The following is a 72089-nucleotide window of genomic DNA, read 5'->3' as shown; positions in this document are numbered from 1 at the left end:
TGAAGGTGTATACCACCAAAATTCATTAAATCTTGTAAAGTGGTATGCATCGAGGCTTGCAGTGCGGGACCCGGGGGACATGAGACCCTCTATCTATGAGGGGTAATTTGGGAATTTCCCCAAATTTCAGAGTTATTCCCTAAAAATAACTATGGTATCATAATCATTCAGGTATTTATAAACTTAATTGTCCATGTGAAATATGCCGATTTTACAGCAACTTTATGGTTCAAGCTATGCCATAGCAGATTTATGGAATGGTAATTGGTCAAGATCTCCCTACCGTCTTTTAAGTTTTAACACATTGCAATTTGCAGGCATCACAACAATGCTTTCTATGCCAAAGTGGGCGGTATCAGCGTGCTTGAGCTCAACAACTTGGAGCTTGACTTCTTATTCAAGCTCAAATTTCAGCTGCAGGTTACACCGGTCACGTATGAAGGATATAGCACTCACCTCGAAAGAGAGTTGCTTTTAGCGGAGCAACAGCAGATAGAGAGAACGTTTTCAATTTCCTTCGACTGTGAACGAGATGAAGAGTCGAATGGAACGCCAGACACGTCGAAGGTTTGTGAGTATCCATGCTTTTGGACGCCATCACGCTATCCAAGCATGTGGGTATACTCTAATGAGTAGAGATGGAGGAATCTGTTGGGTGTAGCTCAAAAATTGCAGATGTGAAGCTATTGAATCCGCTCTTAACAACATATCAGCTCTGGTCTTCCAAGTGTCTCGGCATAGAGTTGAAAAGGTGACTCTTGGTATTTGCCACGGGATCTCTAGTCGAATCTGTACATTGTGTGATGGGGAGATTGTGGGTGGGCATTGTGCATTGTAGAGAGTCTTTTGAACAACTGTGACAAGCACACACATGCATGCACAAGGTTTAGGGATTCTTCAGTCTTGCCTCATTTGCTTTGTTAAGAAAAGTTGTCTTTGTTTATTTCTACGAGCGAATAGGAGTCAACGTGTGTCGAAAACTACATGTGAACAGCAATGTTGCACACTCAATAAGCATATTTTCCCTTCAGTGGGTAGAAATTCAAAGGTCCTTGTAAAATTATAATAATTTTAAACTGGGTGTACATTAGGACAAGTTTCTCTCACTCAATGAGCAAATTTCACCTCTAGTGCTATCAAGCAAAGCTAATTCAATTCATATTCATGTTACAAAAAGTTTGATCTTTCAGACTTTAGTTTGTTATAGTTTGTGCCTTACATATACACACACATACATATCCACACACACACACACACATGTATGTATATACATATATATATATATATATAGAAGTCTACACTCTGAGCAAACTTTCCCGAGCTTATTTAAATCCGAGCGACAGAAGCTGGCAGCTTTTACCAAAAAATAAGCCATTAAGCATGGTTGCAAGGCTGAAAACATGACTGAAGCTTATGAGAATCTTTGAAATTTTCTATGTGAAACAATTGTAGGTAACCTTGAGTAAGTAACCTAAATTATATTCTCTATAACACAAGAAGATTTAGAAATTTTCTCATGTAGGAAAAAGGAGTCTTTTTCAGTGTTTTTCATACAATACATAACATCATGAGCTTCTATTCGGGAGGCACCGCATACCTAGCTAGGTACGATTGGGGACAGGGGACCGCCGGCCCCGGTGGCCGTCGGCCCCCCACCGGGGCCGGCGGTCCCCTGGCCCCAATCGTACCTAGCTAGGTATGCCGTGCCTCCCTCACAAAAGCTCATGATGTTGATGTAAGTCATATTGTGGGAATTATTGTGAGAATCTGTCCAAAACTTCTTGTGTAAGATGCAACAAAGGTAACTTTTTTGCCTCTATTGGCATTTTTTCAGTTAGAAAAATTGCTAATGTAAGATTCACATTGAAAATACTAGACTAGAAGAGGATTAAAACACAATTGTTGGTAGTAGTCCATGTTCTTTGTGGCACTAGTACAAGCTGGCAGATTCAAGAATCTCTTTGCCAAGTAGAAAATACCTAAATTGGCTAATGAATGAACCTCCTTCAATTGTATGTTGCCTAAATTTGTGGCCTCATAGAAACCAATGTGCACCTTATAACCAACTTAGACCTGTATACCGTGCTCAGTTTATTGGAATGATAACAGATGCAACCTCTTACACCATGTGCTCAATAGTCCTCTAAAAGAGTTGCTAGTACATGGGGAGTAGATTTGTGAAGGCGATCTTAGGGCGGGTGAAGGTGAAGAAGGGTCTATATGAGGATAGGCTGCCAAAGCACGGGGGAAGAAAGTCTATGCTTATATTGGTTCAAGGAAAAACTTGAATTTTATTGATGAATTTTTATGCTTTGATCGACAAAGTTTGAAAAATAATAGTGTAAAAGCCAGTAGAAAGGTCAAATTGGTGAGAGATTTTGCTGGTTCAGTCTACAATATTGCTACAAGATTGATTAAAGATAATACAAAGTGAGAGATGTAGGGACATTAGACTAGAATGCACCAATTGGATTTTGCTGATTCAGTCTTCAATAATGCTACAACACAAGATTGAAGATAATAAAAAGTGAGAGAGATAGGAAAATTGGACTGAAATCATGGCAATATAGGGTTGATGTTTAGCTGCTTAGCCATTCACAAGAAGTTTTGGACAAATTCTCACAATAATTCCCACATTGTGACTTACCTCAACATCATGAGCTTTTGTGAGGGAGGCACGGCATACCTAGCTAGGTACGATTGGGGGCAAGGGACCTCCGGCCCCCCGGAGGTCCCTTGCCCCCAATCGTACCTAGCTAGGTATGCCGTGCCTCCCTCACAAAAGCTCATGAAGTTATGCATTGTATGAAAAACACTGAAAAGACTCCATTTTCCTACATGGGAAAACTTTTAAATCTTCTTGTGATTGGAAGCATGCCCTTGTGGTGGCAATGAACTTGCCGGCATCCAATACAAATGTCCCTTTGCTGAAGTGCCAGGACCAGTATACTTGGGACACCCCTTGCATGCACCTATATTAGTGGCTAGGAAAAGAAGATCTCAACCTTCAATCATGTTGCCTATTGATCTTACACAGTGCCTTGACATTCAAATTCCTTAGATCACCATGATCGCCACCGTCACTGATCTTATCCGCCCCCCACATGCCTTATCTTGTCACCAGCATGACTGCACACACTTACTCCTCTATACCAAGGTCGTGGGGAGGGGGACAACTGATCTGCACCATAGATCTGTTGTCCATTCTCCTGCAGAATCTCACTTGTGAGCCGTGCACAAGAAGTTTTGGATAGATTCTCACAATAATTCCCACATTGTGACTTACCTCAACATCGTGAGCTTCTGTGAGAGAGGCACTGCATACCTAGCTAGGTACGATTGTGAATTGCACCTGTTGTGGACGCCTCAACAAGCGGAATGTAGGAGCCTGGATTCACGTAGGGGCTGTCATATCAGCACACAAAATCAAATTCTGTTGTCAACTTTGTGACCCCATAATCAAAGCTCCCGGCCTCTACCGGTCTCCCATGATTAACGGGAATGGTCAGTGCATCACCCTAATGGGCGATCACCCTCTTGCTCTTGCGCCAAATGCTAAGAGTTTTAACAGTAAGGCCTTCGCTGTCAAAATTTCTCCATGCTCTTTGAAGCTTCTTTTGTGGTCATGTCAAATGCTTCTTCGGTGGTCATGTTCTTGCAAGAAAATTACTAACTCAAGCATGCATACGCATGCAAATTGATAAGTACGCTCTCCCTTGCATTTGCATGTAACTATCCATGCGGGCGCGGATGGTTAGAGGCAAGTGTCAACCTCCTTATTGAAAAAATTAATGTCCCGTTATCAATGTTCCTCTTGTAGGATGCCATGTGTCATAATTAGCACTTTTAGTTCCGTTGTATTATTCATTTTTTCACCTTGCACGATGCTCCATCAGAAAGATAATCACTCTTGCCAATCAGAGAGGACCATTCTGCAACCAAGTGGTTATAATGCATAGGTTTGTTAGCATGAAGCTAGCTTATATGGTCAACAGTACCCCAAAATTACATCTGCGCTAACATGGATGGCTACAGACAATTGTGCGAGAGGGGTATTTGGCATCTTTTGGAATGCTTTTCTTGAGATTTTTTTTATTCTAAGACTTGAGGTCTATGAGCGCATTCTTTAGAAGGTTTTTAACACTTTAAATTTGTTCTTTTGAATGAATCAATGCCATTTCATTTATCATGTTAATGGGAGTTACATGTGTATTGCTCACATGAAAAATACACTAATTGTTGCAATACTTTATTACATGATTTCCTGACTAGTGTGAGTGCCGAAGTTCAAGCGAATCAAGTTGACATTGTCGGGAAAAATAGCAAGGGGCACCTCTATAGCAATGTCTCCCAATATTGCTCAAGACACAAATTCAGAACTACAATTGTATCAAAAGAACTCTCTAACATCACAACTCAGAGGTAAGCAACACCTTGGGAATTTACAAGCACACGCCCACCCAAAAAGTACCATAAAAACTAAGAAGCACCTACCCTGGCATGGAATTTCAATACACGTCAACCAATGCAAGTGAGGAAAAGAGCTCCCCCATTCACCAATCGGTTTTTTAAAACCACAATATTTAAGTGTGCATATGCCACAAAACGTGCAAGCCTTCACAATTTATCCTACACCAAACTGTTTGTAAGCTGCTATATCCTATACCCTACAAAAAATACATTGTGTGTTCTAAACCGCAACTCCAAAAAGGATGCTTTCAAGCCAAAAAAAAAGTCTCTATTTATTAAAAAAAGGTTATGAACTAAATTTTGAATATATGCACCACTATGTGCAAAATTGGCACGAACGGCAAACGGCCATGGCATGACTACACATAGGAAAGGTTAGTCAAGGGTAAAAAACTGCATAAAAAGAATGAGAAAACCACAATGATCCATTTTTTTGAATTTTTGATATTTGGATGATCGTTCAAATTCTTAAATTAAATAGAAGTTATGCTTCAAAAAACTCACTAATGGACGCTTAAGAAAACCCGTTAGCTAGCGCTAATCAAGCGACTTGCATGACATGTACATGTGCTTGCTGAATCAAGTTGAAAAGCCCATAAAAATACAAACACCCTTTGATACAAGGTGTCATGCTCATATGTACAAATTTATAAAAATAGGGGTGTTCAAAATACATGTAACATATTTTGTCACACCCCAATCTGCTAGATTATTCATGATGGAGTATTCACTTTATTTTCATAATCAGCCACACAGTCATAAAGTTATTCAAAGGAAGACTCATGCTCAACCATAATCATGAACATTGCAACATACTTCTTTTACTTGTAGCCATTAGGGAGCCATTTACATGTGCTCTATGTGGGGCACTGTCCAAATCAACAAGTTAAAATTATGTGCCATTTGGAAACTTGTTCAAAACTAAGAAAGTACTTTGTCACTTGATTTAAATTTCTTTTGAAAAGTATTATGAAGATTGCTATTGTATCTAAAAACCATCTCACCCTTTTTGATGTCTTTGTCCTTTACCTTCTCATTTGCTCGAGTGTTCTTCAATACATGTTCATAATGCTCAAAAGCAAGCAACATATCCACCAATCGTGCACATTGCAAATACAAAATATTCTCTTTGAGTGCATTATGAGACTCATATTCAAGCTTTAATATCATCCTGAAAGCCGCTATCTCCACTTCGATAGGAAGCAATGCCTCTTTGTTGCCAAAGACTAGGAAGAAGGGAGAGAAATCAAAACTTGACTTGATGCCAGTTTTGAAGGCCCATAGAGCACAAGGTAGCTCTAAATTCCAAGTCTTCACATTACTTTTTGTTATCTGTGTAAGATCCCTTATGAGTTCTCCATTAAACCTCTCATTCATTGCATTACATTGGGCATGATAGGGAGAGTAGTAAATCTACGATGCACATGAAGTTTCTCGTATAGAGAATCCACCAACTTTGCCATATACAAGGTATCACCAAATAGCACATACCTTTTGGCACCATGAAGAAAGGCACACTTCTTTGACTTCTCCAACCTTGATAGAAGCATATCTATTTGTAGAAACTCTGCTTCCCTCTCCAAAGCTTCCCTTCCAAACAATATGTCTTAAAATCCAAGATTTAAAACATGCAAGCACTTTCTTCACTTGAAAATACATATTTTTCAACATTGGATTCTTACTTTGCCACACCCCAATCACTTGCTTAACCACCAAAACCACATCACCTCTTACTCGCACACGATGAATGTTAAGCTCAAGGCAAAGGTGTTGCCCTTTCTCCAAAGTAACATATTTAGCTTCATTCTTGCTTTTTGTTGTAAGTTTCAAACTCTTTTTTGTTACCAAAGTGCCTTGAGGATCATAATTTACCACACCTCATGAAGCTTCACCAAGAGATTTCTAGTAAGAGCCATCAAAAAACAATAAATATGCATTGTCTATATTAAGAGATTCTATGTGTTATTTTTTCATTGCATCCTCCTTGATAAGAAGAGGAATTTTTTTTATAAGCAAGAAAATAAGCCAATCTAACCCTTGTACTTTCCTCAACAAGAAAAATTAATTGAAAATCCTTGTTTCAAACTCTTTTTTGTTACCAAAGTGCCTTGAGGATCATAATTTACCACACCTCACGAAGCTTCACCAAGAGATTTCTAGTAAGAGCCATCAAAAAACAATAAATATGCAGTCTATATTAAGAGATTCTATGTGTTATTTCTTCATTGCATCCTCCTTGATAAGAAGAGGAATTTTTTTTATAAGCAAGAAAATAAGCCAATCTAACCCTTGTACTTTCCTCAACAAGAAAAAATAATTGAAAATCCTTGTAGCTCCACAATCCTCTTTTTGATAAAGTAGGGCTATTCACCAATTGAGATAGAAGAGTGTCGCTAGTGAGAAATGTGAAATATTTGGAGAAAGGGAAGCGCTTGAACCTTCTACAAGCATAAATTCACTAACCATAATGAGATCCACCTTTGTATAGTCTCTTTTCACATGTAGTTTTACCTTGCTAACACAATAGATATGCTTCATGTAGCGAGTGTTGTTGCCTTATTGAAAAAGAATAGCTTCAATAGCATCCTTACCTACTAATGGATTCATATAAAACTGTTTATCTCAATTAGTAGGAAAAGAGCCAGGAACCTCCTTGATGCCTTAAAAAACTCTTCACCCAACACTATTCTCTCAAATGAACTTTCCCAGAAAAAGGTCACGTAATGCCGCATGGCAAATGACATTTACATGTTGATTAACAACCCAATATGATAAAAAACTCATTTGGGCCTTGTAGTTAAGGGGGTCTAGGACAACCTTTGCTCTCCTAGCTAATCTTCCACTCTCTTCTCTGCTTTCAGCCAGAAAACCTTGGCCTTACCTTTCCTTCTCTCCTCCAGTTCCTTGATTATAACATACTGGTGCCACCCAACTTCATAAGAGAGCCTACCAAGCAAGAAATATTTGTGCTCATGCTAGGGCCTTAGAACCTTTAGGGCATATGGAATGATCATCCTCTTCATCTTTTCATAATGGGCTGAAACTCCATCAAATGTCTTCAGACGCTCAAGTGCTGCAGCTCCTTGCTTTGTCTTGTGAGGTTTGAGACGGGCCACGAAAGTAGATGGGACCCTTGTTGGGCTTGGTGTTCATACGCTTCCTCTCAAAAAGCGAAGACTACGTCATTGAGGAGCTCCTTAGAGAGAATGGAGGCAAAAAACCCCACCATGTGGTGGCGGGTATCTACAACCACCACGTGGGCGCAGAGACACGGAATCACGGATCCATAAACCATTGCTGCGATCTCTAGTGGTAGGGATCGCAATTGCCCAAGCCGTGTCTACCCGCTACAATAACTTAAGTTTCCTCTCCAGTGACATCAATTTCTTGTTAAGCTTTGCAAGTTGAAGCGTTTCATTACGAGTGGCATTAGGTTACCTCAACGTATCAATCACGTTGGACATCAGGTGCACACTTTAAGCACATGAGAAAAAGTACAAATTACAAATGTGTCTCCACGTGCGGTTGTGCACATAGGCCTATGAGAGTGAGAGAGAGAGAGAGAGAGAGAGAGAGAGAGAGAGAGAGAGAGAGAGAGAGAGAGAGAGAGAGAGAGAGAGAAGAAGAAGAAGACTATTTTAACGTCGAGGAAATTATCCCAAGAGACCTTAAAGATCTAACCGACCACGAGAGTTGAACTCAAGACCTGTCACTCAAGAGGGAAATGGCATAACCAATCTACCACACTTGAGAGAGAGAGAGAGAGAGAGTGAGCAACAAAACTTTCGAGAGAAAAACTAAACAATACAAAGTGGAACAAGAAATGTGTAGGAAGAGTGTACCACAACTACCAAGGGTCACACGATTCTCAAGAACGACGTTATTTTGACTGTGACAAAAAAAGCTTCTTGCCAAACTTCTACAGGCATCCCATGTTAAAACTAATAGTGCAACAAGAGCCAGTTGTGCCACAAAATATACTAAGCAAAGTAATAATCACTTTTATCAAGCAAAACAAATCTGAAAAGGAGAAAAGAATAGAGTCAACATTAGACTAGAGACCAAAAGATGCAAACCCCCACCCCCCCCCCCCCCCCCCCCCCCCCTTCCCCTTCCCTTTTCTGTTAATTTAAAAAGTATCTAGAGGCACTCTTCACCTACCGTTGTTAGTTTTTAGTGGAGAAAGAGAGACTACTAGACAAGATCTTGGTTGTCTCTGTCTGATAGGCCCTCACGTGCAATCGCCCAAGTCGAGTCTATCCGCTACAAGCTCCTTGGAGGCCTTCCTATCAGAAGGGCTTGCTATGGTGTGGTGAGGTTTGTTATGGAGAGCGGTGCAAAGGATTGTGAGTTTATTCAGTGGCAAGCTTATAGCCCAGCGGGCGAAATCTATGAAATTCAAAGATGGGTACATGATCTCATATGGGCACCCTGTGAACTTGTATATTGATTTGGATGTTCTCGATTATTTTGGATTGGGATCCCTAGGGTAAGCAGGGTCTTGCCATCCCTCTACCAGGTAATTTCACTCCAAAGGATGAGGAAGATCTTGTTCCAAAGTCTGTGGCTGGTAAAGAAGAGCCGGTGCACAGAAAATAGGCCTTACATGTATATTTAAAGGACAAAATTTGAAAATTCCCGGCTAGTGTGGAGGGTCACCTTGATGGGAAACTTGCTAAATTTGGAGGATTTTAGTGCAAAAACCAATAAAAAACCCTAAGTTTTTTCATGAAAACTTGGAGATATTCGATGCTTGCCTTTTCTCCATTGGTTGCTAAAAACATTTTTGGTGAACATTGCACGAGATTCAAGTGGCTTAACCAAGGATTGCAATGTAGTTATATGGTTTGCAGTTTTGTTTGGGAGAGATGCAAATTGCTTCACGAGACAATGTTGCAGATCTCTAATTAGTCCATCGCATGAGAGAGACACTAGCACCATGCCGACACCCTGTCAAAATCTAGCACACTACTGATTTAATACTTGCTCTTGGGCCTAAGAGAAATTATCACATTACTATGCAATTGTATACCCGCTCCAAATCGCCTACAAGGATCGCACATATACTACCAAAGTCTAAAAAAAACATCTTGAAATAGTTCGTGCCGGACAGTTTCAAGAGTTTTTATTTTGGTTTCTAGCTATTTTTTGGAGGTCAATACCATGCCAACTCTCTCTCTCTCTCTCTCATATGTAGGCGGCGGTGCCATGCACTCCAGAGAGGCATTTTGTGAAGGGTAGGAGAGAGATGGAGAAGATATGCATGTGCCTGTGCAAATTGTAATTTTTTATATCTTCCTCTTTCTCACCCTTCATGTCTCTCTCCTCAATGTGCGTGCTTTCAATATATGCTCTTCATTCCAATTTCTCATTAAACAACAAAAAAAAGATGCTTGATTGCTACTAATAACAAAGCTCAATGTTTGTGAGAAAGTCGCTCGATTTTTTCATTGCTCGAGAATGTTCACTCGTCGTTTGGTAAGACTCCTTTAGGTGATGGGAGGAGTACCAAAGCCTTCAATCTGTTAAAATTGCTTCCATCCCATTCTCAAAGATCATACGCCTCAAAAGCATTACTCTTGATTGAGCAAGATGACACTTCTTTGGGTTAAGTTGACCTTTGCTTTCATCATAGTGCTTCAATGCAATCTCAAACTTCAAACAATGATCCGTTCTAAAGCTATAAACACGAAATTCATCAATAAGATCCTTCACAAACTTGCAAAGAAAGGGAGAGAACACCTTAATGACTTGCTTTTGGTATCAAGCACAACCATTCATAAAACCAAAAGGGAGCACATAGTAATAAGATCATCTCCACGGTGTAATAAAATTGTCTTCTTTTGATCTTCTAGAGCCATGGTGAGCTAAAAATATCTAGAGATTCCATCACATACACTATACTTCTCTTGCTTTGCAATAGAATTGAGTATACCGTTTATGAAATGAAGAGGGTATGGATCCATTTTCATGTTGTGTTTAGAGGCTTAAAATCAACACAAATTCTCTCGTTCTTTGGCCTATGACAAAAATAGTACTCACTTATTTTGTAGTACTCACAAGACACATGAAACTTTCTTCAAAAAGCTTGTCTATGTCTTCCAAGCACTATAATTTGTACCTGTCTCATTCTCCTTAGCTTTTGACGTATGGGCTGAGCTCCTTCCTTTATTGAAATTTTGATTTCTTCTTCTTTGAAGCCTCTAAATTTCTCATAAAAATTGATGAAGAAAGTAGAAAACTAGTGTATCATGTGTGTGTACTCACCCTTCTCTTGATTGGTAAAACCTGGAGATAGCATGCTTTGAATGAGTTAGCTCATGTTTGACATTAGGTTGAACTTTGGGTTGCATCAGCTTCTAAATTTTCTCACAAGAACGAGAGTTGTTCTCGTTCTTCGTAAGACAAAAAAAACTTTGTTTCTCATCATTCTCTTTTCAAGAAACAAGGAGGAAACATCTACATCACTATCACTGCTATCTTCCACCTCACTACCATCGTTCCTATTGTCTTCTTCTTCACTTGAGTACTCTTCTTCATCATCTTACTCATCAAAATCAACTCTAAAGATTATTTTCTAGCCATATCAAACCTCTTCTTATCACCCCTTCTATTGTAGAGAGTGATGGTATCGCATCCCCAATCCTATATAGCTTTGGTTGCCTATAATTGCAACTTTCCAAGAATGAGAAGGAATTAAGCACCAATGCATGTGGGCATAACGTGATAAGCGACCAATGCTTTAATATCAAATATATCCACCTTTAAATCCTTTATAGTTCCCAAACGCCACCCTTGATTAGTTTGCAAGTTTTATACTAAAACGTGAATTCTTTGCCATATTGAGTCTCAATTTTGATACACAAGCTTGAGTGCTAGCACATATCTATGAAACTTCATCAATAAAAGCTTATGCATTCAAAATAGGACATATATTAGGTAGCTCGTTCAAAGATAGGACTCTCATAGACCTTGTAGCACCACATGCTTCCATTGCCTATTTAAATTAGAACAAATTTTGTCAAGGCCAGAGACAAGTTTGAACCGAGATCATAAGTTTCCTATATAAGGGGTAGAGACTAGGAGGTGAGGGTGGTTCTAAAAACTTTGGTCTCACAGTATCATCATAGCTAAGTTAAGCAAAGCAGGTTGTGGATCTATTTTTAGAAAACTTGCATGTGAAGCGTTCGGAAGAAGGAGTCAAGCAAGGATATTTGTGCAAGAATGGCCGCTTGAGGAGAAGGAGGGAGTGGAGGTGACATGCACGAACTCATGTGAGCTTGGGCTCGTCAAAAGCGCGTTGCACCCGGGGGATTCACCATGGAAAACTTACCGAACCATAAAAGTGCAAGAGAGGGGGGTTTTTTCAAGCTCTCTTGCAAAGTCGGAAGGACATACCTCTTTCAGCAATATGTTACTGCTAGCTGGGCTATGGATTGTAGAGCAAGCGTGCAGCAGACCAGAGAAAGATTTGAGCAGGCAACAAGCAATGTGTTGGAGATTCTTGGCCTCACAACTCCCATGCTTGTGGTGAGAGTTGAAAATTATGACAAGTGCCATGAAATTCTTCAATTGTTGATGCAACATGCTTTAACTCGCTATAGCAAAATTGATTTCTCTCAAGTCAACAGCATGTTCTTACTTTTTATATTTATTGAAGATGTAAAATGAGACAATTTTTCCTATCTACTAGTTGAGCATTTACATCACCCTATTTTGTTGGTTTTGCATTTTGCATTAGTCTAGTGATAGTGGCACATAAGCCACTCCTTCAAAAGCTTTTAAGGATTTTTGTAAGGTTAGCTCTCTCAAGTTGATTGAGTTGTCAGTTTGTAATTGCAGCAAGTCATTTGGGTATTGTGATATTTATTTTCTTGGGTGCTCTTTTTGCATGGATGTAACGGTGGTGCAACCAAAGTTGGTTGACCGTAGAGGATGGCATGGGCAGATATGTGCGGGCTAGCAAAAGCATGGCAAAGCACAAGAGCAGCTACAAAGTTCTTTTGCAGATAGGTAGCATCGGATATGTATGACTCATGATGCGGTTTACAAGCCAAGAAGGGCTCCAAAAGGGGCTAAGTTGGGAGTCACATGAAGGAGGTTCAAGGAGCAGTCTCTTTGCCTAGAGATTTTGAGCTTGAGTTGTTGAAGGAGCATGCCCAGATGGCTTGTCAAACAAAGCTATGGAGCCCAAGATATTTGAGTTTGAAGTTGCAATGCATTGCAGATCCTCAACGAGTAGGGCAACTGGGGACAGGTGGCCCAAGTGGATGTCAATGTATAGATGCGTAGTGCTTGAATAATGGAGCATACCCGTCTTTTTTTATTGCAAATTGGATCTATGGATTGCAAGTTATGGCCATTCGAAGTTTTGGTGGGGGTCGGGTTTGTGCCCACCTAACTGCACTAGAGAACATGTCATCTGGTATTTTTTGGGCCTTGACATGGATCAAGCAAATACAGCATACCATGTGGAGTCAGTACGGATTGACGACCCGTGATTCTGAGCCTCGAGCGCCGAGTTACGGCCTGATGAATTCTCGAGCATTTGACGGAGGAAAGTGGTAAATGATCTTTCTTTTTTTTTCGGCCTCAGATGGCCAGCTTACAAATCTCAAAAATGCGGCAAGGATCAAGTGATGTGAAGATGGAAACAAGGAGTTTCAGCTGGCCTTGATGGCTTGGCGGTTGGAGCATTGTGCGGCATTTGGCAAGCAGGGCAAAAGGGACAAAGGGACAAAAAAGTTGAAATGTTCAGGGTATTTTTTTTATAAGCTTGAAACTTTGAGTAGTTTGGGGGTGAATCTATGTGTGGTGCCACATGGCGGGGCATTGAGCCCATATGCAAAAACCAAAGCCCGCATTTATAAGCTGGGGCGTGAGCCCTCATATGGACACAAGGGGAGAGAAGGGAGCTTGGATCCCCTTGGCTATGGCATGGGCGTGTCTCGGCTCTACGTGCGCACTTTTGGGCGACTCTCGTGATGCTTTTGGCCGAGGGGGGAGATGGGAGGCTGCGTCTAGCGATCAATGGCACCCAGTGAGCGGTCGTCCTGCGCAAGGTGATGATGTGGCAATTGCACCCGCTTAAGGGTGATTCCCACGGGCCTTAAGGTAGTCCAATATTTTTTGAGAGGAAAGGGGGAGCCACCACTAGCAATATTGCTAGTGCTAGGGGGGCTGTCTCATGGCAATTGTAAGGCAATGAGAGAGAGGAAGGATCAAAGGGCAAGTGGGCGGCCTAGAGGGCAATTCCAAGAAGACCAGACAAGGCAAGGTGTCCATAATGCAAGAATGATACTAAAATGAGTAAGCCACTTGGGTGAAATGCAAGAAAAATACCAAAGAGAGCTCAAGTTGAGTTGCACAAGCTGAGAAGATCCTTTTTTTTTTTTGGGCTTAGCCATTCCTATAAAAGGACCTCTACATGAATTTTTAACGCTAGGTTGGTAACCTAACAGGACATAAAAGTGTCCTTTCAGGGTTTTGAAAAAAACCTCCAAAACCATAGTAGATCCACTCATTTTGTAAAATCCTTTCATGAGGTTATAGTTCAAGGCCTACTACACATGGAAAAAATAAAAAACTTATAAAATTTCTCATCTTTTGGTCACACCAAGCCTCCAAAGTTGATGGACCAGTGCATTTTCATCAAAACAGTCATTTCTTACGTTTTGTTGCATAAAAATAAGATTATGGATTTTTGTAGGACTTGAGATAAATTCCCTAGTTAACTTCAATGGATTGGTGATCAGAACATATGATTGCTTCTCACTCACTATTTTTTGTTTTGCCAAAATAAATAGGTACAAAAAAGTTGAATTTTTACCATTCTGCAAACCTATCATCAAAGTTTCTATAGCCACGCTCAATACAAATAATATATGCATGTTTTCTTAGTTCCCTATTGTCCTTTATGTTCATAAGGAGCCATGGAGCATGTCAAAAGAATAATACATTTCTTACCAAGGGGAATCTTGGGGACAAAGATGAAGTGTTAAATACAGCAAACATGAAAAAACTGGTTTCAACATTATGAGTTGTAGAATCCCATAGAAACTATTCAATATCTAGCCAAATTTGATCCTTATGACTAGATATGGTTACTACCTACAAATGCATGTAGTTGTCACAAGAAACTAAAATATTGAAAAGGCTATACTTGATATACTAGAATGTTTCATTTTCTTCTATAATTGAAAAAATCAACCATTGTTGTGTACTATGCAAAATAGGGTATTAGGTGCCTCAAAACTCAAGGAATATTAGCTTTATGTTACAATATGCGACATAGAAAATCAAAAATGCATTTGGATATCATGAAATCCACCAAAAAAATCATAGAAGAGCTAAAATTGGCTAAAAAACAGGATTTGACAATTTTTGTAATTTGGTCATAACTTACAACTTTAATATTTATTTCTCCCTAGAAGCATCGGGACATGTTTAGGACTACTAAAGATAGTTCTCTAGCACTATAGACCTCACAAACATGAATTCTAGAGTGGTATAGTTGCAAAAAGTTGAAAAAAGACAAAAACAGGACCCGTTTTTTCACACAGTTTAGGTTGTGAAATGTTGTGCAAGGACAATGTTAAAGATGGAATTGATATTCCAAAAAAATGTCGAGTTTTTTTCAGCTCATGAGACAACTTTCTAGATAGATAGCACCTCAAAATCCATTTTGAAACTCTTGACATAATTCAGGGAAAATGGTCACTTAATAGGACATAAAAGTGTCCCAGGACATAAAAGTGTCCCATTACCAACCTAGTGTTAAGGGCTTTTTGGCCACCATGATTTTTGGTCGAGGATTGTGCCGACTTAGGATTGTTTTGTACATGGTTGTGTTGATGCTAGTGGAATCCATCATTGATGTCTCTTGGTATCAATTCTCCCCTTCTGCCTTCTCTTCTCTGCTTGTGTGCATGCATCTCCGGGCGTGTGTCGTTGTGTGTCCCCCCGCCCTCCCCCCCCTCCCTCGGAGGTCTATCATGCAAAGGGAGATAGAGAGAGGCTGGGTGCATGTGGAAGGCTATGAGTTAGGCAGAGCTGAATGATTGGGTCTGTTTGGTTCATTGCAAAGTGTGTGTGTGTCTGGTCGTGTGTAACAGTGGTTTGCTTGTGGATAGTATAGAGTTTTGAAGGTGAAATCTAGTGGACTGGGGCAGTGTGTATACCCTGGGCTATAGTGAGGCATTGTGTTGTGTTCAGAGTGTATTACCCTTCCCCCTCTCCATCTTACGGTGCCCCCACGGAGGAGCTGTCTGATGCTCCGATTTGACGTTTGAAGCAATGTCCAGTAGCCGACAAAGCTGTTGGCTAATGGTCGAAGTGTTTGATGGTCGAGTTTGAAGTTGATAGAGATGATGGAGCCAAGTTTTAGCCCCATATTTATGGGCATGAAGATCCCGAGGATTGGTTAGAAAATTTTGAGCTATGGCTACTGTTGATGCATATGTTGACGGATGTGGAAAAGCTACAGATGATGTCGCTGGTGTTGATGCACAGACGGTCCAAGATTTGGTTTGATGGTTTAAAGAAGAGTGATTAAGGATCATGGCAGGGGCTGAAAAATTAGTTTCTGGAGCAGTTTTGAGAAGTGATTACGCTGGAAGAAGCTAGTGCAAGGTTGAAGGCGGTACGCCAGGATGTAAGTAAGTATTTTTTCATTTTCTTTGAGCAGTTTGAAGCCTGTTGGAAGCAATTAGAAAGTGCTACCAAGGTAAAAGGCAATCAATATTTGAAGATGTCAAAGCTGTTAGAGTGCTTGCACTCAAGGATTAGAGAAAAGGTCGAAGACGGTGCGGATGCGTATGAGTATATGGTCTATCTGGCCAAGATAAAGAGCAAAAAGGTAAAGCGGAAGCTGGATTTGGGCATGTTGAAGCATGCAGTTTATGTGGTTGTTAGTAGCCAAGTGTTCTTTGGTTCGACCAAAGGTGGTTCCAGTTATTCAAAGTGCAAATCCTGTGGAGGTAAGGCCTATGGTTGGTTATTCTCCTTGGAGGTGTCCAGTTTATGATGTACCTATGCCGAGGGTGGACGATCTTGTCAACAAGGAGAAGCCCCATGTCGAGGTGAACCAAGGTTCAAAAGTGATAGCAGATGTTGAGGTTCCATTTCGGATTAAAGAGGTAAAGCATGTTCTTGTGGACATTTTGCATGAAAAGGTAGCGGAGTGCAATCAGGTTGCAGATACCGAGGGATCAAGAGTAGAGGAGAAAAAGTGTTCAAATCCATGGAGATGGTCAAGGATTTGTGGAGTAGCAAGTTTATGAAGATGCAGATACGGAGTCGGTATATGATGTTGGTGATGGAAAAGATACAAGCTCGAGCTACTGGGAGACAAATGAGGAGGATAGAGAGGATGAGTCCACATCCTATGGCGAGGAGACGGAGTTTGACGAACCTGAGTTGGTAAAGGTAAAGATGCCTTATTCTATGTTTAATGATATGGTGATAGCCCATGTTCAAGAAGAGCAGGGAACCGAGCAAGCCTTTGTGCTTAATGGAAACCAAATGGAGGAGTCTATGCCCACAAATGGAGTTATGCAGATAGAGACGGTGTACATTCTTTCCGCAAGGGGTGAAGTGACCCTACCTATGGATGAAGACTAGAAGGAGGCATTGTAGGGAGAATTTCTCTCTTCCTTGGAAGAGCATGATGTAGCGGTAGAAGAGGTGATTGAAGCACAAGCAGCTTAGGATGACAAGGAGTTGGAGCTAATGTACCTTGAAGAGCAGCTAATTGCAGTAGGAGGGCTCGATGATGTTGGAATTGAGTGCCGTGTCAAAGAGGGTGAGGTGATGTTTCCAAAAATGGTGGAGATTCAAATGCAGCAGGTATGTATAGTGATGCATAAATGAGAATCACAAGCAGTAGCTTTGCTTCCATTGAAGGTATGTGAGCTATGGTTGGTGAATATGGTGATGGAGACTGCTGTGAGGTGGATGGTTCAGCAGGTGTAGTGGTCTATGGATGAAGCCTCCACTTTACATGGATGGGAGGAAGGGTCATACATGTGTTTGAGCTTGTTGTTAGGTACATGTTTCTTGGATGTTGGTATACTTGGTGTTGCTCGATATGGAGTGGATGCTGGTTTTCCGAGGGATACATGGTGTGTTGAAGGGAGGCTATGGGTGGCCTATATACATGATGGTCTATCTGCTAGGGTGCAACACTATGGTAAGCAGTTACAGATGGGTGGAAGAAATCCATGGTAGGTTTTTGATCCAGGGGGACACTATGTGATGCAGAGGGTGGGGCAACCCACTTGAAGGTTTTGTAGTAGGCTACAATAAGACTATGTATATATGGTTTTGGTTTTCTCATAGGGTTTCCCAAGTTTTTACAGTTAGAAGTGAAATAAAGCTCCTTTTTGGTTGAACATATATGTTCAACTAGGGGATGGGCAATGATAGTGCATCCAAAGTTGGTCGATCGTAGAAGATAACATGGGCAGATATGTGCAGGCTAGGAGAATCATGGCAAAGGACCAGAGCAGCTACAAAGTTCCTGGGCAGACAGGTAGCAACGGAAATGTATGGTTGATGCGGTTTACAGGCCAAGAAGGGCTCCAAAAGAGACTAAATTGGAAGGAAAATGATGTAGGTTCAAGGAGAAGTCTCTTTGCCTAGAAATACCGAGCTTGAGTTAGTGAAGGAGTAGGCCTGGATGGCTTGTCAAATAGAGCTATAGAGCCCAAGATATTTGAGTTTGAAGTTGTAGTGCATTGCAGATCCTTGGCAGGCAGGGCAGTTGGGGACAGGTGGCCCAAGTGGATGTCGGTGTATAGACGCGTAGTTCTTGAATTATGGAGCATATCCTTCTTTTTAGATTGCAGATTGGAGCTATTGATTGCAGGTTATGGCCATTTGAAGTTTTGTCGGGGGTCGGCCACCTGAGTGCATTGGACAACGTGCCATTTGGTATTTTTTGGGCCTTAACATGGATCAAGCAGGATAGAGCATACCGTGTGGAGTCAGCAAGGATTGATGACCTGTGATTCTGAGCCTCGAGCGCCGAGTTACGGCCTGATGATCTCTGGAGCATTTGGCGGAGGAAAGTGGCAGATGATCTTTTTGTTTTTTTGCCGCCTCGGATGGAGAGCTTAGAAATATCCAAATGCAGCAAGGAGCAAGTGATGTGAAGATGGAAATGGGGAATTTTGGCTCGCCTAGACGGCTCAACGTTGGAGCATTGTGTGGCATTTGGCAAGCAAGGCAAAAGGGGCCAAGAGGTTGAAATGTTCGGGGGGTTTTTTTTTTTAAATCTTGAAACTTTGAGGAGTTTAGGGGTGAATCCATTTGTGGCTTCCACGTGGCGGGGCATTGAGCCCATATGCAAAAACTGGAGCCCGCATTGAACTCTTTGTAAGCTGGGGTGTGAGCCCTCATATGGACACAAGGGGAGAGAAGGGAGCTTGGAGCCCCTTGGCTATGGCATGGCGCGGCGTGTGGCGGCTCTGCACGCACGCTTCTGTGTGGCCCTGGTGCTGCTTTTGGTCGAGGGGGAGACGAGAGGGGTCATCTGGTGGTCGTTGGTATCTGGTGGGTGGTCGTCTTGTGCAAGGTGATGGCAGTTGCACCCATTTAAGGGTGGTTCCCACGGGCCCTAAGGCCACCGAATATTTTTTGAGAGGAAAGGAGGAGTCCCCCACTAGCGATATCGCTAGTGCTGGGGGGGCTATTCCGCGGCAATTGTAAGGCAGTGAGAGAGAGGAAGGATCAAAGGGCAAGTGGGTGGCCTTGAGGGAAATTCCAAGCCCACTTGGGTGCAATGCAAGAAAAATACCAAAGAGAGCTCAAGTTGAGTTGCACGAGCTGAGAAATCCTTCTTTTTTTTGGGCTTAGCCATTCCTATAAAAGGAGCTCTACATTAATTTTTAAGGGATTTTTGGCCACCATGCTTTTTGGCTGAGAATTGTGCTGGGTCGGGATTGTTTTGTACATGGTTGTGTTGGTGCTAGTGGAATCCATCATTGCTATCTCTTGGTATTGATTCTCCCCTTCCCCCTTCTCTTCTCTGCTTGTGTGCATGCCTCTCCGAGCGTGTGTCGGCATGTGTGCACCCCCGAGGTCTGTCGTGCAAAGGGAGATAGAGAGAGACTCTGTGTGTACGGAAGGCTGTGAGTCAGGCCGAGCATAATTATTGGGTCTGTTTGGTTCACTACAAAGCGTTTGTGCGTATGGTCGTGTGTAAACATTGGTTTGCTTGCAGATAGTGTTGCATTTTGAGGGTGAACTCTAGTGGATTTCGGGCATTGTGTATACCCTATGCTATATTGAGGCATTGTGTTGTGTTTTGGGTTTGTTCCCCTTTCCCCCTCTTCAACGGCTTCATTGAAGCCACATGTTCTCCATTTGAAATTGCACTTTATGAGGATCTTATAAGGTAGCTCATTTATTAGTGATTACAAGTAGCACAATTTAGTACTTTTGAACTTGTGAGTATGGCCCGGTACACAATTCTAGAGTTCCAAACACTAACGAGCTTATCAAATGTCTGGTTATGGGAAATATCAATAGGTGTGCATCCTTTTCTCGTGTGCATGTAGCTTCTTTGAAGTGGACATTGGTACTTGCACATTTCCCCTGCATTATGTTAGATTAGAAATGCCTCAAGTTCAACCTAGGATGCCCCTTGAAGATCCAAATGTTTTGAATGATCAAAAGCACATTTAGTGTGTTGTGGATGACAAGTGTATTGGTAGGCCAACAACATGTCAAAGCAGCAAGCTTTAGCACAACTTGTAGTGACTCTTGTAGACTTTATTGCTCAATCGGCTTAAATTCTCATCCTCTTGTCACCTACAGAAAGATGGGCAGTCAGAGATTTCCAACTTGGCTGTGTTAGACTTGTTGAAGTCATATATCTGAGATCAAAATAACTAGTGGATGATTTTTTTTCTTTAGTAGAGTTCGCCTATAACAATACATTTCGTTCATCGGCGGGGAAGGCACCATTTGAGATAGTAGAGGGTGTTAGAAAGGTTCCACCTATTCTAAGCACCGAGAAATATCTTTGAGGTGGATCAATACACTCAGGATCCATACACTACTTTTGCCAAGGTAAGGGAGGCTTTATAGAAGTCTCAAGAGCAGCATAAGAAGGTAGTGGACAAGCATCAGTGTAACTTACAATTGAAGGAAAATGATTGGGTGCTACTCAGGTTTGAGAAAGCACAATTACAGAAGCAAAAGGGTAAGGAGAGGTTTTTTCTAAAGCTAAGTCTGAGATATTATGGACCCTTCCAGGTATATGAAAAGATAAATGATGTGTCCTTCATATTGGAGTTGACAGATACTTGGAAAATTCACAATGCTTTTCATGTGAGTTTGTTGAGACCTTTCAAGGGTGAAATGCCAATGGATAGAGAATTGGATGAGCAGCCCAAGGTGGAAGAGACAAAGGAAATTCTTGTTTTAGAATAGATCATGGCCCACAGTAAAAAGAAAGTAAAAGTGTAAGTTGATAAGGAGGTACTTGGTCAAATTCAAGAATTACCCGGCATTGGATGCCATTTGGATGGAGGAGGAGGACCTAGCAGATACTCCTTGGTTGTTAGAGATTTACCTTGAGGATTTTGGATTATGTGTGACTATTCCAAGAGCTATAGATAGTTCAACGGGTTGAACCTAGTACAATGCAGACTGCACAAGATGGGAGTTACTCCGCTCCTTACCTTGAATGGAAGAAAGTCATTGATTTCTTGTTAAGATTTCGGGGATACTGACATGCTGACGGTATTCTGTTGTATGACTTTATGTGAATTAAGTACTTGTAAAATGGGAATTCCTAAGGTCTATGTGTTTACATGTGCTCTCTCATGTGTGTATTGTTTGAGTACGTGTTGTGAAAAGATGAAATGTTTGCATCATTTTGACTTGATCACCTGAGGGGTGATGTAAATGAGAAGGTAATAAGATTTAGTCAATCTAGACATCCACGAGAGGCTAATACAGTCTGGATGTGATTGCTAAATACGCTATGATAATCATGATTCGCATCTAAGATCTCAACGAGGATAGTGTTGTGAATGTTCAATGACCATTTTCTTTGTGCAAGTGTTGGATGTGTGCGTCCTAGTGTGTCGGTACTTAGAGTAAGTGTATATTGAACTAGTTTATGGCTTATGGTTGTTTTGCAGGAGTAATTGAGGGTGATTATAATTCTTTCAAGAGCGGGGAGTGTCACAAAGTGATGATGTGGCATTTTTTAAGGGACAGATAAAGGCCACCCTAAAGGAAAGAGACAGTAGATGAAGTTGGACAACTTATAAACATTGGTTGTGTTGCCCAACCTTTGTAATAAGTGACCCTATGAGTTTTATACAATTGTATCCAGCTTATGGAATTCAACCGAGGGGCCTAAACCCTTTTAAAATCAAGCAAGGCCCAAAAATATCATAGAGTATGTTGTGTAACAATGTACCGCCTGGCCCACAAATCGCAGCACGTTATGTGATGACAGCAGCTGATGAGATGGCATTTTGTACAAACAGCTCATGGGGTGCATGCTTTTGGATGCAAGAGCTTTTGGGCATTGTGCTTTTCATGTAACCGCTTTTGGACATACCTAGGGCATTTATAAGTGTGTCAGGGCCTCTACCCTCAATAGACTATCCGAGAGCATTGCTAAGAGAGAGGACCCTTGAACATTGTTCTTGTGCAAAGTAATAAGAAAGAAATATTGTGGAGGGGCGCCAGTCTTTGGGCCACTAGATCTGGGTACGCAATTACGATGTGCCGTATTGACTCTCCTCTTCTCTCTCTCTCTCTCTCTCTCTCTCTCTCTCTCTCTCTCTCTCTCTCTCTCTCACTCTCAAGTTATTTTGGTGTACCTTAAGTGTGTTGCATTAGATCTTTGTCTTGGAGTATCCAAATCTGTAACAAAGGCATTCTTAATTCTGAGGATCGTTTGGTTCCTTGATTGTCTAGTTTTATCACAAACAAACTCGCACATACCTAGATATGACTATTATTGCGTGTCGATTCTTTAATTCTTGATCTACAAATCTATCAAGGTGGCATGCATCATGTTTACTTGTTTCAAGTTTTCCTAATTTCGTCCAATCAAATATGTTGGTTTGTTATCTATTTTATGTTTCAAGTGATTACAAATAAGATTGAGCTTGAATGTCGCATGTTGCAATTTGTGATTGTTTCATACTCCTATTTCTCGAGATATATGCTTATATGGAATATATATTATTTATATTAGAATTATTTTAAAAAATATTATCAATTATATTTATTTATACAAAGGGTATTTTAATTAAACGTAAAATTTACGTAAGGGAGAACTTAATACACCCAAAAAACTTACATAGTATTACCATTTACATTACATATTGTTGCTTGTCGGGATGCACATGCTGAAGGTTATACCTTTTGTGGTCAGGAACATGCGACAATATTGTTTGAGTAGGATCAACAATGTCTCAAAGATAGGATTAATGATCAACGAGCACTATAGGCGCTTGAAACAACATGTGGATAGAGGTCGAGTGCTATCGGATGTATTTCAATGACTATGGTAGGTGTGTGCCAATGCAGACAAGGTAGCCCTCCAAGATACATGTAGAGAGATTTGTTGGACGTAGGTTCGGACTATGACAATGATTAAGGCGAGTGCTTCCAGAGGTATATGGATGCAATAGAGCACATGTGCACACATAGCGAGGGAGAAGACACACTATATGAGTCTTTAGGCAGACTCATCAATTGCACTAGAATGGACTTGGAGATCATCAAGCACAAGCATAGGATAGGATTTTTATGTTGATCATGTACATCAAATTATACATCTAGTTATCAATAGAAGTGGTTCCTTAGTATGTTGTCGGTCACTATGGTATGCACTCTTTGACTAGTTCTAGTCAATTAAATCATGCAAACCTAAATTTTATATGTAAAATAGGGGTATGATAGTTTTCTTTGTTGATTGTCGTATAAGCATAGAAAAGGGGGTCAGATTCCCTAATATGAGCCGTATATAGGATTTTTATGAAAGTTGTTCGCTCGTAGGTGGCATCTTGTTTTGTATATAGAGTGAATCCCTCGAAGCTTTGCAGAGAGGAGCATTTCACGTCTCTTCAACTCTCTCTCTCTCTCTCTCTCTCTCTCTCTCTCTCTCTCTCTCTCTCTGAATAGCACAACACATTACGTCATGGATACATGTTTGATTTTGAGAATCCTGCACCAGTTCTACCTGCTAATATCCCACAATCGCCCACTTTCATAGAGGGTGCCCACTTGACAACGGGGCTAGATAATAGCATTGAATTTCTTGACATCCAAGAGTTTAGAGCACTACAAACATGTATGACTATTTGAGTCTAATTTTGCATAGTTGAATGCAAATGTCACTAAGATGTCTCGTATGCTTGTGCAATTTATGCAACAGCCATCCACGGGCCAAGTTAATGAGCAGACTAGGGTTTTGCTAATATTTGTGCCTAGTGAGAGCACCCCTGGTATGCAGGAGCAAAGCTTCAATCTAGAGGGTTTGCACCTATCTGTCAAAAAGAGGTGGATGACCTATTAAAGAATACCAAGCGACCAATTTTTAGAGGAGAGGAAAAGGAGTGCAACACAGATACTGTGAATATATTCTTGAGTAAATGGGATGAGATTCACAAACTTAGACGTACCCCAGATGTAGTCAAGGCACAACAAACAAGTCTGACACTAGAGGGTAAGGACTACAAATGGTGGATGTTGCTCAAGGAGAAGGGCATCTTACCATAGGCTTGGTTATCCTTCAATGGTGTGTTCAAAAAGAAATTTCTTCCCCCGAATGAGGAGACAAAAGTTTTGCATGGGAAAAGTGCTCTATGCACGCATCAACATAAGACCATGTTGGAGTATCTCATCTTGCACTCTCGTGTTGTGATTCTCAAGCTGGAGGGTCTAGATACCTTTTAGCAAGTGTGTGGGTTCATATGTGGGTTAACACCAAAGCTTAAGATGCATGTTAAGACCAAGGAACCCAAGACATTTGAAGAGGCTATAGTGCAAGCACATATACACGACAATCCCGATGAAAAAGCATTGCATAACACTCACATGTCTAACATTGCACATGCAAATGCACAAACATAGCATGGACATAATCAAAGAAAATTTCTAATAGCTACATTTGATGTGTCAAAGAAGACCAACGGGCCTAGAGGCTATCTTTTTAGTAAAGATTTTGAGAAGGCTAAAAAGAAAAAACATGTTTTATATGTTTAAGGAGTGGACAGGGAAAAAAGGATTGTCCCAAGGGAAAATCTGATGGCCAAGGTAAGGAGAAAGTGGTGCACATGGTTCGTCTTGAGTCCTCGTCTCATTTTTCCAATGTGGAAGTAACACACACCAAAGCGACACACAAATGCTATGGCACGGCCTCAATGTGGCATCCAACCTTTGGTCCACATGAGCTAGTGTGCATGCACGGCTTTATCCAAGGTCATGAGGTGAAAATTTTGGTAGAAGATGGTTCTTCACACAATTTCATTAACTAGTTAAACAACTCAATTTTCCCCAAACTCTTAGTCTCCTCTTAGTTCCCACCATTACAAGGTAGTGATGATTAACGACCGTGATGCTGAGGTGTGGGATAATCAAGTAAAGTATGTACCACTGAAGATTCAAGGGTATCACACGTCCTTGAATTTCCAAGCCATGAATATGGATTGGGCATATGTGGTCCTTAATTGAGAGTGGTTATATGGGTGGGTCATCATTAAAATGTAGATATGACCATAATTGTTTGACGTTTGTTGTATTCCAAAGTTTTGGTAGTGTCTCCTAGATCATCTGAGCCCCAAAATTGCCATGGTCTTTTTGTGGATGAAGAGGCAAAACTGCCAAAGGTGTTGGTAATTCTCTTCATTGATTCCTTTCCTTTCATAGGCTTGAGGATGCTTTTGATGGTTTGGGCAATGGGAGTGGATTGAATTTTGGAAAGAAGAGGAGTTCCAGGGGAGTAAATCACCATCCCTTTGACTGCTTCAATAAGTTTCTCATGAAAGGCATAAAAGGCATAATATACAATGACTACATGGCATTTAACTCCATGGGGAAGGCAGCCACCCAAGCAATGAAGGCATAAATCTGTGTTGGTCCTGAATAAAATTGGAAGAATTTAGGATAATTTTGAAAAACCTTCCAGAGAAGCTGGTCAAACCATATGATCGAGGCTGAGCAAGTCAAGTTAGCATCCAATTTCTTGCATTGGCATTTGACAAAAGGTCAATAAGTGTTCCAGCAGATTTTCAAGAATCTTTTGTGGTCCTTGAGTTTTTTTGTTAATGCCAATCCTTTGGTCCTGGCAATGAGCTTTGAGTTGGCACATTTGTTTGAGTCCACCTCTGAAAGTTTCACTTGGGGGAGATCAAAAGGTAAGTTGGAAGAAAGTAGGTGTTTGGCTTGAAGAGCTAAGGTTTGGCATTGATCTACTACTTTAAGGGAAAGGCTACATAAGAGAGCTATAGCAGAGATAGTAAAAGGGGCACTATGGTTAATTAGCTCAAAATCCCAGAGTTTATTGTCTAAACAAATGGCATCAAGCTCTACTTGTCTAGGAGGAACAAGAGAAATAGCTTCTGAGAAGACTTTCGAGATGGATTTTTCACCTTTATCAGAATTTGAGATAGCTAGAGATGCTACGGCTTCTCTTTCTTCAGGGTCAACGAGGTCAAGATCGAGTAATGGGTTAACCACTTTCTCGCTATGTTTGATTTCCAGGGGGGCCGTCGGGAGATTGTTGATGAGGTATAACGTATTAACAATAATGGGGAGGGAATTAAAGTAGAAATCCAAGTCTGTGCTTGGTAATCAATGAAGCAGAGAGAAAGAAGAAAATTTTCTAGAGAGGAAAGAAGCTAGAAGGGAAATCCAATCATTGACTGAGGCTATACTAATAGCAGACAAGGAGTGACTGGAAAATCGCCTCTTTTTCAAAATCCAAAAGATTACTATAAAAAATGTCAACTAATCCATATCATCTTTAGCTTAAAAAACTTGCATAAAACTTGCATGTAATGCTAAGTTATGTAACTTCATCTTAAAATATGCTCCGAGGTCGAGCCCTTCAAAGCCTGAATCAAAGAGGATTATCAATCGACCAAATTTTAGGTCAAATATCAAAGAATCAGAAGTTATTGAGTCATCCAATAGTCTGCAACATGTTATGCACATTCATCAGCACTACACCATATTCCATAAAGAATTCCCATTGAAATTAGCTGAACTATCAACCTAGCAAAGTACCAGCCAGAGCTAGAGCCAGGGCCAGCCAAAAAACAGTCGCCTCAAGTCATTCCCAAAAATAGCCAGTTTATGAGGGTAGATTTTATTAAAAAAATGATTATTCATATTGAGAGACTGGATTCTAATACATCTGCAATAGGTATTCACACTCATTATCATTACACCAGATATCATAAAGGATCACCTTTTGAATACAAGCTGAACTATCAGCCCAGGAAAGTGATAGCCAGGGTCAGAGAAGTATTTAGCCAGAGACAGAGCCAGCCATAAAGCAGGTCACCTCAAACCATTCCTAGATATAGCCATTGTTTGAGAGTAGGATCAAGCCGAGATAAATGACTAGTCATATCCAAAGACCAGGAAAAACCGAAAAAATGTATTGTAGACTAGATCACTTAACTTGACACAGCTAGCAGAAGACACCTGCTATTGAAGTATGGATATCCAATCACAGCTAGCAAGTCAAGGCCACCAGGCCTCCCCATGTTCAACAAACACTATACCCATCTTGATCAGAATCTTACTTTATGCCTGAACTCAAGTAGTAAAGCATAGAAAACCAAAATATGTATGTATATATAAGATTTTTATGACAGTACCACCACCAAACTAGATGTAGTGTAAAAAAAAGGAGGCCAGATCTAAGCCAGACATCCAAGCAACAAGCTGAAGATCAAATTTATTGTAAGTCAAAGAAAACAGTCTCTCAATAAAGTAACAAAACCAGAATATGTAAAATATTTACATATAATTTATGGTAGCATCATCACTAGCTGTAGTGGAATATGTATGTAAAAAACCAGATCTAAGCCAGACATCCAAGCAACAGGTGAAGGTCATATTTTTTTGTAAGTCAAAACAGACTCCCCCAAATCATAATACCATAACAAACATAGTATTAAAGCACTAAAACCAGACCATTATCCATATGTAGAGACCAGGATTAAAAGACCAGCAAAATGAGCTATAGACCTACATAGCAAATACTAGGACCTGTGCACCCATTAGCATCACTCCAAGTATCATAAAGAGTTTCCCTTGGCATCCAAGTAAGGTTGCAGTATCAGCCCAGAGCTAAAACTGAAATATCATCCCAGAGCCAAAACTGAAATATCATCCTCAAGTAACATCCCTAGTCCAACAATGTACAACAAGAATTTTATCTAATCCATTTAGTTCAGTCAATAGTTCAGTCAAGCCCAGTAAAATGGGAACGAAAAAGTGAACTCTGCCTAGGTCAGTAGTCCAGAGAAAAGAACATCATTTATCCAATTAAAAAATTCAATCAGAAACCACCTTTATGAAGCAAGTTGTGGGTAATCTATGAGGCCAGCGTGCTTGTAGTGATATATGAAGCAAGCGAGTGGGTATAAAGCCGAACCAGCTGACACACTTTAGAAATCCCCAAAAAAACCAATGTTAAACCAATAAAGTGAGCCATTCTGATCAGTTATGTAAGCAAAATCAACTCATCCAATTTGACCATCCTCCAAGTTTTTCTAGCACAATCATTATCAATAAGTAATCATTCAATATGATGATAGCATGAGAAGCAATCTATCAAAGAAAAACAAGCTAGGGAAAAACAAACATCACCATCAGTTAAGAGCTACATTATACCAGTTATCTTGAGTTTTTTTAAACTTTAGCCAGCTAACTGAAGTATATCACCCATGACAAAAAACCAGAAGCACTTATGAGAAGGACATGTGTGTTTAGGCAGCATGGTAGAGCTCTTTTAAATTCAAGCTAAATATACAGTTAATAAGCATATCCAGTTGGAGAAAGAAACCTGATACGAGGAAACAATCTCAAGAAGTTCCCTATTAGCATGGGGATTGATTTCATTAGAGTTTCAACAGTTTCTACTTTATCACATTCTCTCTCTCTTTTTCTCAAGAAAGACAGAAACCAAAAATTGTAACCAAGCTAAGTGAGGGATGAAGAATCCCTCACCTTGTTCTTCAAAGGAAAAGGTAGGAGAAAGTTCCTCGATTGTACTACCCAGCCACGCTTGAATCCAATCAGTAATAGTATGTGTGGGGAGGAAAGAACCTATATAAGTAGCATGCCAAGATGTAGATCTTGTAGCCCAAAGATGTAACCCCATATTGTCCCATCAACACGCCAGTCTACTAAAGTGCAGCAACATGATATCAGGAAATGGAAGGGCTAAACGACGCGCCTAGCTGCCCACCATCACGCCAAGAAAAAACCATGAGAGAAAGGGGTAGGGGAACAGTCACAAACGACGACATCGTGCAATATCCTTGCATTGGGGAGGATACCAGATCTGCGCCATTAAGAAATATAATGGAAAAGGGGGTTAACCTTTCAATCATGCGCCCTTTAAGGGTTAAGTCATCAAGGGATTGTTTTCACTAAGCCCTATTCACTGAAAGGTGGTATATTAAACCATGCTTACCAGGATAACACATCCTTGAGCTATAACAATAACTAAATAATAATCTTAGTGTAGCAGATGCCTCAATCATAATTATATAATGTTAGGAAATAAGACGTAGCTAAATAGATAATTGAGTAGATTACTTAATTAAGAAAGATAGATTTACATACACGAGATTATAGAGTAGAGAGAGAGAGAGAGAGAGTACACACGATATACGTGGTTCACCCAATGTGGGCTATGTCCACGGGAAAGCAGCCACTCAATGGCTTTAGTACTTCAAAACAAGAAGTAATTTACAAAGGGATTATACCCTTAATGGAGCTCCCGCCTTGCTTCACTCTCACCACCTCACACTCACCTTGTTGCATCAACTTCACACTATGAAATGTGTGTAGAAATGACCTCCTTTTATAGGCCAAAAGGGCTGCCCTCTCTTATGAGAGACAGCCATGTGTAGCCGCCCTTGTGGGAATAAGTCCAAATCGGACCCTCCAATCCGCCCATGTGTGGCCGCCCTTGAGAAGACAAGTCCGCTTTTGAATTCGGCCACCGGCCATTGAATTCGGCCACCGGCCACCGGCCATTGACTTCCGACCACCGGCCACCGGCCATTGACTTCCGACCACCGGCCATCGGCCATTGACTACCGGCCACCGGCCAACCGACCGGTTGTTTTCCGACCACTTTTCGGCCGCCGTCCGGCCATAATATTCCGGCGAAAAAGAATATTCCGGCGAAAAAAAAAGTCTCGGGGGCCTCCGCCCCCGAGGCCTTTAAAGTTGCCCCTGATTCTTGTCCGTGAAAATTTTGGTTTCCGGTGAGTGATTTTCCTTCACGCACGATGGCTTCTCCTCATAATGGGGGCCTTACAAATGTACGCTTTTACCACTGAAAATTACAAGGGTAAATCGGGCTCCATACTTAACATATAAAGCTAATCAAGTGTGAGTGTATAGCTTGATGGATCCATCTAAGTCAAATGCAATGACCGTGTGTGTGTGTGTGTGTGGGTGTGTGTGTGTGATTCAGAGCACAATTAGAACACCTCTAGATGCTATCATGGTTAGATGTTGTGACCAAGTGTGTGTGTGTGTGTGTGTGTGTGTGTGTGTGTGTGTGTGCGCGCGTGAGAGAGAGAGAGAGAGAGAGAGAGAGAGAGAGAGAGAGAGAGAATGCATGTGTAAGTGAGTGAGAGAGAGAGAATCATTCACTACAGCCTGTGTGAGTGAGTGTGAGTGAGTGTGTGTGTGTGTGTGTGTGTGTGTGTCTATGAGAGAGAGAGAGAGAGAGAGAGAGGGCTCTCACACCAACACTAGAGAGACAGGGGAGGGAGAATAAGCATTGGTTTTACAATCAACAATTGACAAAGCGACAATCAACAAAACCACAATCGATAATCAAAAATAAAAATCGACATCGACATTTATGAAATTGAGGATTGACAAAATTGAGAGTTGACAAAATTTGAAAAGTTTAATCTGACAAATTCAAGGCAAAAGTTTGTGCATGCCCAAGGTAGGAGGAGACCTCAACAAACGGCAAAGGTGGATGACAAGAGATAACTCCGATAGTTTTTGGTTATTTTTTAAGGTTTTTACGCTAGATTTCTTTGAGCTTTGTGACTGCTCTCACCTTTGGGTTGAATTGGAATTCAAAGATGCATCTCAAAATTTGTAAGTGAGATTGCACTAAATCTAGGTTTTCTCAAGCATTTAAAGGAGAATTATAATTTTTGAGGCAAATCTCAAAATTTTGTAAGGCGAAAAACTTAGAAAACTTGCGTATGAGGAATTTTAGGGGCAACTTGATTATATTTTAAGGCTTTTACACTCAATTTCTCTATACTTTGTAGGTTTCGTCACCTTCAAATCTATAATTTAGAAATAAATTTCATAATTTGCAGGTGGGATTACATTAAAATGAGGATTTTTCAAGCATTTGGCTATACCATACCTTTTTTCAAACATTTTAGAGGCAAATTTACTATCTTATAAGGTTTTGCACTAAACTTCTCTGCACTTTGTAGATTCTCTAAACATTAAATTATGTTCTCTAACCTTTGTAGTTTCTTTTTTTTTTAATGCTCTTAAGAGCTTGATTTGAATCAACGAAAAAAGAATACATGCAGACCTTGACATATCCTTTGCAGAGGGGTCTCTAGCCAATACAACAAATGCACACTATGACCCAAAACATACCCGAACATTTTTGCAAGTACATTATATTTCTATCAAGGACCTATCTTCTTCTTTTTGGCAAGCCGATTGCTCCTGCATGATAAACGCCATTTGCAATTAGAGATAAATCTCAAAAAAAATGGAATTATACTAAACCTAATATTTTTCCTCCAATTGTTGTGGGTGTCCTAACATTCAAATTGAATCTTACAAGTGTGTGGCTCATCCTATGGATGTAGAGAGAGAGAGAGAGAGAGAGAGAGAGAGAGACCCTTTTCTTGGCACCCAATCTACTCTCTTTCTTTCTTTGCCGTAGTCTTCCTTCCTCCCCGCCCCCTTCTAAGCCCTTTCCTTATGTCAAGTGGCAAGGGCCTCCACGGTGCATTAGGTATAGTTAAGAAAAATTATAGGTGATATTATACTAAACCTAGGTTTTTCTTGAGCACTGGGTACGCAATAGATTTTTGCTATTATTTAATAGTCCATTATCTATACCCTTTATAATGGAGTTTGAAAAAATAGAGGAAGGAGAGGACCTCCACGTGTTGTTTTTTGGTTGATTTGCATGGCCTATTGGATAAACGCCGAAATTGAGTTGTTGATGGGTCGTCCTCCTTATCCTAGACACATTAAAGAGCTTGTGAAAATTGAGTGAAGTAGTTTAGATTTTATGTGATTCCATCCTTTTTCAATGACCTGCAATAGTCAAAATTGTATGCATGACAACCTGTTCTCAATCTCTCTCTGTGTGTGTGTGTGTGTGTGTGTGTGTGTGTGTGTGTGTGTGTGTGTGTGTGTGTGTGTGTGTGTGTGTGTGTGTGTGTGAGAGAGAGAGAGAGAGAGAGAGAGACCATGTAGACTGTGTAAATCACCTTTTTCGATAATGTGTAGATTGTAGTAGGCAAAATTGTGTGTGTGTGTGTGTGTGTGTGTGTGTGTGTGTGTGTGTGTGAGAGAGAGAGAGAGAGAGAGAGAGAGAGAGAGAGAGACCATGTAGACTGTGTAAATCACCTTGTTCGATAATGTGTAGATTGTAGTAGGCAAAATTGTGTGTGTGTGTGTGTGTGTGTGTGTGTGGCTTTTCCACTAGCAGTAGACAGAGAAAGAGAAAGAGTGAGGTGGGTCGTGGGGACCAAGACAAAGACCTTGATTAGGATAGCTACTAATGATCATGTAGAGGCAAACAAGGGAAAAGCATTGTCCATTGGTGCAGAGTGCTTGGTAGTAGAACATGGGTGCTCAAGGCAATAGGTGTGCATGGGTTTGCTTGAGCCACTATGAGTTTGGTCTGGTAGCAAGAGAGTAAAGAGATAATGGCTTAGGTGGGAGCAGTTGTAGCCACAACTCGGACCGATAGTGTGTGTGTGTGTGTGCGTGTGCGTGTGTGCGTGCGCGTGTGCGTGTGCGTGTGCGTGTGCGTGTGCGTGTGCGTGTGCGTGTGCGTGTGCGTGTGTGTGTGTGTGTGTGTGTGTGTGTGTGTGTGTGAGAGAGAGAGAGAGAGAGAGAGATGTAGGAGCCCATTCCATTGTCCAGACTTAGGGAACGCATTCTTCTCCATGCTCTCTCTCTCTCTCTCTCACGCCCCCATCAACAGCAATGGCACTTCTCTATACATTAGAGCACTATGGGGGTTGCTATAGTGAAAGATATTTATCTGCAGGTTATGATGGTGATGTAGTAATAGAAGAAAAAATTTAAAATGGGTTATTTTCTTGAAATGGTGAATACAAAAAGACCTTAATTAAGGATGCGAGGATGCAAAGCATCTTAGCATTGGATGCATTTGGGCTTCTTCTATGGCTAGCAGTGTTGTTTTAGCTTTTAGGAGCCACTACCGCCAACTGCTTTAGCTTCACATATTTGGAGAAGATGTAGATGTTTTACCTCTATCCCAAGGTGTGTGTGTGTGTGTGTGTGTGTGTGTGTGTGTGTGTGAGAGAGAGAGAGAGAGAGAGAGAACATAAGTTTAAACAAGGGAGCAATCCAAAAAGGGACATTGGTGTGTGTGTGTGTGTGTGTGTGTGTGTGTGTGTGAGAGAGAGAGAGAGAGAGAAAGAGAGAAGGCATTGTTATCTACCTAGAGTGATTCCAAGGACTACAATTTCATTCTCCTCACATGTGGGCATGCAGATACACACACACACCTACCTATATATGACTTTGTGTGTGTGTGTGTGTGTGTGTGAGAGAGAGAGAGAGAGAGAGTGATCCAATAACCATGCTTTTCTTGGCCACAACAAAGTGCGGGTCACATACTAGTTATATATAATGCATCTTAAAATTTTCAAGGAAGGAGAGAGCCTCCACGTGTCACAATGTGGTTCGTTTCAAAGAAAACCTTAAGAACGTTTAATTTGTAGTGTAAAAGTAAAGGATAAGTATTAACATGGTAGAAACTAAAAAGATTTTGATTAGAATACTTATTTTTGGCAAGCTCTATTCAAGACCTCTCTCTCTCTCTCTCTCTCTCTCTCTCTTCCCCCCATGTTGTCCCACATTAGGTATATGTATTGTTAATTCGACTACGATACCATTTGACTTTGTTCCTTTGCGCAAATCTACAACGTGCAATGTACACATCGTCAAGACTAGAAGGGAAATGTAACATGGAGGTGCCATGCACGAGGTTTTAAGTCAACATTATATGAAGCATAAAAGCTTCGAAAGTTTGGCAATGAAGCTGTAAGTAAAATTTCAAGGCTAAATGTGCATTTGTGTAGAAAGAAAAGGGTAGTTCTTTATGGCCTTCAAAATGCAAAGTAGAGCCACTATGAATATAGATTGATTACTAAGTTTTGTGACTTTACAAGAACATGAAGTCTTTTGAGCTTCTACCATGTTAGTAGTTACCCTTCACTTTTACACTATAAATTTTATATATATATATATATATATATATATATATATATATATATATATATATATATATATATTAAATAAATAACATTGTGACACTTATATGCTCTCTTCTTCTTTGAAAATTTTAAGCTTCATTATAAGGTAAAACCCCCAACTTAAGGACACCTTAAAAGCAAGGGCTAGTAGAGGGAGATTCAAATTGGGCTGATTCAATCTTCCACTTCCAATGATGATTTTGAGTAAAACTTATGTATAAAAAAATCCCTTGTCAAAATCTCCTCATATCCCATATTAACCCCATCATGTCACTTGACTATTGAAACAAGTGAAAGGGTCACGGTGGCTTTCTAAAACAATAAGAAAATGATAAAATCATTAGGTTGTAGGTTCAATTCGCAGGAAACCTCAGAGCAAGTGATCACCGCCGTAGCCAACCGGTCACACAAAACGGAGTAGGCGGAAGGGTGAAAGTCTCAAAAGAGACTACCCTTTTGCCGAAACAAATAACCACCTCTTGGTCTACAGAGATTTGACTATTTTCAACACTCCCCAAACAAAATGATAAAATCATTAAGTTGAGTTTAACTAGAATTATATAAGGTAAAACATTGTTCAAGAATATCTCTTTTATTAAGGAACCGAGTTTCCTTCTTGCAAAGAAGCAAACCGGAAATAATAGTCAAATTTTTTAATTTGCAAGATTTTTGAACTAAGTTCTAACATACTTCACCATTTTTTCTTCCCTTTACCATGGTTTGCTCATTTAATGTGTGTGTGTGTGTGTGTGTGTGTGTGTGTGTGTGTGTGTGTGTGTGTGTGTGTGTGTGTGTGTGGCTGTTCTAAATATATATACCTAAATATATACGCAAAAGTTCACAGACCACTAATTATAGGACAATACAATGGATTTGTACAAAAATTTATTTGCAGTTGAAAATAAATTTTGTACAAGGCAGTAAAGATATCAAAGGAAAACATGGAAAGCAGTCGTCCCCAATTTTGGAGTAATGTTGCTTCAGGTAAGCGAACATCCACCACTCATCAATAACATAGAAATGAATGCTTTAATCAAAGAAGGTAGCCTTCACCTGCACCCATAGCCACAAGAAAACAATTCGTTAGCGCGTGACTGTACGCAAGTGATGCTGGGCATCCCAGTTGTTATCCATGTCACAATAAAAAAAGACACAAAGTTCTTTAACATGTATTTTGTTTTTTTTGAAAAGAAAGGTTCCTTGGCTTTTTGCCAATCCGAAGAGGAAAGTGAGATTCCATATAACAGCTACATATATGTTTTTTTCTGATTAATATATAAAAGTTTTTTTGCCTAATCTTAGTTTTTAGGAGTTTTAAGGAGTTTTTCAAAACTAAAATTTTTTTTATCCGATTGGAGAGAATTTCACTCTCTAGAAGTAGGCACAAGAAATCTCGAGCCAGATATCAGTTTTATTATGGACTATCACCTTCCCTAGTAATTTGAAGTATATAAGAACCACTCTTTTGGAACATATCCTACTTCAAAAAGTTTTATAAAAAAGCTGAGATATCCCAAAAAAATCCAGGTAAATTACCGATTACTAAATACAAACCAGAGTCGTTTTTTTGTTTCAATTATATTTACTGCCTTTATCAAAAAAATATAACTCGATTATTATGTCAAGTCTGACATACTTTGCCAAAGCAAACTATAAACTACTTTTCTTACCATAACATCATAGATGACTCAGTCACACAGACCCAGCTCAGACATAGCCCGAGAAAAAATTGAAGTACGACTAACCAGCTAGGATCAGCTAAATAATTGCTTTTTTTTATTGCACTTTTGCCTTGCCTTTAACCGAAGTTATGTTAACCAGGGAAGGTCATTTTTTTAGAGAAACTACGGCTAGCCAAGTTAGTACGATAGAACACCTAGAGACCATGCTCCCACTCTTCCTAAGAGTGCCCCCCAAATAATGCCAAGTATGGTCCAATCTCAGTTAGACTAGTCGGGAAGGTTTACAAGCATGGGATAGTCAATCCACCAAAAACAGGTGACAGAGATCATCATAAGCTAAGAAACTCAGCACATATTAACGAGTACGAAATATATCGTTGGTATGACATTACAGCCTATACATGTTATATACTTTTAAGATGTGAACCATCTGGCCTTAAATAATTGAAGGTAAATAACATTCTATTTTTTAATCGACAACCCCATCCAGAAGCTTATAACCAGTTCATCAAATTTTTCCTTATCTGGTTGTTTATACATTAAATTGAATGTTGAAATAGTTTCGAGATTTGTGCATCCCTCACCATAAAAAAAAAACCTTTAATTTTTTAAAATATACCAGCTGGGGTATCACCAGAATTTAAACAAATTTTCCTTCCTAATTAACAACATATCAGATTTTCAGCAAATTCTTTTTTGCTAAACCATCCACAATAACCTGTGTTTAAGCTTCAAGAAAGCTGGAAAAAAACTAACCCAATAGACAAGAGATGCAGCAAATCAACTGGCCCAGTCAAAAGATCAGGCTTCACAATACCCAAGTTCATACGCAATCGAAAGAAAGAACATGCCCACTCTTTTTTATGAGTAGTTCATTAGGTAGGATCTGACCCAATCTCAGTAAGACCTACAAGGAGGGTCTACTTCCTGCGAACAAGAATCCAGCCAAAGACATACACCAAGGCATATCAAGGCTTGGAAAAAGTGACCTTTATGCATAAAATTGAGTCAAATTTTTACCTTCAGTCAAAGTCTATATAGTAAGCTGGAGAGATTTTAAAAAAATTAATATATCATCTTGCCGGTAAGCACCCATACTCCAAAGTACAGATCAAAGAGCCAAGGTATAGGTCAACATTGAAATAACCATCTTTAGGATTTCTTACAGTTGGTGACTTAATACTTTTTTTTTTTAAAATGTGCATTTAGCCTCCAAATACAACCAGTAAGCAACATCCCCGGCAAAAAACCATGTCTGCAAAAACTTTCAAGTTTATAAGCTTCTAACCAAAAAAGTTTATTGATATGAACATCTTCAACAACCTCAGCACATCAAATCCAACATGGCTGTCCTGAAGTCATCAACCAGAGACACACTCTTTAGTCTCTAATTCTTGTAGCAATAAGCCCCAGTCATGATACCCAACTGACATCAAGTAACCAGTCGAATCCACTTCTCAAGCCATAGATCAAATTGAAAACACAATTAATTTAACCAATGTTAACAGATACCGCCAATCAACTATATGAAGCATCATTTCCCATTAAGCAAAAGGCAATTCAGATTCACAATTTCCCCCTTTTTTTAATTATTTAGAAACTAGTAGAAATAGATAACCTGTAAATTTGATGCAGAAGCTTCCATCACAGCTTCCTCACTTTTTTTCGGCATGATGAAGTCACCACAGCAAAGCAGAATTGAATGCAAAACAGAAGTCACAGAACACAGTGCTAAGTGAGCATAGCCGCTCACCTTATGAGGTATGTATAGGCGAGATATTGTCATGCTTCAGAAGGGCCACGAAGTCTGCACGTTTCCCCCGCCATCGAGGCCGGCCTTCAAGACCTTCTATTCCGGGATTACCCTCAACACGAGATCAGGGTATTTGAAGCAAGTGCAGAGCTCAAATACGTATCAGCACAAGCAAGCTAAGGCACTCCTTACAAGCGGCAGAATGACAGCGTGCGACAGGTAACAACCAAAGAAATTACTACAAGGAGGTTATAATACGAAACCTAATACAAGTAATAGGTTTTAAAAGGGAATTCTTTTTTTTGAGCTTATGTACAAGGCAGCCCTCCTTTTTTTATAATTACAAAAACTTCAAAATTAACAAACACATTATGTGTCCTATGTGGTTAATTGACAGTGGCAGTAGACAGCCAGTGTTTTTTTTGCCATTTGTCGTAATACCAATACTCGGTCTACATACAAGCCAATCCTCCCAACCTCGGGTGGGATATACACCGACGGTAAACCATAAAACCTACATCACACATGAGTCTATGGTCAAAGATCAGTCCACTAGGACAAATTTTGAGACATATGCTAATGCCTACTAGATGAGGAACACGAAGTAAACCACATAACCATTGGGTTCAGTCACCAATATGTCTATAAAAGACGGGCATCTTTTTATCAAACCAATGCATAGCAACTGTCGAGAGTAGCTATTGGAGAGTTTACAGAAAACATCTAAATTTGTCATCAGGTGTGTACTACATATGTATATGCTATGTCTCGTAATGGAGATTAGGTTTTAGCTATATCTATTGCACACCTTCAGCAGTCAAGTGAGTCTACTAAGCGAACCACACTCCTCCGTTATGAACATCTTTTATTTCCGCAATTAGGCACATCTGTTACTCAGACGAAGTGGTGGACATATCAGAACCGAGTGACAAGGGTGACTCTTTGGGGTCGAGAGCATTTTAGGAATGATATTCTTTTGGCGATGGTAACTGAAGCAATGGGCATAGGGCCACAATACTATTATGTAGAATATTCAATGAATCGAGGTTTTTCAGAACGATTATATCTGCTAGCGCAGTTTCTTCCATCGCAAAAGATTTTTTTGTATCGCAGCTATGGCCAGCCACTCAGAGGGTATTTCAACTGCACGCCACATACCATGGAGTATGGTGTAATCTTATCTAACCGTATCCTACCTTTGTCAGAACATCCAGACACCTATTTTTATAGTGACAACTGTTTGTGCGATCATGTAATGGATGGTTTACTAGACATGTAAAGGTGAAGACAGGGTGGGGTTTTTTGTAAAAAACAGGGTTTTTTTAAACTAATTAAAGTAGCTTGAGTAATGACTCATGTATTTTAGTGAGTGTGTGTGTGTGTGTGTGTGTGTGTGTGTGTGTGCGCGCGCGCCCACCCGTACCCGGGCACCATATTCTATGAGGTAGTAGACCCATGGAATAAGGGCCTACTACCTCAAGAAATACTAAATACATCTTATTCTGGTTCAATAAGATTAATCAAATTCTGTAGGTCAAACTTAAGACCGGTCCAGTTATGCTTTTTTAATGAGTTACAGATACAAGCAACAAGGTCTTTTTTAGAAAACCTATTATTAATAAATTTGTTAATAAGGGTAGTGATTTCTTCAAATGCTATAAAGCTGTCAGACAAGGCATATACAATAAGAAAAAGTATACCTAGACAGGTATGTAGTGAGTTTTTGAAAGGTCTATTGCTTTTTCTTCTAGTAAATTCAGAGGATATGAGTTTGAGATTTTCTCTTTTCCAAAAGAAACGAGTATAAAAATTACCCACAAATGGGGACGTAAGTGTAAACTCAATATTCAGAAAGTGAGTCTTGGAAATGACCCATTTGTCCTTCCATATAACTCTATCAGAGTACGTCGGTTCGATGTTAAGACAAGTCGGATAAATATCTTTAAGTGCATCCTTGAACATTGGATTGTAATGGCTACATAAGTCATCCATAAATCTAAAGGAGTGCCGAAAGAGTGTAAGTGACAACGTATTAGCTGGGTTACTAATCATTTTTAAGATCCATTGGTATGAAGTGACAAAGATAAAGATTACACATAATCGGAGAGCATGAAAATCCCATCGGGATTCCTAAAATTTATTTGTAGCAGGTAGCACCTACTTGGATACAGCAGTTATTAAGGAGCCAAGAGATATATTTATACAAATCATCCTCTTTAGATATGAAAGGTGTGGATTTATTCGATTTTTTTACCCAACCTTTATGCATTTTTGTTGAGATACATGTAAATCCGAATTTTTTTCTCTGAGAAAAAGCTAACTTTATAAGAGTAGATAGAGTATTAAACAGACCATCAGGTACTCTTAGAGGAATATTCTCATAACATTGTGTTATGTCTGCAGTAAAGATAGAGAAAATGTTTTCTGGGAGGTAAATAGAAACCTCAGCAGCGTTTTTTATGATCCCAAAAGGGCAACAATCTATATTTCTGAATCGTTTGAGATCATTGCATTTGATGGCGCAAATAGCTTCAATTTCTTCCAAAATAAAATTTAAGCAGTAGGTGATATCATTCGTAATCATGGAAAAAAAGACTGTTGGATGCGTCAGAAATCCATCTAAATTTATGCTTATGATTTTTATAAGCTGGAAAGAGAACAGGAATTTTCAGAGAGTTGGGACAATAACCTAGTCCAAAAAGTTCATTATTTAAAAGTGTCGCAGTATCCAGCGGAGATGTATCAATTTTTAAAAATTCAAGACCGTTGAGCCTAGAATATGCGGACTCAAGTGCTATCCTTTTACAAATAAAGGAAGCAGTATTAGAGGCTTTATCAAGTCCAATAATGAACCATTTCACCTTAACATCAGAAATGGAAGTTTTAATTTTAGGGGTAAGCCAGGTAGTATCAGTACAAAGCCATTCTTGCGGCATAAGACTAATTTTATTCCAAAAAAATTCTTTGAGTGTTGAGGTAAGTAGAATGTGAGCTTCTTCCTCCAGTTGGAGTTTTAAGGCCAAGTCGGCCAGGCATTCAAGTAGAGCCAATAAGGCCAGCTGAGGATTTAGTGGAAAAGGAGGAATATGGTTTAAGCCTTTTTTCAAGAGGTTCCTTATAGGAATATCAGATATGATTCCAACCTCAGTAGTGCACACATGTGAGCCAAAGTTAGCAAAAGTCTTACAAAACTTCGGAAAAAGATGACAAGAGCAGATATTCATTACGGAGGAAATCATTCGAATAAAATAGATTCTTGATAGGTGGCAAGTTTTTCCATCCAAACATCACTTCACTTAGTAACAGAATTGATCCAAAAACATGTCTAAAACATTCTGAAAAGATAGCTTGGGTAGTAAAGAAATCCAAAATCTTGCTAGTAAACAAGCAATGTGAAAATACTCTATTACAAGCTTCTTCCTTCGGAGGTAGGTAAAGTCTGCCCACAGGCATTCCTCTATACCTGCATATTACATATCCAAAAGATTTCTGATTGGTAGGTTTCTTCCCCGGCCTCTAACATAACTTCTACCCCTCCCTCTCCCCAAAACAGCATCACTCGAGGAGGGAGTCAAAAAAGAGGTGTAAGAAGAAACCGGAGAGACGAGAGTGTTAGGGCGTTTGGAGACTTGAGTTTCATCATCATCCATATTAGGCTTGATTTGCCCCACCATACTCTTTATTCCTTTATAACTGCCATATGTGGTTAAAAGAGTGTCACACTCATCTGACCCAAGCTCCTGGAGGGTGTCACACATAATTGATATGTATTGAATAAAAGCGATCTGAGCAAGGACCAGCTCCTTAGCTTGACCACCAAGCCACGATCAAAAGAGGGAGAGATGGAATTATTTAGCTTTGTCAGGAAAGATACTCAGTAGATTGTTGAGGGCAAACCAAATTGCATGGTCCAACCAAATGATGCTTGACTCGCAAGAAGCTTTGGGGTCTAAAAATCTGCATGCACACTTAAGGTAAGGCCTGAATACATTCCATACTATTTCAGTGTAGTAATCCGCATTGTTTTTACTAAAGGTCATCATACCTTTGGTTCTTGCATATAACCCAGTATTTGAACCGCATTTTTTATCATCCAGGAAATTCATATTGAACGGAGCTTTAATCATATCACCTTTATCCAAGAGATGAATTCCTTTGAGAACTTTAAGTTTGCATTCCTCAATAGTGGCCGGCGCCAAGTTGGCAAGGAAGACCCCAAGTTTCCATAGAAATAGGTGCAAGAAACCATTTATTTGGGAACAGCCAAAGTTTGTGCTCTACACCCAAGGATTATACCTCAATTTGTCGTGAAGGTAAAAAAGGAAAGGCCCTTGATACTTTCTGCACCATATCCAACAGGGAAGCTTCACTAAGTGAACAACGGTCCTTCTAAAACTCTTTTACTGCTTCCAAAGCAACAGTATCCCTACAAAATAGGCTGTTAGGTGGAGGGACTATAGGAATGGAGGGAGCCGTTGTAAAGATGGGACTAAGCCCGCAAAATTTTCTGAGGAGATTGGATAGTTCAGATCCTTTAGACGAGAAGGAAGCTAAGTCTTGCATATTGACTTTGGAAATACCAGCCAGATTAGAAGAAAATTCCAGTAGTAGGTTGATACCATCAGATTTATTCTTAACAAGGAGAGCAAGAACCTTCATCCATTGGTCAAAAGAAATAAGCTGGACAAGAGACAGACTAGAATCCTTCGAGGCATCACAAATTAAGGCTGAAGCCTCACTATCTTGTATACACTTCAACACAAGTAACAAGGCAACGGAAAGGGGTTCCATAGGAAGAGAGAGCCCTTGGGATAGGGAAACAATCTGCATAGATTTTCAAGAACATCAGTTAGATTACATCGTTTTGGAAGAGTTGAGCGGACCAGAAAATCTTATACAGATTTTAACTTCTTATTGAATTTTACAGCCCTGTGCAGATAAGGCCGAATTCCATGAGAGATATAAGGAAAGAAGCTTTCAATTTCTCTAGCAAGTCGTAGTTTTTCCGAAATCAGAGCTCTTTTTTCGGGGTCAGAACAGACCATTATTCTTGCAGTGAGCTTTCCAGTAACTTGGAAGACATACGTAATAACTAGTGAAATGATAAGTAAAAAACAGGGGAAATTTTCTAAAAAGTAAGAATATAGAGTGGAATGGTTGTGCTAGCAACCTTTCACCAGTCATTTCAATGGGGACCATGGTGACTATGTGATAGCACCCCTGCCTATTAGCATATAATAACTTATATAATAATAGGCAATTTAAAACTAGAACTAAGGTCTGAGAGAGAAAAACATAAATGTCAGTCTCTCTTATGCGTTTATTGTGTGTGTAGCAGTTCTAAATATATATACCTAAATATATACGCAAACGAACACTACAGTTCACAGACCACTAATTCTAGGACAATACAATGGATTTGTACAATAATTTATTTGCAATTGAAAATAAATTTTGTACAAGGCAGTAAAGATATCAAAGTAAAACATGGGAAGCAGTCGTCCACAATTTTGGAGTAATGTTGCTTCAAGGTAAGCGAACATCCACCACTCATCAATAACATAGAAATGAATGCTTTAATCAAAGAAGGTAGCCCTCACCTGCACCCATAGCCACAAGAAAACAATTCGTTAGCACGTGATTGTACGCAAGTGATGCTGGGCATCCTAGTTGTTATCCATGTCACAATAAAAAACGACACACAGTTCTCTAACATGAATTTTGTTTTTTTTTTTAAGAAAGGTTCCTTGGCTTTTTGCCAATCCAAAAAGGAAAGTGAAATTCCATATAACAGCTACATATCTGTTTTTTTATGATTAATATATAAAGTTTTTTTGCCTAATCTTAGTTTTTAGAAGTTTTTCAAAACTAAAAAAAAAATTATCCGATTGGAGAGAAATTCACTCTATAGAAGTAGGTACAAGAAATCTCGAGCCAGATATCAGTTTTATTATGGACTATCACCTTCCCTAGTAATTTGAAGTATATAAGAACCACTCTTTTGGAACATATCCTACTTCAAAAAGTTTTATAAAAAAGCTGAGATATCCCAAAAAAATCCAGGTAAATTACCGATTACTAAATACAAACCAGAGTCGTTTTTTTGTTTCAATTATATTTACTGCCTTTATCAAAAAAATATAACTCGATTATTATGTCAAGTCTGACATACTTTGCCAAAGCAAACTATAAACTACTTTTCTTACCATAATATCATAGATGACTCAGTCACACAGACCCAGCTCAGACATAGCCCGAGAAAAAATTGAAGTACGACTAACCAGCTAGGATCAGCTAAATAATTGCTTTTTTTTATTGCACTTTTGCCTTGCCTTTAACCGAAGTTATGTTAACCAGGGAAGGTCATTTTTTTAGAGAAACTACGGCTAGCCAAGTTAGTACGATAGAACACCTAGAGACCATGCTCCCACTCTTCCTAAGAGTGCCCCCCAAATAATGCCAAGTATGGTCCAATCTCAGTTAGACCAGTCGGGAAGGTTTACAAGCATGGGATAGTCAATCCACCAAAAACAAGTGACAGAGATCATCATAAGCTAAGAAACTCAGCACATATTAACGAGTACGAAATATATCGTTGGTATGACATTACAGCCTATACATGTTATATACTTTTAAGATGTGAACCATCTGGCCTTAAATAACTGCAGGTAAATAACATTCTATTTTTTAATCGAAAACCCCATTCAGAAGCTTATAACCAGTTCATCAAATTTTTCCTTATCTGGTTGTTTATACATTAAATTGAATGTTGAAATAGTTTCGAGATTTGTGCATCCCTCACCATAAAAAAAAAAACCTTTAATTTTTTAAAATATACCAGCTGGGGTATCACCAGAATTTAAACAAATTTTCCTTCCTAATTAACAACATATCAGATTTTCAGCAAATTCTTTTTTGCTAAACCATCCACAATAACCTGTGTTTAAGCTTCAAGAAAGCTGGAAAAAAACTAACCCAATAGACAAGAGATGCAGCAAATCAACTGGCCCAATCAAAAGATCAGGCTTCACAATATCCAAGTTCATACGCAACCGAAAGAAATAACATGCCCACTCTTTTTTATGAGTAGTTCATTAGGTAGGATCTGACCCAATCTCAGTAAGACCTACAAGGAGGGTCTACTTCCTGCGAACAAGAATCCAGCCAAAGACATACACCAAGGCATATCAAGGCTTGGAAAAGTGACCTTTATGCATAAAATTGAGTCAAATTTTTACCTTTAGTCAAAGTCTATATAGTAAGCTGGAGAGATTAAAAAAAAATTAATATATCATCTTGCCGGTAAGCACCCATACTCCAAAGTATAGATCGAAGAGCGAAGGTATAGGTCAACATTGAAATAACCATCTTTAGGATTTCTTACAGTTGGTGACTTAATACTTTTTTTTTTTAAATGTGCATTTAGCCTCCAAATACAACCAGTAAGCAACATCCCCGGCAAAAAACCATGTCTGCAAAAACTTTCAAGTTTATAAGCTTCTAACCAAAAACGTTTATTGATATGAACATCTTCAACAACCTCAGCACATCAAATCCAACATGGCTGTCCTGAAGTCATCAACCAGAGACACACTCTTTAGTCTCTAATTCTTGTAGCAATAAGCCCCAGTCATGATACCCAACTGACATCAAGTAACCAGTCGAATCCACTTCTCAAGCCATAGATCAAATTGAAAACACAATTAATTTAACCAATGTTAACAGATACCGCCAATCAACTATATGAAGCATCATTTCCCATTAAGCAAAAGGCAATTCAGATTCACAATTTCCCCCTTTTTTTAATTATTTAGAAACTAGTAGAAATAGATAACCTGTAAATTTGATGCAGAAGCTTCCATCACAGCTTCCTCACTTTTTTTCGGCATGATGAAGTCACCACAGCAAAGCAGAATTGAATGCAAAACAGAAGTCACAGAACACAGTGCTAAGTGAGCATAGCCGCTCACCTTATGAGGTATGTATAGGCGAGATATTGTCATGCTTCAGAAGGGCCACGAAGTCTGCACGTTTCCCCCGCCATCGAGGCCGGCCTTCAAGACCTTCTATTCCGGGATTACCCTCAACACGAGATCAGGGTATTTGAAGCAAGTGCAGAGCTCAAATACGTATCAGCACAAGCAAGCTAAGGCACTCCTTACAAGCGGCAGAATGACAGCGTGCGACAGGTAACAACCAAAGAAATTACTACAAGGAGGTTATAATACGAAACCTAATACAAGTAATAGGTTTTAAAAGGGAATTCTTTTTTTTGAGCTTATGTACAAGGCAGCCCTCCTTTTTTTAAAATTACAAAAACTTCAAAATTAACAAACACATTATGTGTCCTATGTGGTTAATTGACAGTGGCAGTAGACAGCCAGTGTTTTTTTTGCCATTTGTCGTAATACCAATACTCGGTCTACATACAAGCCAACCCTCCCAACCTCGGGTGGGATATACACCGACAGTAAACCATAAAACCTACATCACACATGAGTCTATGGTCAAAGATCAGTCCACTAGGACAAATTTTGAGACATATGCTAATGCCTACTAGATGAGGCATACGAAGTAAACCACATAACCATTGGGTTCAGTCACCAATATGTCTATAAAATACGGGCATCTTTTTATCAAACCAATGCATAGAAGCTGTCGAGAGTAGCTATTGGAGAGTTTACAGCAAACATCTAAATTTGTCCTCAGGTGTGTACTGCATATTTATATGCTATGTCTCGTAATGGAGATCAGGTTTTAGCTATATCTATTGCACATCTTCAGCAGTCAAGTGAGTCTACTAAGCGAACCACACTCCTCCGTTATGAACATCTTTTATTTCCGCAATTAGGCACATCTGTTACTCAGACGAAGTGGTGGACATATCAGAACCGAGTGACAAGGGTGACTCTTTGGGGTCGAGAGCATTTTAGGAATGATATTCTTTTGGCGATGGTAACTGAAGCAATGGGCATAGGGCCACAATACTATTATGTAGAATATTCAATGAAGCGAGGTTTTTTAGAATGATTATATCTGCTAGCGCAGTTTCTTCCATCGCAAAAGATTTTTTTGTATCGCAGCTATGGCCAGCCACTCAGAGGGTATTTCAACAACACGCCACATACCATGGAGTATGGTGTAATCTTATCTACCCGTATCCTACCTTTGTCAGAACGTCCAGACACCTGTTTTTACTGTGACAGCTGTTTGTGCGATCATGTAATGGATGGTTTACTAGACATGTAAAGGTGAAGACGGGGAGGGGTTTTTTGTAAAAAACAGGGTTTTTTGTAAAAAACAGGGTTTTTTCAAACTAATTAGAGTGGTGAAGCTTGAGTAACGACTCGTGTATTTTAGTGTGTGTGTGTGTGTGTGTGTGTGTGTGTGTGTGTGTGTGTGTGTGTGTGTGTGTGTGTGTGTGTGTGTGTGTGTGTGTGTGTGTGTGTGTGTGTGTGTGTGTGTGTGTGTGTGAAATAAATAAATATATGTATGTGTGTATGTATGTATATGTATAGAATTTACTAGAATTATCCAATGGGAGGCCAGCATTAGCATTTAGCAAGAGGGGTTGACCAGAAGAGAGCTTGGAAGGCTTTATTTTACTCTTAACACATTGCCACACACACACACAACTCATGTGTGCAAGAAGAACTCCATCTCCTTCTCCAAGCATTGAGAAGAAGAGGCCTACACCAACAACTCTTGGCTATGGAATGCAAATCCAACCAAGAGCCAAGATTCAATGGCATGCTTATATCCTCTACCATGCTAATTACTAAGCTAACCTATCCTATTAGAGTGATTATGTGAGGAGAATACTTCTTTCTCGTAAGATACCTCTTCTTCCTTCCATCTATTCTCATTCCCTACTAGCTCTCACCATTTTTTAAGGGGTGTGAGGTCTTGGGACTGAGGCTAGGGACACTAGGTGTGTTTTTCAAGCATAATTTGGTGCATGAAGCTTCCATCTTCATTGCACCAACTAGTTTTGTTAAGGAACACAAAGATTGTATTGTACAAAAGTCATGTATTGCGATGTTGCTTTCTCAGATTAAGTACTCTCTCTATGCTCATGAGGAACTTGTTCTTAATTAAATGCTCACTATGTTACCAATTTTTTCTATACACAAGTTATTAGTGCATTTAATGTTACATTGGTATCAGAGCTATTGGTTTCTCTTTTCTTGGTCAAGAAGAGAGGTCCTTAAGCTTGCTACAAATGGTTCGTGTTATTAATTACAAAAGAGTAAGTAGAATAGGGATTTTTTATCCTTGAAGCACGCCTACTTTTATGCAGTTAACAGGGATACGGTCAAGAGTTATGGTCTTAATAATGGAGTCCTGCGGGGCTTGCCTATGGCTTAATCATTATTGAGCTATTAGAAGCTTGACAAGAACCGGTGTTGTCTTGACCTTGTTGAACCCTCTCTTCTATTCCTTGCAATGAATAATATTTGAGACATGGGTATATATGCTTGAGTGCTTATCTTTGGAGATAAAGAGGAGTAACAACTAGGGCTTGAAGTGCCAAGTAAAAATTTACACCTAAAAATTGCTAGTATGGCTGACAAGGGAAAAGAGATTGAAATGAATGTTGATAGCTTTGATTTTGCTAATAAAAGAGAAACTAATGATACCCATATGCTTGTAAACCATCTTGTTTCTAGGCTTCAACAAGCCTTGGGCAACCCATCCCTCCGAGGTGAAGTGCTACAGCAATTGTGCACCCATGGTATTCTCCAAACTTTCCACCAAGAAGAGAGAGTACCTAGGAAAGCTCCTAGTGAGACTTCCAAAAGAGGGGGGAAGAAGAGGAGAATCCATACGAAGAGCTCAAAAACTTGCTACTCGATGAGGCATCTCCCTCCCAAAAGAGAACCCAAGTTTCAACGGTAGAGCCCCCACCAAAAGAACAAGAAATGAGTCTCCTGCCACCTCGATGGAGATGGCTCCACGAAGACGACGGAAAAAACGCTCTCCAACACCCCCTAAGAGAAGATGACCGTTGCATACTTCTCTACACCTTAATTAAAAAAGAGAAGAGAGAAAGAAAGAGAGGAAAAAGACGAGAAAGAGGTCACCCTCTTCTTCATCCTCTTCCTCTTCTGAAGAAAGTGATGGTGCAGACAAGGAGGAACAAGGGAAGAAAAATGCAAGAAAGAGGTCACCCTCTTCTCCATTGTCCTCATACTCTTCCTCTTTTGAGGAATGTGATGGTACAGCTCTTGAACCACCTAAAAGAAGAGGCCACAGGAAATCCTATGCCGCCTGGAAGACGTCGTCCAAGCTCAAAAATTTCAAAGAGGGAGGAAAGAACATCTCTTTCCTTACCTACAATGGCACTTTTGGTGCTACGGACAAAGTCTTTGCCTTTATCTAACAATTCAATGCGGTGTTTGGAGATGAGGGCTTCACGGATTCCTCTAAGCTATGTCATGTAGCCATGCATTTTCAAAATTCAGCCAAGCAATGGTGGTCTAGCCTACGAGCAAACGAAGAAGATCCACAAACATGGAAAGCTTTAAGAGCTTCCATCATGAAGCAGTTTTTGGCTACCAATGCCAAGGACAAAAGTATTTACCCAATGGCAAAGCTTGAAGCACTCTCCCTACAAATCTATTCACAAATATGTAGACAAGTTTTGGGATTTACACCTCAAAGCCACTGTCTTCAAAAAGATGGATTTTGGATAGCAAAAACAACATTTTGTGCAGGCTTAACCGAGGATATGGCGGAGTATATGGCTAAGGAGTAGGGTAGTACCATACCCATTGTACATAAGCAAGCTTTCAATAAGTCAATAAAGAGCTCTATTTTCGTGTACATGATTTTTGTTAAAGATTTTCAAAATGAACCTAATGCTTTAGCAAAAGAAAATATAAACAATCAAAAGGAATTAGAGTTATCCAATTTCCTCAAGGGCTTCCAAGATGTTTTTATTGACGATATCCCTTGTGAACTACCTCCCAAATGAGGCAATGACGACCATGCAATTGAACTTCTTCCAGGAAGCTCACCGCCTAATAAACCTTCTTATGGAGTTTCTCAAGCTCAACAAGAGGAGATTATGTGGCAAGTGCATGAGTTGGTTAAGAGAGGCATGGTTAGGCCTAGCTTATCTCCATTTTGTTCACAATAGTTATTAGTGCGAAAGAAAGACGGCACATATCGTATGTGTGTTGACTAAATAGCACTAAGTAGGATCACTATCAAGATTAGGTTTCTTGTTCCACGGGCAGAAAACCTATTTGATAAGCTACAAGGGTCGACCTACTTCAGTAGGATTGACCTAAAAAGTGGCTACCATCAAATAAGGATAGTTGATCAAGACATTGTAAAGACCGCATTTTGCACTACGTTTGGTCTTTACGAGTACATTGCCATGCCTTTTGGCTTAACCAATGCACCAGCCACATTTAACAGCTTGATGGAGAAGCTATTCAGGCCTCACCAAACCTTTACTGGAGTGTTCTTTGATATCTACTCTAATTCATTAGACGAACACAGGCAACACCTCTAGGTAATATTTCAAGTTTTACGAGAGAATAAACTTTATATTAATCGAAAAAAAGGTGAATTTTTCTTACAAGAGATTCAGTATTTAGGTCACATTATCTCCCATGATGGCGTCCAAATAGATCCATCAAAGTTAGAGGTAATAAAAGGATGCATGAACTAAGAAGATTTGTAGGTATGTGTGCATACAATCAATGCTTCATAGAAAAGTTATCACAAATAGCAGGACCATTGCATGACCTAACCAAAAAAAATGTTAGGTATAAATGGTCCACCAAGGAGAACAATGCTTTCAAAAAGCTTGAAGAGAAGCTTATCTCTCAACCTATGCTTACACTGTCGGATCTCTCAAAGCCATTTGAGGTCCATTGTGACACTTGTGGTGATTGCCTTGGAGTTGTTTTGCTCCAAGAATGGCACGCCATAGCCTATGAAAGTCAAAGGCTCAACCCTGGTTAGTAAGCTCTAGGAATATATGAGAAGGAACTCTTAGCAGTTCTACATGCTCTAGATTCGTGAAAGTACTATTTACTGGGGACTCCTTTTGTAATGGAAATGGCCTATGAACTTTGAGAATAGTGGAATTAAGAGAATTAAAGTGAGCATTTTTGTGAGGTTACTTTGAGAACATAGAGGGTGAACTTAATTGATGGTAGCAACATAAACATAGTACTTAATTAACTTTGCATGAACAATACTTTTGCAAGAGAGAGAGTATTAGAGAACATGACATAGTTGAGGACCGGATTTACTTGGATCCGTTCCCTCCTCCAAAAGGAATTTGTATGATAGATTCTCCCATCAAGAGAGACTTGATACAATACAATCTTTGTGTTCCTTGTGACTTAGGTGATGCAATGAATATGGAAAGCTTCATGCATCACAAGCATAACATAAACTTTGCAAAAATCATTAACTATCCCAAGCCTCGGTACCAAGGACTCAAATACCTTCAAAGGTGGAGAGAGCTAGAGGGGAATGAAGGTAGGGAAGAGGAAGAAGAATCATCCATAGGAGAAATAAATAGTTCCTCACTTATCATCACTCTTTTGCTTAGCATAGCATAATAGCATAGTAATGAAGGTGAAGAAGATGGCAAGCTTAAGCATTGAAGCATGGATCTTGGTTGGATTTTAATTCCATAGCTAATGTTCCTTGTGACCTAGGTGATGAAATGAATATGGAAAGCTTCATGCATCACAAGCATAACATAAACTTTGCAAAACGCATTAACTATCCCAAGCTTTGGTACCAAGGCCTCAAACACCTTCAAAGGTGGAGAGAGCTAGAGGGGAATGAAGGTAGGGAAGAGGAAGAAGAATCATCCATAGGAGAAATAAATAGTTCCTCACTTATCATCACTCTTCTTGCTTAGCATAGCATAATAGCATAGTAATGAAGGTGAAGAAGATGGAAAGCTTAAGCATTGAAGCATGGATCTTAGTTGGATTTTAATTCCATAGCCAAGAGTGTTGGTGTAGGCTCTCCACTTCTCAACAAGCTTGGACAAGGAGATGGGGATATTACACTTTCCACTCCACACAATGAGAGAATGTGTATGTGTGTGTGGGAGAGTATACCCCACTCTCATGCTTCCCCCCCTCCCCAATTCTCTCTCTCTCTCTCTCTCTCTCTCTCTCTCTCTCTCTCTCTCTCTCTCTCTCTCGTATTATTTAATTATTTCATTTGGACATGTGTCCTCTTTTTTCTCTTTGAGAGAAAGAAGTTATTTTATTTATTTTTATGCATCTAAATTCTCATTGGACCCCTTTAAAGCCTATCCTATAGGATTCAAGCACATCATGAGGGCCACATGTGGAGGATCATTTGAACATGTGTCTTTTATGCTTCTTAAGTTGCATCCATCTAGCATCTTCAAAAGGATATATTTTGAACTTAATAAGATACCGTTGGATAATCTTACCATGCTGTAGTACCTTGTCTTCATGCCAAAGAATAGCTTCAGGTTGTAGCACCTCTTCTTCATCGTCGATTTCTAGAGGGTCTTCAATCATTGGTTCTCTTGGTAGATCTCCTTTGTAGGGCTTAAGTAGGCTCACATGAAAAGCATTGTATATGAGCCAATGGTTGGGCAACTTGAGTTGATAAGCCATATCATTGATTGGATTCAAGATTTGAAAAGGACCATAATATCATTTTGTTGTTTTAGCATAATACTTTTGATGGTTCGTAGGATTTTTGCCGATAGTTTTCCTCAATCGAGCCTTGGGAAACTCAAGTAAGACCCAATCATTTTCTTTGAACGTTAAGGCCCTTCTGTGCTTGTCAGCAGCAGCTTTTTGCTTTGTTGTTGAGAGATGGATATAGCCTCCTTGACCTTTGAAAAGATTCTTGTAGGTCACGGCTATACTCATCAATAGCGAAGATCTTCCCATGTACTTTAAGTAGCAAGGGACTTTTTGGTCTTCCCTCTATGGTCTCAAAAGGTGCTTTTCCTATAGTAGTATGAACAGTATTATTGTATGCATACTCCACAAGGGGTAAGTACTTCTCCCATTGTGATCGTTGATCTACTTCTATAACATAAGTCTTTAGTAAATTGAGTATTTTAAGATTGGCTATCTCACTTTGGACATCCGTTTGTGGGTGATAGGCCGAAGAGAAATTCAATCTTGTACCTAGATTTTCAAAGAGACCTTTCCAAAAATTACTGGTCATTCTAGGATCTCTATCTGGCAGGATGGATGTTGGTAATCCATGGTGTTTGAAAATCTGCAATATGAAGATGGTTGCTATTTGATGTGTCTTAATAGTCTTTTTGATAGGAATAAAGTGTGCTTGCTTACTAAACATGTCGACTATTATTCATTCCCGTATTTCCATGGATAAACGTGGGTAATCCAAAGATAAAATCCATGGATATACTCTCCCATGGTGAATTAGGGATTGGCAATGGCTGGAGTAATACAGGTTTCTTTCCTCTATCATACTTAGTCTTTTGGCATACCACACATTTTGAAACATACTCTTGTATGTCCACTTTCACGATAGGCCAATAGAAGGACGTCTCTACTCCTCAAAGAGTAGGTTGAACGTCTCTATGTCCCGCATAGGAAGGAGCATGGGATTCATACATGAATTTCTCACAAAGGGAGTGAGTAACACATAGCCTATTTCCATGGAGAAGATAACCATTAGGAAAATTTTGAGCTCATTTTTGGGCCTTGTAAGAATTGTTGATGTGGCATAGCTTTCAAAAAGTGGGGATCGGTAAATTTTTTGTAAATAAGATCCAAACTTGTCGGAGGTTGGATATTTAGAATCTTCTCTTCAAATGCTATCTATTGATATATAGCATGCATGTATCGGACATTGCCTTCATATAGATCTAGAAAAAGGTGATTTTAGATTACCGTAACTGTAACAAAATTGGTTGATTGAAAAAAAATGACATAACTTTCATAGAATTCATCCAAACTTTTCGGACCTTATCTCTTTAGAATCCTTTTTTTAAAAGCTTTCCAATGATAGGTCATATCATGGGGTTCTGAGAAATATTTAGAGGGGTCTACCGGGTTGCTTTCTTTTGTACAACTTTGATGATGTGGCACTTTTAAAAGGCCCAAAAATGAGTTCAAAACTTTCCTAATGCATCTTACAAGGTGAATGGTTCCTCTTTCTTCCCCAAAGCAAGTGTTGACATTACAGCTTTAACGTCAGGATTAGTAGCATACTCATCTATCATAAAAGATAGATCATTGTGAGTTTCTATAGACACCGTATTGACTTTTGGTCGTTGTTGAAATTGCATCGGCCACTTGATTATGCTTACCCCGCAATGTGAGCAATATGAAAATAAAATTGCAAAAGAAAATTTTCCCACCTCATTTGTTTGTCGAAAAGCTTGGTTTACGTCACAAAGTACTTGAGACTTTGTTGGTATATTCGTAAAATGAATGGAGTCCCCAATAAATAGTGCTTCCATTTGTCTAGGGCATGTAGAACAACTAAAATCTCTTTCTCATAAATACCCAAGACCCATTCATACGTATTGAGCCTTCACCTGCTCTCATATGCTATGGCATTCCCTTCTTGAAGCAAGACTGCTCCAAGGAAATCACCACAAGCATCACGTTGGATCTCAAATGGCTTTAAGGGATTCGGAAGCATGAGGACTAGTTGAGAGGTAAGCTTCCCTTTGAGCTTGTTAAAATCATTTTGCTCCTTAACAGTCCATGAATACTTAACGTTCTTCTTTGTTAAGTCATGTAATGGTCCTGCTATTTGAGAAAAAATTTCTATGAAGCATCTATAGTATGCACACATACCAATAAAGTTTCTTAGCTCATGTAGATTCCTTGGATTAGGTTATGCTTTTATTACCTCTAACTTCAATGGATCCATACGGATACCATCTTGAGAGATAATATGACCTAAGTATTAAATCTCTTGGAGAAAAATTTTGCTTTTTCTTTTGGTTGAAAAAAAGCTTGTTCTCTCTGAATGCTTGAAAAATCACTTGGAGATGTTGCTTGTGTTCCTCCAAGGACTTGGAGTAGATGATGATATCATCAAAGAACACTCCAGTGAACTTACGATAGGGTCTAAATATTTTCTCCATCAAACAATTGAATGTGGCTAGTGCATTGGTCGAGCCAAAAGGCATGACTAGATATTTATAAAGACCAAACATTGTGCGAAATGCAGTCTTTAGGATATCTTCATTCACTATCCTTATTTGATGATAGCCACTTTTAAGGTCAATCCTACTAAAGTAGGTAGAGCCTTGTAGCTTATCAAATAGATCTTCTACCCGAGGCACGAAAAATCTGTTTTTTATAGTGATATGGTTTAGTGCTCAATAGTCCACACACATACGGTATATACCATCTTTCTTTTGCACTAAAAGGATTGGAGAACAGAATCGAGAGGAGCTAGGCCTCACCATCCCTTTGTCTACCAATTCTTGTACTTGCCTCATGATCTCCTCTTGTTGAGCTTAGGAAACTTGATAAGGAGGCTTGTTAGGCTGTGAGCTTCCTGATAGGAGCTCAATTCGATGGTCATCATCCCCTCCTTTTGGAGGTAAGTCCATAGGAATATCATCGATAAAAACATCTTGGAATCCATTTAGAAAAGTAGACAAGTCTAATTGTTCTTGATTCTTACCATTTTCATTTGATAAAACATTAGTGTCATTAGTGGATTCTTTGACAAAAATCCCCTCAAATCCTATTGGATGGCCATAGAGGTGAACCAATGAGAATTAGGCTAGAGTAAAATTATTAAAATCAATTTAAAAATGCTTTATAAAAGAACCAACAGAAATTAAGCTCCCTAGAAGATTATTGGACAGTCTACCAAGGGGTCCAATGAGCATCCAACAGCCCAATGGCTTGCTTGATTTCTATTGGCCAGAAGACTAAGAGGTCCAATGAGAGTTTAATTGAATTATTTAATCACCTAAAGATCTCATTAAGGGGAAAGGGGGACACATGTCACAAGGCTATCAATTATGCTTCTAATTTGTGATTGGCTAAGCTTTACAGGAGCCAATGGGAGACCAGCATGAACATTTAGCAAGAGGGGTCAACCAAGACGAGAGCCTGGAGGGCTTCATTTTACTCTAACACATTGCCACACACACACACACACACACACACACACACAACTCATGTGTGCAAGAAGAACTCTATCTCCTTCTCCAAGCATTGAGAAGAAGAGGCCTACACCAATAACTCTTGGTTATGGAATGCAAATCCAACCAAGAGCCAAGATTCAATGGCATGCTCATCTCCTCTACCATGCTAATTATTAAGCTAAGCTATGCTATTAGAGTGATTATGTGAGGAGAATGCTTCTTTCTCTAAGATACCTCTTCTTCCTTCAATCTATCCTCATTCCCTACTAGCTCTCATCATTTTTGAAGGTGTGTGAGCTCTTGGGACGGAGGCTAGGGACACTAGATGTGTTTTTCAAGCACAATTTGGTGCATGAATCTTCCATCTTCATTGCACCAACTAGTTTTGTTAAAGAACACAAAAGATTGTATTGTACAAAAGTCTCCTTTGATGGGAGAAACTATAATACAAAGCCTAAGGGGGACCGGCTCCATGTAAATCCGGTCCTCAATTTGTCAATTGTTCTATTTCTCTCTTTTCGAGTATTGTCAATGCCAAATTAGCTAGGTGTAAATTGCGACGTTGCTACTCTAATTAAGTACTCTCTCTATGCTCATTAAGAACTTGTTCTTAATGAAATGCTCACTATCTTATCAATTTACACTACATACAAGTTATTAGTGCATTAAATGTTACATGTAACCCAAAAAATAAACCTACATTTCTAAAATTTACTCTTGACAAATTCAAGGAAAGGAATTTTGTATGTTGGGAAATGATTTTTCTTGACATTGGTCTTCGTGGAAGACCCATGGTACTTGAAATGGGCATCAATAGGACGACTACTACTAAATGTTGTATCAACTAACATTACTACTCAACATAGTTGTTAAGTAGGACGAAAGGATTTACTCACCTCTCTAATGTCACCATTAACTGGTTTCCCAAACCCTGCAGTGACCCTATGAGAGAGAGAGAGAGAGAGAGAGAGAGAGAGAGAGAGTTGAAATACTTGATACAATTGAAAGATAAGTGGAGAATCCTCATGTTGCCACAGAAGACCTTATAGGTCTACCTGACTAGTTTTGAACTCATGACCAATTACTTGAGGGCAGGCGGGGGGGGGGGGGGGGGGGGGGGGGGGGGGGGGGGGGGGTTCATCTTTTAACATTGAAGGACAATCCGAAGAGACGTAAGATCTGAGAGAGAGAGAGAGAGAGAGAGAGAGAGAGAAGAGAATTTCAACATCGTAGAAAGATGTAGAAAGATCTATCCAATGAGGAGTTGAACTCAAGAACTGTTATTTCAAGAGGGAAATGACATAACCAATCCCAAGAGACTTCTATCCGAAGAGTTTTGAAACTCAAGACCAGAGAGAGAGAGAGCGTGTGTCTTGAAATTCTTGATACAATTACATTTGGCAATGTTACATTGGAGATGAGCCGAACGCAGCTCACTATAATGGTCATAATTCTCATTTGTGCCCTTCACGGGCTCGTTGGATATTAACGAGACGAGCGTAAGAGCCATCGGGCTTCCTCATGAGCTCGCTATGCGACCCCTTTTCCAGAATGCGGCCCTCTTGCACAACAGCAATGGTGTTGGCGTTGCGGATGGTGGTGAGCCTGTGGGCAACCACAATTGTGGTGCGTCCCTCCATCAAATTGTCTAATGCAGCTTGCACGACCTTCTCCGACTCTGCATCCAGAGCAGATGTGGCCTCATCCAACAGCAAAATCGCCGGATTTTTCAGCACTGCTCGCGCTATCGCCACCCTCTGTTTTTGCCCTCCTGAGAGCTGCACCCCCCTCTCTCCAACCTGTGTGTTATATCCTGCTGGCAATGAGCTTATGAACTGATGTACATTCGCCGATCGTGCTGCCTCCTCGACCTCAGCCTCTGTTGCGCCAGCCCGACCATACAAAATATTCTCAAAGATCGACATCCCGAACAGGGCTGGCTCTTGCTGAACGAGGCCTATATGCTTCCGAAGAGAGGAGAGATTCAAGTGGCGGATATCCTTCCCATCTATCCTTACCGAACCAGCAAGTGGGTCATAGAAGCGCTCGACAAGGCCAACAACAGAGCTTTTTCCTGACCCACTCGCACCTACAAGAGCCAGGCTATCACCTGCTCTGACAGACAAATTAAAGCCCTTGAAGATGATAACATCAGGCCTGGTTGGGTATGCAAATTCCACATCGACAAGGTCGACGTCCCCATGTACCTTGCTGACAGTTTCTAATGATTGATCATCAGGGTCTATCGACGTCTGCCTGTCAATGATCTCAAAAACAGAATCAATGGCTTCAGAGCCCTTGATAATATCAGGTGTCAATGACAATGTCTCCGCCACTGCGAATGCTGTAATCATGAGGACCATAAATACTTTCATGACAGACCCAAATTCTGCCTTGCCGTCCTTCACCAGTACAGACCCATACCATAAAACCAATGCGTAGCTGCTGTACATGGCACATTGAGAAACACCGAGGAAAAAGCCAGATATATTGCCACGCAAGAAGCTTTTTCTTCGTGGCTCATCCAGGGCCTCGGAAAACAGGGCGAGGACCTTACCCTCCGCATTAAAAGCAGCAACAGTGCGAATGTTCCCGATCGCATCGCCAGCGATCATACTAGAGAGAGCATATGCCTCTTTAAGATTTCCAGACAGGCCAGTTACCATTAATTGCTGCACAAACATGGACAAACTACATCAGATTCTGATACGCCTAAAGCACAAAATCTCAGCATGAAAGCTGGCTGCTCACCATCTTCATTCCCATCAAGATATAAATATAATCTTTACAATACAGGATCACATTACCTGCCCAACAGAAGCTGCAACCAAAAGAGGGAAGGTTGCCAGCAAGACCAAAGCCAGTCTCCACTCAATGACAAGGCCGATAACACAAGCTGTGACAAAGCCAGTTGAATTCTGCAAAATTAATGCCACCCTATCACCAATGGCTGCCCGTACATTCGACGCATCAACTGCCAGTCGAGCTGTCAACCGATTGCTGTTATTCTCCTCACGATCGAACCACCCGACCTCATTCCTTATCATGGCTACATGCCATGAACAAAATTAGTTTCAGTATGACAATTGAGCTAGACGAAATTACTGCTTTTAGAAACAGATTACCATGCCCTTCACTTGAAAACAAAACATAGTAGTAAAAAAACATTCATCGCCCAGGCAAAAAACAGCAAACATGTGCACTCATGCATGTCTTGAAGGTCACGTCAGAGAAGTAGCACTGCACACACCTTGAAAACATCATTAAAAGTTGTAAAGTTGGTCTTGAGGATTACCCTTAAATATCAACTCTCTGACTCTTGCCGTCAAGTTCTCTCCCACTACTCCAAAGAAGTAGTGCTGCAGCAGGTAGATACCAATGGTGACAGCACCTACCCCAACAAACACTAGCGCATACTTTTGCACCTCTTTCTTTTGCTTTTCTCCATCTGGTTCATAGTACACCACGAGGAGCTCACTGATGATCAATGCAAAAATAGGATTTATGACCCCTGCCATTATTGACCCAATACTCCCCAAAATTGCGTATGGCCACTCGGGTGCATTCAGCTTCATTAGTCTCCAATATGACCCTTTGGGCGCTCTCTCCTTCCGTACTGTTGCCTCTTCATCCACCGCCTCCTGAAACGTCATTGAAAGTTCATATGACTTAAGATGTAATAGATGAAAGTATGCAGTTCGTCATTGCTGTGAAAAGACTCACCACTTGCACCTCAGATGCATTGCTCGTAGACCGGTGACTGATATGTCTATCGCTGCTGATTCTCCTACTTTTTGATTGCAAACTACCCCTCATAGAGCTTGCTCTGTTCAAGGAGTTTGATGCCCTTCACAAGCAAAATCAAAGCTCTTAGCGAAACCACAAGCATCACAAGGGCTTTAAGGTTGTAATATCCAAACAAGACTCACTTTGACGGCCGCCCCAAAATTGTTCCATCGCTAGAAAGTGCCATTTCTTGCAGCTTTACAAGTGTAGAGTAAGCTCCGAGTTCACCCTTAGCCATGAGCTCATCATGAGTGCCCATCTCCACAATCTGCCCACTTTGCACCACTCCAATGTTGTCCACATTACGGATAGTTGACAACCTATGTGCTATGATGATGGTTGTTCGCCCCACCATCAAGCGATCCAAGGCATCCTGCACCACTCTCTCAGATGCAGCATCCAATGCACTAGTTGCTTCATCTAGAAGAAGGATTTTCGGGTTCTTGAGCATAGCTCGAGCGATTGCCACTCGCTGCCTCTGGCCACCAGAGAGTGTAACCCCACGATCTCCCACCTAAGAACCCCACCATTACAAAGTCATCTTGGAGATCAAGGAATGCAAGAATGAGATTGAACTTGAATCATACAGGAAAACATTGGAGCATAATCTGTTGTAGAAGCATTAAGCAAGGCATGGAATAAAAAATACTAAATCTCGAATGCCCAGGGCGCAGACAATGCTTGAACCTAAAGCACAAGTTTGCTCACCTTTGTACTATACCCGTTCGGTAGTTCACTAATAAAAGAGTGAGCATTCGCTGCTTTGGCAGCTGCCTCTACTTCTTCCATAGTGGCATCTCCCTTCCCATAGAGAATATTCCCTAATATGGTAGTAGCAAAAAGCGCTGGTTCCTGGTTCACCAAACCTATCTGATCGCGAAGCCAGCTTAGTTGAAGCATGCAGATGTTGACACCGTCAAGCAAGACTTGGCCTGGCCATTGACAAAGCAAGACACTTCGTTACAAAAAAATTCATTTACTCGTACTCATCCCATACACTCATGTTGTTAGTGTAGCAATACCTTCTAAGGGATCATAAAACCTTTCAATAAGAGAGACAACTGTGCTTTTGCCAGAACCACTTCCTCCAACAAGAGCAATGGTCCTTCCTGCTTGAATACTTATGGAGAAGTCTTGGAAGATCACAACATCGGGCCTGGAAGGATAACTGAACTTCACATTGCGCAATTCAATATCTCCTTTCACCTCGGACAGCTTCAATCCATCATCATGATGCTGATCCATTTTAAACGGTTTGTTAATTAATTCAAAAATTTTGAAAGCTGCTGATCTTCCATTTGAGAATGCAGGTAGATTGCTCATAGCTTGACCAAGAGACCTACAAGACAAGCCCTGTATTATGAGCTAAGTCCAATATGATCCAACTCTATCATTAAGATGTCAGAATGATTGACTTTACAGATAGGCATTTTCGCAGATAGACTTATGACATAGATTTGTGTACTGAACATGCGGTAATTAAATGTGTATCAAAAACGAGTATGGAAAGGATAGATATCAAAAATGTGTATCCAAAAGCTTTGAATATCGGAGTTCTTACATGCCACCAATGATAGCAGCGAAGACAGCAGTGATTGTTTTACCACCATCAGCCTCCCCAGACCGAATGAGCTTGCCACCATACCACAGAATTAAGGCCCATGAAAAGAAAAGAATGCTGTATGTAACTCCAAGACCCAAGCCCTTTGCCACTCCTCCTTGATATCCGAGTTTCAATGTCTGTCCTATGGATTCAGAGAAGTTTTGAGCAGCCTTTTTTTCACCAGCAAAAGAATACACAGTACGAATCTGCGTAATTGTCTGTTGACGACCAAGGTTGTAACAAAATTAGTTAAACATGCACTGTTCAAGGCAAGAGTTGCAAACATATTCAAGAGGCGTTAAAGGGAAATGCATGCACTACTCCCCTAATCTACAAAAACTCACACATATACATATATCTCACACACATCACAAGGCTTTGTCTACCTGCTCTGCAATATTGCCTGCACTGCCATACGCTTCCTGGCTCTTTGCACTCAATTTAGTGAGCGTATATGTGTACAAGCCCCCCGCAAAAGCTATTGCTGGTACCACTGCCACTGTGACGAGACACACCTTCCATTGCATAGAAAACCCCACCCCAAAACCTCCTACAAAGGTGGCCATAAAGTGCAAGAAGTTTCCCACCTGCATAAGAATCAGAGTTAGTTGTGCCACCAGAAGACCGAATTTCATGTGCGAAATTATACGCCACAATTCCATGTCACACGTCTTGCAAATCCAGCTTCCACTGATTTACTGGGACAAACTCATGCTTCATACTGTGTATATCAGACGATCATAAGTATACAAATGGTGAATCTGTGAGACAACTGTGTATATCAGACGATCATAAGTATACAAATGGTGAATCTGTGAGACATCAATTTTAGTCCCCTGTTTTCAACATTAGAGTGATCACACATTCTCAAACTTAATGATTTTTTTATTCAAGTGTATATATTCATGGTACAATTCATTTCTAATTGTCTATTAAGAATTATACGAGCATACCTTTTCACTGATAGCATCCTGGACAACAAGAATGTCTTTAGATATGCTCTCAACTAGTACTCCTGTGCGGGCATCTGTATCAAAGAAGCCTACATCTTGATTCAAGATGGCCTGAAGATATTTGTTCCGCATCTTGCTTGCTTGTCGTTGCCCTGAGTGCATCCAGCAAGCGACCTCTGAAGCCACAAGAAACCAGGATATCAGAATGAAAATTGCCAATCCACATCGATCACACAATTGGGCGATACAGAAATGCAAGGCACACAAATCTCCTGCAATGAATGGTTAAAATCTACCTGCCCATGCACAGCCCAGGATGACAATACCAAGATACACAAGGTCTAGAGCAAACTGCACAAGCGAGAAACTGCATTAGAAACAACCTCATTGGAAAGTTGAAGATCTTTCTCTACAAAACTTTCAACCAAGGTTGTGCATATGCACGCATATTAGTAATCACATACCCCCCCAACGTCTTCTGCTGTCTGCTGTGGGTTGTCTTGGTTTGAGCCGAAGCTGTTGACAAGCTTCCCAAAGAAGAAGAAAAATATGGGGAAGGCAAGTCCATGTCCAAATGCACCCAGTGTCCCAAGTGCTATCAGAAGATAGTCGACCTTATCCGCGTAAGAAAAGAGCTTAAAGAAGCTCACTGATTTGGGCTCTTCCTTCTTGTCTTTACTGGCTGGCTTTTCATCATCATCATCAGTGCCAATCTGAGCTGCTTCTGTCTCCATAGCCTTAGACATGGTACCATCTTCATGTGGATGCCTACCATTTCTGCCCTCTTCCATTGCATCGTCCGTCTCCATTGCGGAACATGCACGAGACCTTCACCTTACTGCAACAGAAATAGCTCGATGAGACTAAATGGGGGAGCTTTTCATGGAAAGCTGAAGAGTGCAACCAGTCGCTGACGATATGTTTCGTTTTGCAGACAATGTGTTGGAAGAGGGACGGGAGTCTCAATTTCTGTGTGCCCGCGTGTGTGAGTGTGTCCGTGTGTGTGTGGTATGAGATTTGCAAAGTGTGTGGTATGAGTGTGTATGTGTGTGTGTGTGTGTGTGTGTGTGTGTGTGTGTGAGAGAGAGAGAGAGAGAGAGAGAGAGAGAAAGGGGGGGGGGGGGGGGGGGGGGGGGCCGCAGCGAGAAGTGCTTTGAAGCTGTCAAATGTGTACCCGCAGGAAATATGCACTATTTCCTTAATGCAAAAATGCTCTTCCGAGATGCTAATAAGCAGTTAGCGAGGGGCTAAACAGAGCAAGAGCAGGGAATCGGGAGAGAGGGAGAAGAAGTGGTGTGTGAATGAGCGTGAGGTGTAGTACCGTGTGTGGCACACCACAATGCGCAGCAAGTAGATCCAAGAAATGGAGAGAGGGAAGCGTTATTAGAGGCTGGAGCTGGCAATGTTTACATGGCGCACGGTGGGTGATGGCAGGCCAGCCCTGTCTGTTCCAAAGGGCCTTCAAAGAAGTTTAAATGTTTGTAAAGCAATTACCTAGCTGTGGGGCTATTTTGAATGAGAGAGAAAGAAGAGAGAGAGAGAGAGAAGCTCGTTATATATTTGCAATTAGTGGGCATTGAGCGACAGAAGAGAATACTTTTGCTGGGAGAGAGTCGAATTTTGTATTTGCAAGTATAGTTAGTTCGTGGTCACGCGAGGCACATTTATCAATAATCGATAATTGTGCCTACAATGCTCTGTTTCCAAAATAACGACGGCTACTGAGAAGTGCAAAATTTTTGCCACTTGGAGGTTAAGGAACAGCATGCAGCCGGTTCCAGCCTTGGAGGTATTCTCAAATCCTACTGCACTCTGATAGGCGAGACGAATGAGGATGTGTGAAAATAGCGATGTCATGTACAGATTGCCACATTGCAGCAAACAACACGCTCCCATTTATTACCTAAGCGGGATCCCTTTTGCAACTATGTCGATTTCGGCATAGTTACAAATGGGTGCGCCTAGTACAATTGAGGGAGCTCAGTTACCAACGTGTGACCGTAAACAAGGCCCAGTTATCTGCTCAAATAATTGATTATTGAGCCTCGTGTGACCATCCCCTTAGTAGAGACACCCCCCACCTATATGCTCACCTTGGTTTGTATCCTTTGCACATAGAGCCGTTTCTCTTGGAGGCTTGTTTGCGCACTCAAATCGCATGGCGTTCTATTTGCATGAGGTTGGGCCAACAGCTCCCAACATGAAGTGCTTTGTCCTTTTTTACGATTTCATGCTCGCTCAACCTCTTGAGCAGGAGTAGAAATGGAAACTGGTTGTGAATGGACTTTTTGAAAAACTAGTGAGGTGAACCTAGAATGTTTGCAACTGGTCGGCACCCATTTGCAACCTCCATGCGAACCGACTCATAGCGAATGTGTAGACCCGGTCGCATGTACCAACGAACCTGCTTTCTGCGCGGTCAAGAGTCATAGGCTCTTCTCATTCCACCTATCTAATCATGGTAGTTAGGAGCCTTGAAACAGTCACACAACCTTGTCGTTTTCCCTCAAAATTGAGGCTAGAACCAGCTCCACGCACAGTTGCATGTTGGAGCCATCTCAAATAGCAAGAAGCTGCTCTATTTCTGTCTCATTGCTCGTTCAAATCAAACATTTATTTTTGTAGCCATCGATTTCCTTGACCGGCAAAGCGAGTTGGAAGGTTGTATAGCCGTTCCAAGGCGACCATCCCCTATGTGTGAGAGATTGAGTGGCAATGTTTGTTGCAATTACAAGACGAAGAGGATGTGTATATGTATGTTCCACATCCTCGAGTCCTTGCTCAAGGCTTGAAATGTGTATGCATGCTCAGATGCAAGTAGTTTTGCCTATTGTTTTGTAGTTATGCCACGAGCAACATAGCTTACTAGCCTTGCAAGTGAGCATGCACTATTGCCAACAAGAGACATATGAAGAGATGATGCCAAAGGGGCAAGCTTGTAATGTAGCACCCATCTTGTCTACCGAACGGCGGTGTGCCTGGACTTCTCCTCTGTGGATCCCATGATGGGGACCCCATGTTCTTTAGTCTTGAGGGTGTCACTCCCCTAAGCAATGGTGGACTACCGCTCCTTTTTATCCCTTGGGAATCCTCAAGAATGAATGAGCCAATGGTAAAAGCCTAACCTAAAACTTTGTACATGGGAGAGTGTTAAGGCTTGTTTTTAACTAATGCCAGGGGATTAGGATAACTATGTTATCCGGAAAGGATTAATAATCCGAGGGGACTTCTATATTCCAAGGGTGATATTGATGGAGCTTGGAGGATGGAATATAGCGGGGGAGCTGGTGGGCACTACCTATAACAAACAAATCTAGTCGATTTATGGCATCCTTGATCCTTGTATACAAAAAGGCATCACAAAGTGCAAAGGAAGTTAGAACGTGAGGAAAAAGTGCAAAATCTTGGTCAGGGATGCTGCTTTAATGCTTTCCAAGAAGCTAGTAAAATCAGAAAAGCAACTCTGTTTTTTTTTTCCCCCTTAGGGGCTGTTCCCATGGTCCATATGATGGGTTGGCCACCCTTAACCAGTTGGGATGCTTCACCTCACGGAGTTGCGTGTGTGAGTTGTAATTTCAAGTTCCTACTCTCTCGGGAAAAAAAAAAAAAGAAGCTCTCTACAACTGCTTTTGACTCTGTGAAAAATTACAAGCCAGACAGAACATAGCAAGTAAAGTTATTTATTTCTAATTTTTAAGAAAGCAGAGTCCAGACCATAGCCAAAAGCAATCTGGCCACATGGTTTGGGGAAATTTGCAGTGCGCGTGGCATCCTTGGTTCAACCCCCCTTCAATAGTCTTGAAATCAATCAGGACATTTGTTGGTAATGTCTTTTTGTATCTCATTTGAATGGGTTAAACCGTGAAGTCGTCTATTTTGGCGAAAGGAAAGTCTTTGAATAGTGTCTGTGCTACAAGGAGTAGCTCAAGCACTATTATGGCTACTAGTATGGCCGACGGACAAGCTTTGCCCGCCGTTGTGTGTGTGTGTGTGTGTGTGTGTGTGTGTGTGTCTTGCGACACAGGGGACACTACCGGGTTAATGTGGTTAAGCCACATGTGGTTTTTTTTTTTTTTTTTTGGGGGGGGGGGGGGGGGGGGGATCCTTTTACAATTGTATATAGTAATGCCAACCTAGGAGGAATTGTGTGCGTGTGTGCGCGCACGTGTGCGCCCTAGGAATTATTTTTAAAATAACATTGCTGTGGGCAAGCTAAGATAGAGGTTCAATTCCCACCCGTCTCATACTCGACAAAATAATAATAAATAATGAGAGCATTAGAAAGAACTACCTGGTTTTCTTGCCAAGGGATGTTTTGTGCTGCTTGACACAAAGGTTTTAGGTTTGGCAGAGAGAGAGAGAGAGAGAGAGAGAGAGAGCGCTTCACAAGAAGCAAATTTTGTTGTGCTTTTATATAAGCACTGGTTGTTTGCAAAAAAGCAACCCAATATCTTTTTGCCCAAGTTTGGGTGCCCTAGTTTGACCCAATTTCTAGGTTACCTTGCTGTCCACTCAACCAAAAACCCTGCAAAATAAAAGAGTTTATATAAAATTATATAGCAGCCCACGTTTTTGGTTTTCTTTCTAACAGACAATTTTCTACTGAATATATACATTTACCTCTCTCTAAATTTTTGTAGCCCATTAGTTTAGAATTTCTCACAATTGGTCAAATTTCTCTTTCGAAAGAATAGGAGAATATTCTCTGCCATTTAGATTTCCGGCCACAAGAAAAAAAATGTTGCCATAAAACAGAAACAGTATTAATAGAATTTTAGATTTTAGTTTAATATTTTTCCATTTGCCTCTCCTAAAACTCAATGAAAACAGCGAGCATTTATCGGTTTTTCATTTGTTTTTGTTATTTTTTTATTTTAATGTGCGATAATAAGACTTTAGCATTCATCTGTGATAAAAGGTCTTTGTCGGGTGGGACAGCACCCTTTGGGTGACCTCATGCGTGACGACAGGCTTTTTTGGGTGTTCTTGTTAGGATAGGATACATTTTTTCAACGCACCCTTCATAAAATGATGTGAGAGTTGTAGATTCCCATCTCCTAAAGCAAATTGTTTAGGCAATGGTTTCCTCGACATTGGATCATTTGGTGCCCAACAAGCCAAAAGAGGAAATGGCCCCATAAGGCAGTGATCACACGTGTATGGAGGGGGAGAGAGAGAGTTGTACCATGCATCCACATTCTTTCGTCAATGTTTGCCTATGTGAGCTCACCTCTTACTGATTTTTGTATGAAAGGATGATTCAACCATAGAGAGTGATCCACTCTTGACTTTGTTTTGAAAGGTCTTCCATATATGTCTCAATGATTGGACAAAATGTGGGATCGATGTGCAATTGAATTGGCGCAAAGTTGTATTGCATCTACGATTTCTTCACCTTGTTGAACATTCTCTTTCTCCGTCAAGGTTGTCACTCTTTAACTTACTTTTGTGCTCTCTCTCTCTCTCTCTCTCTCTCTCTCTCTCTCTCTCTCTCTCTCTCTCTCTCTCTTTGTGTGTGTGTGTTGCAAAAGATAGGATTGTTGGTTGTATTCAAAACAGAGCAGAAGGACAACAGTAACAGCTTTCAACTAAAAAAAGTAACAAAAGGAATGGACGATAGAGCACAGCAAGAAAGAGGATTTTCATTCGTAGCATAGTTTGTCTTTGCAGAAATGTACAAGAGCAAGGGATCCTTCTATACCTGCCACCATCATAGCCAACAACATAGCAGGTCTTATCAAAGGAGCCTGCGTGTTATTGATGCCCACTCATAACAAAATTCATAATGCTAACTGGAAACCTGTGTGGAGCCTTCCATGGATGAACTTGGGTGTATGTAGGAGAAGGGGAAGTGTAAGGTGGTAGATTCATGCACAATAGAGCGCAAAACGTATGTCTCCCTTTGCTCCAAATCCGAGTACCTGACTTCCTTTAAAGCCATGGCCACACAAGCCCAAGCTTGTGTTGTGGAGCCCAGCTTCATAGTATAACTACCATGTAGTGGGAGGCTCGCGATGTAGGGGGTGAGGGTGTAGCAAAGCTGCATGCAGGTCGGCCAGTGAGAAGTAGTGGGGGAGGAGAGTAATACTCTCCATGCAACAAATGATGATGGGCCATGAGTTTCCCTTAGTGTTAGAATAAGAGGGGGGTTCACACCTCGCATGTGGTTATTGAAAAAACATGTAGAGAAAAGTGGAAGTAGGTGCCAAAGTTAAGGATGATGCATGAGCTATTAAGGTAGCTAGATAGTATCTAAGGCTCCATGTGGATCCCTCCACTCATTCCCACACTAGGGGACAGAGAGGGGGCACTAGGCCCCCTCTCAGGAGTCCTAGTACCCACCACTAAGGGATAGGTTGTGCAAGACTTCTAGGGGATCACACGTAAAAGTGGAGGGGCAATACCCTTGTAGGGCAAGCTTAATGAGCCTCCAGAGCTTAGCCTTTTCAAAACCATTGCTACTGAAAGCGGACACAAGATGGAAGATGTCCTTACAAGCTTGTAGGGGGTTGCTATTGCAAAGCAATATGGGTTTTATCTATGAGGGGATGACCTTGTGTGCCCACAAGCTTGAACTCGGCACTACTTTAGTCAATATCCGTGTCATCATTGTGCTTGGCAATGCTTTGATCTAGACTTATAATGCTAATTGATACAAGCCCTCTAGATGTATCTTATAAGGTTAAAAGGCAGCACATCTTCCTTTTTGCTCAAAGATTTGAGTATCTTTCCATTTTCAATGGATAAGGAGAGGTTGAGAAAAGTGGTATTTGTTGAGTTTTTTCCTTCATTACTCAGTTCAGTTGGATAAATTATCAAGTTAGATAGGAAGGAGTCTGGATTTGGACAATCTATCAAGAGAATGTCATCAAAGTATCTAAAAGGGTGAGAAATTTCAGACAATTTGGCTTTAGTACCAGGAGAAAGGAGCATGTGCTCATAGAAGTTGTATTCTAGGGCATGTAGATAGAGGTTACACCAATGGGGGAACATGCTAAGCCCATAGAAATCCCATTAGCCTTGTCGTAGAAAGTCTAGTAGCATTGGATGTACATATGGTTAATTAACCAAGTGTTCATATTGATCACTTCAACCAACACAAAAGAGAGTCCACTCTTGTATCTGGTTTTTGACCAAACTCCTTCTTGACAATAAGTGGGAAAGGATTGAAGGAGACAAAAGGGGAGCCCATAGACTAAAAGGAGTAAGAGAGTAAGTCATATACCAGGGGTATTGGCCCTACATCACCAAAGTAAGGGATATTTTCATAACATTTTTTAATGTCTGTAGAGAAAAGGAAGAAGATTCCTTAGGTAAATTCAGTATGCAATCATGAAAAAAATCAACAATCCACCAGGATTGGACCTTAAGATTATGGCATAGAAGGGCCTTTTGGTTAAGTTTTCTTGCCCTTTGTTTTGATGTAGGGAGGCAAGTCTTTCGTGCGCCATGAGCAAGGAGATTTCAGGTAAGCATTCTGGCTCCAAATGTGAGCCATCTGAAACTACTCTTGTGTAGTTTATAAAAAGCCATAACAAAAGGAAGAGAAGTAATGGAAGGTAAGTTCAGACTCTGCATCATGTCTTTTACCAAAGGGGTGGGGTCTTTGGAGCAACTAGCAAAATCATTACTTGTCAGTCTTTTTTGAATTTTTGCTTGAACAAATGCTTTGCAGATAAAGAGAGGGTTATTAGGGGCTTTGTCAATGCAAGGAATAAAAAATTGACTCTTCAATTTCTGAAAAATTAAGTGTAAATCAATATTAGGCACATAACCAAACTTTTGTGGTAACCAAGCAACACAATATTCATAAAAAAGTCTTTAGAGCATATCTCTGTCAAGAATAGAGGGTAGCAATTCCACTTTCTCAAAAATCAATTTAAGTAGAATGAAAAAAATCTCTTCAAAAACCTCATCCAAAACAAGGGGAGCAAAGGGGATATGATTCAACCCAAGCTGAAGGGTTTGTTTAAACTTAGGAGGTAACATCAGGTTATCGACACTTGTTAAAACATGACCAATCATTGGCACAAAACCAGGGTCAAATGGAAGGCAAGAGCAACAACAAACCATTGGGGCATTAGTAAACACATCTTAGTGATTACAAAGGATAAGATTAAGGGAGGGCATAAATCTCGAGGAAAACATGCATTGATCTCATAAAGGGGTGACATACAAATTCATCCCAAAAAGAAGAGGCCAAAAAAGGATATGAGACTAGGTAAGTCCATTAAGGAGTTACAATACTTGACAAAGAAAAAGAGCCTGCCAGTCTTTCTAGAGGGTGGAATGAGACACAATCTTCCAGTCTCATCTTTGACAACCTGCAGCATAAAGCACCCATCAGTTATATAGTAGAGACTTAGCATGAGAAATATAGCTACAGTTAACAGGCTCGACCATTAGAGGCTGTAGAGGGTTTCCCACTCCTAGTAGAGTCACGCGTGATTAGGTATCAGAGAAGGGGCCATGCAGCTACCAATAGACTTAGTTGGGGAAGGGGTATTCGCTAGATGGGGTTAGGGGAAGGACCAGAGTAGGTGTGTCTGGTAGCACCAATGTGTCTTCCTCTTCCTTAACCAGGCCTATGAAGATCTGGCCTTGGCCTCTTAGGGGTTCTGCTATCATGTGCCAAATCCTTATTGGGGATAATGGCCTTTCTGAGAAAAGTATCAACTTCAGAGGAATTGCTATTAGAAGCATGGAGTTGTCCAAACAAAGCAAGTTGCTTTATTGCATCCTTGAGCTTCTCTTTGTAGTAAAGATGTATCAAAAGAGCCTTGATAGCCTCTTGAGCCTCAGTAGCAATCCATCTCTGAGAAGGTAAGCATGGATTTTTTGAGGGATGGGGCAAGGAAAAAAGAAGAGACGTTATGCATAATCATCCATAAAGCATGATTAAACCATAGTATGTTGGCATCCTTACAAAAATTACCTTCTCCAACATGCTCACATCCACATTTAATAAAAGGCCTATAAACATTCCACAGCTGGGTAGTGTAATCAGTGTCCCTGGCAGTAGTGCTGATAAGGCCTTTTACACCAAGAAGGCAGCCCACGGTGGCATTGCATCTTTGTGTTTCAAAGACCCCCTTAAGTAAGACTCAATGATGGTGGAGCAGTTATTCTGTAGAATCTATTGCAGCCCTATCTTTATAGCCTCCTTGTCTCGTCATTGATGAGGATAAGGAGGAGGCCTTCACTTAAGGGAGCCATTAGAGAAAAATTTCGAAGAGTCTAGGGCTTATTGTTGGCTTCATCTAAGTAGACTTCAAGGAGTCTAGCAGGGATGTAAGGGTCATTGTAGGTTTGAAGGGTTTCTTTGCTATACCCAAGGAAGGAGAGGATACTGAGAAATTCTGGGTGGTAATGGCAACCTCATCTTCATCCAGCCCATCAAGGATCAATAAGTTGGTTGTAGAGGTAGTTGTAGAGGCAAGACGTGCGTGACATTACCAAAAAAAAAGGTGTGTGTGTGTGCTGCCATGTAGGGAGGACACTAGAATGTAGAAAGAGCAAAGGAAGGGCAGCTAAAGAGGGCCAGCTCTTTTATGATCCCGTGTTAACCCTTTCAAAGATTGGCATGTAGACCTTCATGAGAGAAAGGACCTTCTAATTACGATGAACAACTTGGTTGAAAATGTGCACAAACTTGGAGAGTATTGTGAAAAAATACCACTAGAGCGAAGGTGCATCAAAAAATGGCATTAGAGTGAAAGACTGTTTTGCTCGCCCAAAACTAAATCAATTTATGAAATGCCTTGCTCTTCAAAGGCTTAGATTGAACACCTAAACAGGATCTAGTCTAAAAAGTGGTCTCAAGTAGTGGGAAACATATGGAAAGCCAAATGCGAAGAGAGAGACAAAGTCTTCCTTTGGAAGGTTCTTTTTGGATTTGTGCCAACCAGAGATAAAGCAAATGTTACCATATACATGTGGTAGTGATGTGTGTGAACACACTAGGACCGTCGGGGCAT

General features: G+C 40.4%; 2 protein-coding genes and 1 pseudogene across 4 annotated transcripts in view; 1 reads left to right on the top strand and 2 right to left on the bottom strand.

Annotated features, from left to right (window-relative positions):
• The window catches only part of LOC147429754 (cyclin-U4-1-like), a 2541-nt gene extending 1414 nt beyond the window's left edge, over positions 1-1127 (top strand). Inside the window, exons 2-3 of the mRNA XM_086495295.1 lie at positions 318-571; positions 676-1127. Coding sequence (XP_086351421.1) covers positions 318-571; positions 676-755 — 334 coding nt within the window. The 3' untranslated portion in view covers positions 756-1127. The remainder of the gene's footprint in view (positions 1-317; positions 572-675) is intronic.
• A 6034-nt stretch (positions 1128-7161) lies between these two features.
• LOC147429753 (large ribosomal subunit protein uL13w pseudogene) lies at positions 7162-7765 on the bottom strand (annotated as a pseudogene).
• A 49264-nt stretch (positions 7766-57029) lies between these two features.
• LOC147429752 (ABC transporter B family member 19-like) lies at positions 57030-66499 on the bottom strand. Of its 3 annotated transcripts, none has more exons than XM_086495994.1 (13): positions 66404-66499; positions 62577-62950; positions 62409-62463; positions 62113-62288; positions 61546-61746; positions 61118-61377; positions 60579-60895; positions 60265-60488; positions 59700-60070; positions 59494-59617; positions 59066-59411; positions 58578-58819; positions 57030-58442 (listed from the first exon to the last, which is right to left on the bottom strand). In XM_086495994.1, the coding sequence occupies exons 2-13, from the start codon at positions 62919-62921 to the stop codon at positions 57225-57227; spliced, it is 3879 nt and encodes a 1292-aa protein (XP_086352120.1). In that variant the 5' UTR covers positions 62922-62950; positions 66404-66499; the 3' UTR covers positions 57030-57224. The 3 variants fall into 3 exon arrangements, with proteins under 3 accessions (XP_086352120.1, XP_086352119.1, XP_086352118.1); XM_086495993.1 differs by lacking the exon at positions 66404-66499 and adding an exon at positions 63434-63579; XM_086495992.1 differs by lacking the exon at positions 66404-66499 and having other exon boundaries at positions 62577-63217.
• Positions 66500-72089: the final 5590 nt, after the last annotated feature.

This window comes from Adiantum capillus-veneris, chromosome 22 (genome assembly GCF_014529385.1).
Source record: "Adiantum capillus-veneris isolate H3 chromosome 22, ASM1452938v2, whole genome shotgun sequence".
Lineage (NCBI taxonomy): Eukaryota > Viridiplantae > Streptophyta > Polypodiopsida > Polypodiales > Pteridaceae > Adiantum > Adiantum capillus-veneris.
Note: the sequence above shows the minus strand (reverse complement) of the source record. Positions and strands in the feature narration are given on the sequence as shown.

Excerpts from the sequence above, each read along its gene's own strand:
- LOC147429752 (XM_086495994.1), bottom strand. The coding sequence starts at position 62,921 with ATGGAGACGGACGATGCAATGGAAGAGGGCAGAAATGGTAGGCATCCA. Across the intron at positions 60,489-60,578 it reads GTTTTATGATCCCTTAGAAG|GCCAAGTCTTGCTTGACGGT; the intron begins GTATTGCTACAC and ends GTCAATGGCCAG. Across the intron at positions 60,071-60,264 it reads CGAACGGGTATAGTACAAAG|GTGGGAGATCGTGGGGTTAC; the intron begins GTGAGCAAACTT and ends TGGGGTTCTTAG.